Source organism: Dreissena polymorpha, chromosome 1, assembly GCF_020536995.1.
Source record: "Dreissena polymorpha isolate Duluth1 chromosome 1, UMN_Dpol_1.0, whole genome shotgun sequence".
Taxonomy (NCBI): Eukaryota; Metazoa; Mollusca; class Bivalvia; order Myida; family Dreissenidae; genus Dreissena; species Dreissena polymorpha.
The window spans coordinates 75754016-75826104 of NC_068355.1; the positions used below are offsets into that span (position 1 = coordinate 75754016).

The window sequence follows — 72089 nt, forward strand, 5'->3', positions numbered from 1 at the left end:
AAGCTATTAGTCTGCATCTAGCGCCGTGTCGGAGAATACACCTGCCAACTAAAGATCATATTACGCCAGACGATACGCGCACATGCGCGTTTTCATCTGGGCTATGAAAGGAAAAGGAAAGAAACGATCAAATTCCGGATTTTCGAAACTAAGTCGAATAAAACTTGTCTCCCATTCGGGTAGGTATCGCTCACTTCCGGTCTGTAAAAAGTACTAGGCGAAAACCTAAACAATGGGAAATTCTAGTGCTGTATGCCTGAATGTCAAAAGTTTGGTAGTAGAGTTGGAAGATATGCCAAGTAATCGTGCTACGAGAACCGCATGTTTTAGAGCTATTAGCAGGCAACATTGGAAGCCAACTGGGAGCAATAATTCAACTCTCAGTTTTATATCCCAAAGGGTTGCTGAGAGCCGCCATAGAAAAAATCATCAAATGCTCTGGAAGTATGTTTATATGGACTAGCGAACCGGGTAGGTATCATTAGTACATCGACATCTTATATGTCTATGTACATACATTTCGTATTTGTAGGAGTAGAACACCGTGTACATAGCAAGCATAATTATCATTAACATTTTGTGTAGTTTAAATCGGTTTATAAACTAATAAAATTCGGTTTAAGATGTCCAGATTTGTTGACATTTTACACAATCATTTGGTAATCTTAAATACGAATTATTATTTTGAGCAGATTAAATACCAACTCTCTGCTCCTCAATTACGTGAATACCTTACATTGTATTCTAATGAACTAAAACAGCATTTATAATGAAACAGTTTTCTATGAATACTACGTAGAGCTATTTTTATAGGCCCGTTTTTAAGAACGGGACGTATTATAGTTTCACCCTTGAAGAGCGGGTGGGCGGCGTCCACAGCAGTGTCCGCTCTCTAATTCAAATAGTTTTCATCCGATCTTCACCAAACTTGGTTGGAAGTTGTATCTAGACAATATCTAGGTCAAGTTTGAATATGGGTCATTTCGGGTCAAAAACTAGGTCACGGGGTCATTTTGTGCATTTGAAGGATTTAGCATGGTGTCCGCTCTCTAATTGAAGTAGTTTTCATCCGGTCTTCACCTAACTTTATCAGAAATTGTATCTAGACAATATCTAGGCCAAGTTCGAATATGGGTAATGCCGGCTCAAACACTAGGTCACGGGGTCATTTTTTGCATTTGAAAGATTTAGCATGGTGTCCGCTCTTTAATTGAAGTAGTTTTCATCCGATTTTCACCTACTTCGGTCAGAAGTGGTGTCTAAAAGATAACTAGATCAATTTCAAATATGGGTCATGCCGGCTCAAAAACTAGGTCACGCGGTCACTTATTGCATTTCAAGCATTTAGCATGGTGTCCGCTCTCTTATTGAAGTAGCTTTCATAAGATCTTCACCTAATTCGATCAGAAGTTGTGCCTTAAAGATAACTAGGTCAAGTTCAAATATGGGTCATGCCGGGAAAAAACTAGGTCACGAGGTCACTAAGTCCATTTTAAGCATTTAGCATGGTGTCCGCTTTTTTACTGATGTAGTTGTCATCCGATCTTCACCAAATTTGGTCAGAAATTGTGTCTAGATGATATGTAGGTCAAGTTCAAATATGGGTCATGATTAAGTTATCAAGTTGTCCAAAACCTTCAAACGGGCGTATCTTGTGACGGTTTGGCATTCTTGTTTCAATCTATATTGCTTGGTACAATTACAGTGGATTTAACACCAAAACGCTGCCCCACTGTTTATATTAAATTATTTGCCATGTTACAAACAAACTAGCATATTTCATTTATCTCTATGACAAATTTAAGGTGTTCTGGCTGTTTATTTGTCGGTATTAAGTTTAACCCTTTTGTGTATATTGATGTTGCAGATACACCAGGGTACTTGTATAATCTAATCATTTGTGGATGGAATTGGTCCAAACTCCATGAACAGGAACAAGGTGCCAACACAATACCTTGCGCAGAAGATCCTTTCTACCAAGAAGGTAAGAACATGTTAACCTCTAATAAAGTTGATAAACTGCTGTTTCAGCCTTTCAACGTATTTTAAATAATGTATGCATCTCATGCTTTTCACAGTATGTGAAGATTATAAAATGTATAATATATGCAATCAAAATTAGTTATAAAGGCATTTTTTTCTAAATCTTTGCATAAGAAAATCATGCAAAAAACAAACTTTAAATGTATGTTATATGAAGACACCTAGATCTTTCGTATTTATACTACATGTATGTAGCAATATTATTCAATAACATTTCAAAACATCAAACCCTTATTTCTAGCTTATCACTTAGGCTTTATATACACTTGGTTATTTGAATTTTAGCATGAAGCAACTCCAGTGCATTTTAACTGTATTGTTATCTGCATTTAATTAGTATGTTTGTTTGTTGTTGTATTTATATAAAATGTACAGAAACAGGCATTTATATTTTACTATTACTTTTGTATAGGTGTTTGAAAGTGCTAATCACTCCTGATGATTATTCAAGTCCACCGAGTTAGAGTCATTCCTGGGATCAGATTGAATCATTCCATGGGTAATGATATCAATATTTATTGTCTCAAAAACTGTCAGGCTATTATTCTTTAGGGTTTGGCATTTTTGTATTTGTAAATGATAAATACATGTTTAACTTAACATAAACATGCCTTAAGTTCAAAGATTCTTAAGATTAACCATCACTTTTTGAATATAGAAGAAAATTGTTTTTGTCAGAAAAAAACATAACATGATTTCTGTGGAAGGACTAGGAAATCAACATTAACTTTAAATGAAAATCATTCAGATTAATCATTAAGATGTATGTATTTATAATAATACACTTATTTATTTTAGCTAGATTGCATCCATAGCATTAGGCTAATTGAGATACTCTCAAGTCTGTTTCCTGGGAAGAACCTGTACATGGTGTATTTGGAAAGATCATGAGAACGCTCCCCAAGTAGGGATCAAATCTGCGGTCTCCCAATGGCTAGGCAGGCACCATATCTACTATGCCACAGCGAGATTATTTAAAGATACAATATGTATATACATAAAAACATAACATTTATTTATTTCAGTTATGCCAAGTCACACGCTGATGACACCAGAGTCGTTGATGGTAGCTCTGGAAGTGTCGGTGTAAAGGTATCTCCTGACAAGCATGAAATCTCCACAAATACCAAAAGACCAGAAATAAACATCGAAGACATTTATGCCTCAGACGATAAAATCATGTTTTATACTGGCTAGCCAGATTTCATGTTTTATACTGGCTAGCCAGATTTCGTTATTTTAGCTCGGCTGATTTCGGAGAAAACCCGAGGTATTGTCATAGCCAGCTCGTCCACCGTCCACGTCGTGCTAAAACCTTAACATTGGCTCTAAAATCAAAGTGCTTCCACCTACAACATATAAAAACATAACTATAATACGCGTGCTTGTTTTTACATAGTGTTCTTTCTTTCCTAAGTAAAATATTTTGATGTTATTTTTTCAAAACCCAAACGACCTTTACCGATACAACTTTCTGTAGTCTTCCTAGTTCAGGTTTTAATCATTAAACTTATTTTATTCGGTATATAAACCATTTTAAATATTGTGCTCACGGTGGCTACATTCGACTATATTTATTAAATCGACCATAAATTAATGTTTTCAACATCTATTTTCAGTAATTATCAACGGACCGCTGATTACAACAGATGCATATTTACCAAAATATAAGTTAATATATTCACAAGTACACATATTTAATGTGAATTTCTGATATAAAAAGACCGAATTTTTCGAGATGAAACAGTTGTCTTTTAAATATGCGTATTTAAACTTCTAATATACGCATAGTTTTACAATTGATTTGTGAGGGAAATAAGCCAATGTGCCGTGGCTGCATACTGCGCCAAGATGTTAACGGACGACTTTTGACCCTATGATCAGGGACAAAATGTAAAGCGCCTTTGAACGCACATCTCGAGTATGAAAAGGGCGCTATGTAAATGTGGTATAAAAAATCCAAAAATAAAAGAACTTAGAAAATATGACAAATTTATGTACATTACTGATTGAAATTATTATTATGTAAACCCTCATGAAGAATGTGTCGTTAACATTTACCCTTATTTCAAAGTAGCTTAGGGGTTATGTTCTTCAGGTGGTATACACGTATTAAACTCTCGTGTTGTTATTTTTCGATGAAGGCTGATATCGGCATTAATAGTGAATGCAAATCTTTACGGACATTTCGAAAAGTCCGGTTTACGTTGGTGTCAAAGTTGTTAATAATTGAGCATAGTTAGTTAATTCAAGAGTATAGGCATTCTTAGTATTGTTGTGTTGCATGTCTGATGTGTTGTGTGTGTGCATATGTATGTTCTCATTGTTATGGTTCATAAAGTGTTGATGTTACGGTTCATAGAGTAATGATGTTATCTTTCATAGAACGTTTATGTTACGGTTCTTATATAGTGTTGATGTTATGGATCGTACAGTATTGGTGTTATGGTTCATAGAATGTTGACGATCCTTCGGTTAATAAACGAAACTTTAAGCAATTTTGGTATTGCTGAGAAATGAAATCTACGTTTATTTACGTCTATATTATCAGTCGCTAGTCATATTAACCTTTGAAACACTTTATATTAGGCCCTACTTTAGCTTATTACGTTCAAATATCTAGGATTATATACGGTATGCATGTTTCTATACTAGAAGTGTATATGAAGCAAATAAAGTATACAACCCAGTGAAAACGTGTTATTACATGTTTATAATATTAACAATTTAACATTCCGATGAGCATAGCATTAACATCATAAACAGTAATTTTCACGTGAAATATACTTTTGTATGGTTTTCATTTTATTATTATCCTTTTTATTACAATTAAGCGAACAGACATGTCTCAAATGTACAAATGTACATATTTGTGATTTCAATATGAAATATGTAAATAATTATAAAGAACAAGTCATTCGTAGTATTGATTTTTGCGCAACCTGGGAAAAGTACATTTTCTTCGAATGCGGATCTTTGTTTTTGCTGCGTGGACAACATACATTCATAATGTCATTAGTGACCGAGGCATATGATTTTATTTTGTTGTTGTTTTATTTCTGTTGTGTAAAAAAAACCATCAAGGTATTGACTATTTTTGAAAAACATTGCGTGATTTGTCTTATTTGTTTCTTAATCAAGGGTAAACTAAATTTTATGAAAATCGCAAATTGGTATCAGAAATAGTTAAAACTTAATTACTTCTCAAATCGACGATACAAGAATAGTTGGTATGTCAATCCATGAATCATTGTAGATGACGGAAATAATCAAATAGTATAGGTTTGAAACAAATATTAGTATGGAAATACTATCTTAATGAGACTAGTTTGAACGTGACATGTTAATGAATTACTTAGGAACATTAATGACAAATTAATGGAGACGGATTCGAAATATTGTTTTATAAGACGCCGGACTTTCTCGCTAAATAATACTACTATTAATCATTGATTTGTTTTCATCTATTTTGCATTTCATAAAACGTGTTAGGGACTATATAAGGCTTGTAGAGCTAGAGTCTTTTTCTGTTCGTCGATGTGAACATGTTCGCAATGATCAGAATTCTGGTGTTCTTTTCTCTGTGTGGAATTATAACAGGCATGTTTTATTCAATACACGAAAAACTCATATAATACCGTTAAAAGTTAGTGCTGCTCTTAGTTCTCTTTATCGATATATGAAACATAATAATGATGATGATGATGACGATGATGATGAACTACTACTACTGCTACTGCTACTACTACTACTACTACTACTACTGCTACTACCACTACTATTACTACTACTACTTCTACTACTACAACAACAACAACAACAACTACTACTACTACTACTACTACTACTACTACACCTACTACTACTACTACTACTACTACTACTACTACTACTACTACTACTACTAATACTACTACTACTGCTGCTGCTTCTACAACTACTACTGCTACTTCTACTACTACTACTACAACCATTTCTGTACTACTACTTCTACTTCTACTACTACTACTACTACTACTACCACTACTACTACTACTACTACTACTACTACTACTACTGCTACTACTACCTTCACTTCTGCTACTACTACCACTACTACTATTACCATTACTACTACTTTTATAATACTACTACTAATTAAATTACCTCATCTATTGTTACTACTACTACTATAATTACTACTGATATTGCTTCTGCTGTTGTTTATCTGCTCCTCGGTCTTACATTGTAATTTCTTTTACTCAAGTTTTTTAGGCTTATGCCAGAAGTTAAGTTTACTGTCCATGCTTACTCAAACTGAAATTTACCTCTGTTGTAATACTTTTGTCCTCAATATTATTTATATATGTGTGTAGGTGGACCGTTTCGATATCCTGGCTATGGCCATTTTGGCGGGCATTTGGGCGATGGAGTCGCAGGATTTCCGGGACTGTTTCCGTCTTACCCTCCTTTTGGCTCTGGTTACCACTCCCCGTACGGAATGATGTACGGTTTTGGAGGTTACGGATTTCCTTTCGGTGGTCTCCGTGGAGGGTTTGCTTTTTACCAGCCTGGGTTAGTAACGATGCTTAAAAAATTATGCACTGCTTAAAAAGAACGATAAACAATTAGTAATAAGTTTAATTGATATTTAGAACAACTTTGCTTTTCCAAAATGTCTTTTGCATAAACTACAACTTAAAGTTCTGGTGATTTTCTTTCTAAAAACAAAAACATGCGTGGCAAAGTCTGGCCATTGAAATTGTTCTGCTTAAGAACGGCCGTTTAAAGCATATAATCAATAGGATTCTTTTTTATTGCACTTATGTTTGGTTGAGCTTGAATCTAGGAATATACTCGATTTGACGAGGATCGGCATTCAAAATCTTTGACAATAACCGCTTATAATTTAAAATGCCTGTTTCGTTCTAGATCCCCAAGTCCATATGGCATGTTTAGATACGGCAACACATTCCCCACATATGGAAGGCGTTACTTCGACGATCGCATGTTTGACTCATTCCCCTCTTCAGATCGATACGAACGTTTCCGAGAGATTCGCGGCGATGTTCGCGGCGACGTTCAGGACGTATTCGAAAATCGAGTGGATCGTTTAAGGGAGCAAGTTTCCGACATACGCGGAGGTATCCGAGACGTTAACAACGATCGAATGGATCGCGTAAGAGAGCATTTTTCTAATGGTCTTGAAATTCTCAACGACCGACGAGAGAGACTAGGAAATGTGGTGGGCAGTGTTCGTGATTTGTATGAGAAACGCTTTGATCGTTTGCGATCCCAAAAAAATATCAGGGATCGTTTTAACGACCGTCTCGGGAACTTTAGAGACTCTCAAGAAAACCAACGGGATTATGTAAGCGATAGAATGGACACTTTACGCGATTTTCAAGGGACCCGAGGTGACGCTCTCGAAGATTTCTACGGTAGAGGACGAGACGTCTTTGATGATCGCGTTGATCGATTCCGAGACAATCAAGAAAATCTAATGGATTCATTTCGTGACCGTGTCGATAAATTCCGGGATAATTTCATCGACAATAGAAGAGACGATCGAAATCGGTTTTTCAAGAAAGGTTATTATCCGTGAGATAAAGGTCAATGCACAATATTGGAGATAATATGTATGCCAATTGTTCCATTAAACTTTGAAAAAAAGGAACTAATATATAGGGCAACCATTGTTATGATAAAAAATTGATTTGATATGAGTTTTTTAATATTACCCGTGCGAGTATCTGGTAATTGTAAGTGATAATGTCAATTTTGCGTAAAGCGTGATTCTTTGTGATATTTCACATTTATGGATGGAGGGCTGCGCAGTTCCTTACATCACAAAACCATTACGACTTATGTCATTGCCTTAAACTTGTAATAAGCTTTATTTGTATAAGAAAAACAGGAATGTTTATCTCGTGTTTTTTTAATAAGTCCGCGTAAGTCCGCTGCTGTCCTAAAACCGACATCCCATATAAATTAGCATTTATATCGACAAGTAGTGTTTTATTATTCTTTATTAATACAGACGAATAAACTCAAAACACATTCATGTGTTTCGTATTGTTCCGGCTATTATTAAAATATTAAGTAATGTTTGTTTATGTGTGAACCATTTCTTGTCAATACAATCTATATGAAACGAGCGGAACCAATGAACCATACACCGCATTGCTTCCATAATACAATAAAGTCAACATGTACAATGCATGCACCATAACTGTTATTAAACGCTGTTGAGTTTAATTTTCAAGACGGAAAACTATTATAAAATACTTAATACGAGCACGTTGACTTGCATACATCAAGTAATAGCTCGTCGTTCAACGTGCCTTAAAGAATGGCGTTAGTTTCGTGACTCAACAATATAACTATACATGTTAGAAATACTAATACGTATTTGAAAATATTGAAACACTGTATTTAAAACAAACTACTGGCAATGTTTCAGTTGTATTAAAAACATCAATCAACCTTAAGTAAATTAACCCTAAAACGGGTTTCGATCTACAATTTCACAACCACGATCCTTAAGAAACAGTGAGACTAAAAAATAAACTCCGTGTAAAAATTTTAGATTTTTTTTTTCAAATGTTATAAGATTTTCTTTGACAAACGAATACATGAAAAACATTTCCGCGCCTTAAAAAAATGTATTTGTGGTGGCGGATTTGTGCACTTGCATTGTAATCTGTATTTATTACTAATTTTGGGACCGATCGTTTATTCTTAACAATAGTATTTAAATGTCTTTCCAAAAGTAGAGGATTACTACAAAAGTAATCGTATACTACAATCGGTCATCAGAAAATTCGTTTAATGATTGTATGAATGATTTGAATATTCGCATTCATTTATTGTGTTTGAGCTATGAAGCCGTTAACACACAAACTACGACAACGTCATGTATTACTCAATGAAGCTTCAACAAGAGCATAGCCTGAATATGTATTATCTTAAATGCATAAAAATAAATTAAAACAAACGAACAATTACAAGATAATACATTATCATTTCTTATATCATTTTCCATTTATACGCTTGATTATTAATACATCAACGTTGCATACTACACTTTTTGAAGTAGTTAATTTATTATAATAATAAGGACAATAATTTAATTCAAAACACGCCCTCCGTTTGGTTTAAATCAGTGACCTTTTGATGATACGACGCTTCCATTGCGCAAGCCATTTTTTTTTTTTAAAGATCTTATTCAACGATAAACGCCAAACAGTTTGACTACGAAATTTATTATCTTAAAGGATCGGCATAATAATGTCAAGGCTGGGATCAATTGTATTATACAGGTTCCCCCGAGAACGGCGGGAAATTTAAGTACATAATGTCTATCCCCCGTGACAAGCGGGAAGTGTGTTCGTGGAAACTATGCCTATACATCACTTCTATTTGTTATCATAAAATGGTGTTTTCAAGGCCAGAGTAAAAATCAGAGATAAAACTTCACTGGATGTAAAATTACTCTTGAAAACTGTACCCGAAAACAACCAATATTAACAAAAGTTTACTGATCAAAGTCTAGCAAATTCGCTAACACTGGTACAGTCAATTACGCAGGAACCTGTCGTCGGGGGCCGAACAAAGTAGATCATTGGACAGACTGACGTGTGCCGTACGCTATTATAAGTCCCAGCCATGACGATGTGGATTTCTAATGGAGCTCGTAATTCTGGACAACACTGGAATTTAACAAAAATCTGGCAAGCATCGTGTTACAATAAAATTTAAGTGGGAGGGTGGGTGGTAAATGTTAACTTGTAAACCATAGCGCGACCTACCTTGTGATGCGAGGAGCTAGTAAAAGAACGACAATTTGCATGGGCAGTGGTTTTATAGTTAGTGGACGAGTCTATGTGTAAGAGTTGACTGGGTAGGATGGGTTATGAAATTGGGGTTCGGGTTTCGGCGATCCCTTAGGAAAAAAGCGTTTGCGTTGAATAAGACAGTTTATTCTTGAGCGAATAAACATTATTATTCAACGACAAACGCCAAACAGTTTAACTACGCAATTTATTATCTTAAAGGTTTGGCATAATAATGTCAAGGCTGGGATCAATTGTATTATACAGGTTCCCCCGAGAACGGCAGGAAATGTAAGTACATAATGTCTATCCCCCGTGACAAGCGGTTAGTGTGTTCGTGGAAACTATGCCAAAAAGGACCACGGCCGCAGGAAGTGGGCCTTCCGCCACACAGCGGCCACAAACACACGCCAGCCTTGACAAGCAATAACGATGAATTAAATCGAGTTTGGAAAAATGAAACTTTGCTCAAATAAAAGGCTAGATTGCTCCGGACAGTGTTCAACATGATAACGATCCTAACTAGAACTTGTGCGTGTCATCGGATTTGAAAAAGACAAGCGATTCAACAATGTCAGGGTATTTGATATAGCAACCTCCCGCATCTAGAAATAGTAACGCTATTCAGGAATTCTATATTTGTTTTCTTATTTATTTATTTATGTTTACTATCAGCATTGCGCCAGTTAATACGCGGAAAGATCAAGGAGTTAACTTGGATCGCGTCAGATAAAAGCTATTGTAGGTAGCCCACCATGTATCGATAATCATGGGAAATGTGTAACACTGATCGGGGTTCGATTTCGTTACAACCATAAGTGGTGGTCAAAAGTACAGCATGTTGATATGTTGATTAAAGGGCAATTGCGAATTATAGGATTATTCTTTGTGTTCCAGGGGCATTCCGTCTTTTAAAACCCCACGTGATGTTGATCCCTAAATATTGCAAGCCTAGATCAGAACCGTCTGCCACGTATACTGCCCTATGATAGGCATCCCATATCATCGATTATCCGATTATTCATACGTTCCTTTCGTGACATTTTAATACCCCGATTAATATACAGGTTAAAACCACCAGGAACTCGGCCGTTGAGTTTTACAACAAAATGACACGTAATAAAGCTTTTAGATGTTACAAGTAAATACTACGGCGACTTAAGTTATGGAACATAACAGAACAGTAAGTCATATATATGTAACGGTTGTATGTACGTGTTTTTTCAAGTAACGTGTACATCAATCGATAAAAATAAACATTTTAAGTCGGGCTTTCCAACGTAGGCTACCTGGTTACTATACACCACTTTTTTAATATTTGATAAACAAGTATATGTAAACAACACGGCACTGCTAGCCAACTATATAGCATTAAATAACGACCTTTATTCTTCCGGGAGCAAGTCCCAGTTCAGTAGAGATCTATGAATAATCTATTGATTTGTTTAATACATAACATTTATCACAAGGCTTTTCACCATAAGCCAAATGGCGATCGTTTTACCACAACTTGAAAGCTGGAACTGCGTATCTTCCAAGAATCGGATTTTTATTTATTGACAGACAAAGATGATCAACGGGCATTTTACCATAAGCCAATTGGCAAACCTGTATTTTCCGTAATTTCGGAAATAAAGAAGCCCATTTATCGCTTCATTTACCAACCATGTACCATTATATATAACCACCACAAAGTTCTTCCGGGATTAAGTCCTGGTTAAAGTGGAGACCCTGGAAACGGCGTTATCTACCAAGAACTTCTTCATATTGATATTTTATTAAATATTTACTTATAGCCAAAAGTGATCACCGGACTTTTCACCATAGGCCAGTTTGGGCGATCGTTTCAACACCATAATTTTGAAAATGCACATTTTGTGCACCATCAACCAACCATGTACCATTATATATAACCACAAAGTTCTTCCGGGATTAAGTCCCGGTTCCGGTACAGACCCGGGAACGGCGTTATCTACCAAGAACTTGATATTTATTTAATATTTACTTATAGCCAAAAGTGATCACCGAGCTTTTCACCATAAGCGAATTTGGGCGATCGTTTCAACACCATAGTTTTGAAAATACATAAGCACATTTTAGTGCACCACCAACCAACCATGTACCATAATATATAACCACCACAATGTTCTTCCGGAATTAAGTTCCGGTTCCAGTAGAGACCCGGGAACGGCGTTATCTACCAAGAACTTGATATTTATTTAATATCTACTTATAGCCAAAAGTGATCACCGAGCTTTTCACCATAAGCCAAATGGGCGATCGTTTCAACACTATAATTTTGAAAATACATTACACATTTTAGTGCACCACCAACCTACTATATACCATGGTATATATAAACCACCTTGTTTTTCTTTTTGGGATTAAATCCCGGTTTTAGTAGAGGCACTGGAACTGCTTATTTACCAACAACCTGATTTTTGTTTATTTATAGCCAACGTTGATCATCATAAGCCTATTGGCAATCGTTTAATAACAATCATTTTGAAAAAAAGAGGCGCTTTGAGGGTACCATCAACCAAACATATACTGAACCTATTCCAATATATGCAGATTGTTTGATCTCACAGGACTAAGCCCCATTCTATTATTTACTTAAAATCAAATTTGTGTGCGTGTCTTCCAAACATAAGCCCATCGGTTATCATTTAAGCAAGTTCAAAAATTCACGAAGACGTACATTAAGGGCACCACAAACGAATGTATATGAATTTGTATTACCGCAGTTTATTGTATATATACATTATTATGTTATTGATGTGTTATATTTTGTTATAAGTATCATTAATATATGTATTTATTATTATTCATTTTGTTACATGGATTATATTACAAGTGCTGCATGATACGCACCAACGCACATCAATTAATATAGTATGCAGATACAATTGATTGCTGGGATTTTTGAATTAAAGGGGCCTTTTCACAGATTTTGGCATTTTGTAATTTATTCATTAAATGCTTTATATTGATAAATGTAAACATTGGATCGTAAAAGCTCCAGTAAAAAATGAAGAATAAAATTAAAAAAAGGAAAAGAACATTGCCCGGAGCAGGTTTCGAACCAGTGACCCCTGGAGTCCTGCCAGAGTCCTGAAGTAAAAACGCTTTAGCCTACTGAGCTATTCCGCCAAGTACACATGCTTGACGTATTTTATACCTTATATAAGCAATCTTCGTAGTTTCACAAAATTTAACGACAAAAACAGAACTCTCCAAATTATTCAATCGTTTCGCGTTGCAACGCTTTATAATTTTTAGGTTTTAAAATCGTCAAAAGATGCATATAATGGCTATATTAGACTATGGTAAATGTTCAGTATTACTGTTTCCTCACAAATATCATAACTAAAACGAAAATGTGCGAATCTAAAACAACTTTTTTCAATTTTGTCAATTTACCAAAGCGTGAAAAGATCCCTTTAAGGCTGCGATTATATTTGTTGTTTGTTGATTTTGTCTTCGTTGCAATAGGGACCCGGGAAATGCATTTATTTCTAAGGTATAATAAGCAATTTTGCTTTACAAAACGTATTGAGTATATTCACTTTAATCAATCAGACTCCAAGTGTAATGCCGACATGCATTAATATGGCTAGAAATGAACCTAGTTTTTTAAGATATATATAAATACAACCATGGAACCATACTGAAGAAAAAAACGTAATGTTCCGTTGGTTTTTATTTTATTAACGTCACACTATCAAATAGTTTTGACGATTGAGTACGTAGCGAGAACAAAAATTAGCATCCGCCGATTGTTGGCGCATAATAATATCCTCTATCGAATGTACAACTTTCATGCGTCAGATTTCCACGCATACTTTGAGGACCTAAACAACCAGACTAAAATAGCATTATTACGACGAAGGTCAGTTGTTCAAACTAAATGCAAACGAATAAACCATAACGGCATTGATCAGTTTTTTATGCACTGATTCATACTAGTACGAACGAATTTCCCATTATACTGTAACACGTAAAACATAATATTAACCTTTAAACAAACAAATAATAAATAAATAAAACGATTTGAATTACGTCTACGCTCTACCCTACAAACTGGTGCACGTGATAATCTTGATTTCCGCTCCATTGGACATGTATCACCTTACCGATAATAAATACATTTTATCCCATTTTCAACGCTATATTGACTGTATAACACCTTATGGAATATACTAGCCTGTATTCCGCCTTGTGGGATATACCTGTCGCGTGCACGAATTACTTTTTATTCAACAACTGAATGATTTTCCACAAAAAATAAAGTCGAGAGAACTTTAGCTTCAAAATTATACGACCTTCAACTTTTAAATCTGCATAAGTTTTCGTCATCCGTATAATGAATCAGCTGATTGATAGCGACATAAAATGACATACTTAGTGCGTCATTTTCCCCATAATTATTTTGACGATTTATTATAAACACGACTTATTTAACATGTACATGAACTGTATATAGACATATGTGAATTGTCAATTTATCACATTCTTTATTTGGTTTAATGGGCATTGTTTATAATCCATGCATAATTAAACTTTTGACATTTAAGAATGTACAACAAGCCATACAAATATCGCACAATTCATAAATAATCTGCAATATTTGCTTTCCGTTTTAATTCACGTTAGGCATAGATCTGTGTTGTACAAGATGGTAAAAATAGCACCACACTGGAGTTCGGAATGTCCCATTTTGTACACGGGTATTCCATTTCACAACAGATAAATGGAATGTTTTCCATTCTTTGTGTATTTATAAATTAAATTATTTTCTTGTACAATTAGGGCATTTACCATAGACAAATAAAACATTGTGCAAGTTTAAATATTTATGTTTGTATGCAGAAATCTGCAAATGCAACCGAGTTTACCAACGGCTATTATTTGATAAACTGCTCCGGTTCATTTTAACGGCAGTAATGTACATAGAGTACGTGACGTAGCGTGTGACGAAGAAGAAAGTTTATTGAGTTCATAAACTCATTTGAATATAGTGATAGGATGGCATAAGGGTCTTTATTTAACTATGCTAAAATAATTATTAAAGACCCTAGATGCAAAATGGTCAATTATTGAGTTAAATGGATTATTAGATGGATTTTAAAGGATAATTAAAGGTAAGATACTAGTTCGAACGTGTTTCGGTTTTTGTTAAATGGATTTTGTTTCTACTTCCAGAATTTGTACGTTGTATCGCCATATATATCATTTACACGTTAAACCAAACGTCTACACGTTCAATGTTTTAAATGACGCCGGAAGCGCACCCAATAATTTCTCTATTGCAGACTATTTGCTGCGTTATTTCTAGGCATATTTGTTAAAGAGACACCTAGGAAACAAATTATCCGAAATGAAATGTTTGTCTCGTCTGTAATGATACATATAACAACATGTTTAACCGACATTAAAAACCGCTCAGACGATTCCACGTTTCGTTTTATATAACAGACGCCGTTACCTCCGGAGTCCGGTTCGGTTTCAAGTCTATTCTCCGTGCACATGGCTTGAGACGACAACGTTTCCTTCAAAAGACATCTTTCGACCCGTGGTGGCAACATAAAACAATATAATAGTTGTGTTAATACAATCGGATAGAGAACAATGATTAGACACTAACTTCAAATTAAAGGGACTGTCCAATGGATTAGTTTACTGAATTTAGAAGGCTATTATTTTGAGATTATTTAATAACATTCGTTAATTTGAACCATATCCAACTCAACCTTTTGCTAAAAACTACAAAACTAAAGAGCAACAGCCAAATTGTATTACAACGTTTGCGTCTACCTTGGGAAATCCCTTTCTATTTGTATTTCGCGCTTCGTGTCACGTGATTCAGACACAAGCAAACAAAATGGCGGAGGCTTCGAAATCTACAATGAGCGAACCAGTAAGAAAATATGGTTTTATTGATTTAATAAAATATAATTTATTAAGATTCCGATCTGATTTTATTTAATTCAACAAGATGAGTTTATCTGCCGTTGAATGGTAGCGAATTGTTGGTCTTTACCTTGCAATTCGATGCTAAATGTCGCTGGTTTACAAATTAGACGATTGTAGACGACTCCAATGCATGAACATGAGAATCAATTTAACGTACTTTGATTTTATGATTTTCTCGTTTTGACTTTCGAATTTTGTGTAGTTTATTTTGCAATGTACGTTTTTCATGAACTTTTAAATTTCGCTAATAGAAGCCAGTGGATTCTTCCACAGTAAATTCGTACCAAGATCCTAAAGCACAAATAAGTCAGTGTATTTGTGTTTATGTTTTTTTATTTAGGCCAAAACAGAGGGAGAGATGAGAAGAAGTAAACGCGTGAGACAGCCATCTAAGAGAATGTTGTTGTATTTTCAGGACACAGATTCAGTAAGTTCATTTTAATGCTGTTGTGGGTACACATTTTAATTATATGCCAGTTATTTGATAAATTCTCCCATCTGGTCAACTGGAGGGGTATAGTGAATTATGTATATCTATTTTTGACCAGCCGAACTAAGAAGAAATAATAATATCACCCTTGTCCGCTCTGTGTTGATAAATGCAGGATTGACTATAACCCATTATGATTTACAATTTAGAACTATTATTGTAAAGGCCTGAGAGTTGAACAGTAACCTTGGCTTAGTATAGTAGGACTTTTTGCTTTTCTTCACAATATTTAGGTCCGAAATCTGTGGATGTAGGCTGTGGTTGCAAATAACATGTAGTAAATCAAGAAATGCACATTGACATCAGGTTTTTGTAATTTTAGGGTTACTCTGTTTGCTCTTATTTATTAGATTTTCTGCATTACTTGGTTTTTATCAAATGCATGCTGTTTTATTTGTTACACTCAGGATTCAAGTCTACAGAAGAGTAAAGGAAAACGTCCTGCCAGAAAGATCAAGAGAGTTAATACATTAGCAACAACAACTAAGGGGACTCTGGAACTGCATAGCACGTCTGACGATGTAAGACTTGCTTTTATTTGATGATTAAGTGCAGTTAGTGAGTTATATTTTATACTTCTCATTCTAACATTTAACCTCTTTTTTTTAAGTGATTCACCTGGAACTAAGTGGGTGCTTAGATTAAAATGTTGTTTATTTCAACATAACACTTTTATAAATGATCACAGCAGAATATTTGCACTAATTATACTTATATCTTTATAAGGTTTTCTTGGAAATACAAACTTGTAACAAACTTTACAAGATGACCTCGGATATGCGTCCATCTGATTTTTCTTTAAAGCATCTTTTCTACCTGGCAATACGCACAAATGACACTGCATCCCGGTGATTCTTGCGTCAACAATTGGGTGTCAACAAGTTAGGTCAGATGCTGAAGGCCATGGCAAAAGACGCCGGCTTTCTCAAGCACAAGAGAATAACGAACCACTCAGTTCGCAAATTCCTGGTCCAAAAACTTCGAAATGCAAACATTCCACCCACTGAAACAATGGCCATAACAGGGCACAAAAATGTCCAGTCCATAACCAATTATTCCAACATATCTGTTGAACAGCAGCAAAAGTGTTCATTCTTGCTCAGTCCAGTAAATGTACCAATCCAACAGATTCCTCTTGTTCACCTTCACGCACTGAAACTATGGCCGAAATGCAGCCTAGACAACCGATGTCTACCGTCGAACAAGTTGATCTTGATGTTCGCCCCACCCAGTCACTTCACTTGCAAATGTCTTTCTCTAGTTCGAACAACTTTGCCTCACAATTCTTTGGTGCCACTTTCAACAATCAAAATGTTTATGTATATAATTAGCTTTAATCCAAGTAATCTTTGTTATTTTGTCACGAAATAACCACATATTATAACAAAGAAGGAAATATTGTGCACCTCGTGATCGACTCGATAGTTTGATATCGAAAGTGAATTGTGTGTGGTGTTAGGCTACGTTGTAAACAAATGTAGTTCCTTGTGTATAACAACTTAATGCCATATTGATATCATAAAACTTAAAGATTTGCAATTCAATATGATTAAAATTGTAATCAATAACGCTCGACACTTTGTTACAGAACGATATTCTGATTTAAAAAAATGATTATTTGATCAGCGGTTATTTTTGGAACGCGGAGTAATACACTGACCTTGGTTACACTACAGTCATTATCAAAGTACGACAAACACTCATGAAAACTTATTTTGTTTAAATAAAAATAGTTTACTGAATAAAAAGTGGGATAAATAGAATAATAGGTTAGTGTTGATTATAGATCAGGTTTATCATGCTCGGCACGAAAACGAAAAAGCACTCGCCAAGGCTCGTGCTTTTTGTTTTCTAAGCCTCGCATGATAAACCTGATCTATAATCAACACTAACCTATTATTCTCTATGTCTCCCCCATTCTCGCCCTCAAGTAAGGGCTACTTTGGAAAGGTAGCACTGTATTAAGTATGATTTCAGTATCACTGAAGTCATTTCCAATAATGTTATATGCCAAATAGTTATTTGTTCACCATAAATTATGCTCCTTACACATATTTTGTTTGAGACTCTAATAGAAAACTGGCCATTTTGCTCATGAAGAACTTTGTGCGGGAGACTTATTTTTTCACAAAAAAAAACTGCAAGTTATTGTTGTGTTCACTTCCCTAAAATTTTGTGTGGCAATGTAGATTTTTATTTAAACATTGTCAAAAACAAAGCTTTTTTGCACCGACTCACTAGAATTTGCTTAAATATCTTTTAGTGCTGTTTTTTTTATTTTGATATCAAGTCAATACTTAATTGAGGGTAAATTCTGAAATAATCATAAGTTTATTTCATGTGGTCATATTTTTACCCTGTGGATTTTATAATTGAATTTCAGTGACAGTTATGCACTAGTTATTAATATCCAATCTCTCAAGATCAGTTAATGTTTAGGGTTAATTGATTACTTTTGTGTTATACTGATTCTTGAATTTGGTACCGAGTTTAACTGTGTAATTTCAGGAAATTATTGAAAGTCTTACAGTCACCGAAAAGAAAGAATTTAGATATTGCTAGAATTTTATCAAAAAGGAAAGAGAAAAAGGAACAAGACCTGTGTCCAGTCCGGAGTGGTGCTCTTGTCACAGATGCCCACATACAAGAGAGTGGAAGATCGAGTTTGCTGTGGGATGGTCCCAGAATTATGCTCAAGTCAAAGACCTGTGAGTAAGATTCATGTATTATATGTTTCTGTAACTGAATATCTGAAGTTTTGCAGCGTCATATTGGTTTATAACAAGGGCTAAGTAATGGGTCAATAATGTTCCACCATGCAAACCTATTAAATATCCCATCTTAAAAATTAATCCTGCTATAAAGGCAATGTGGGAAAATCATTTACTGAATCATTATTGGCTTATTAAAATGAATTTCAGCTAATGCCAACAAAGATGCTTAGTTCTAAGACATTGTGTAGTTGTTTCTCATCTTGCTATTTTATTCAATACAATTTATGTTTTTACATGAGTAAAGAAAGGAACTCTTTTTTGCTTAAAAATTGTTAAGTTTGCATACCATTTCAATATTTGTACTCCATTGATCCATTGCACTGATACCATCAACACCTTTCCACCCCTTTATATGAGTCGCGTTCTTAGAAAACTGGGCATAATGCATGAGCGTAAAGTGTCGTCCCAGCTTAGCCTTTGCAGTCTGTACAGGCTAATCAGGGACGACACTTTCCGCCCAAATTGGATTTTTGCTAAGAAGAGACATTTTAACGAAAAATGTCATAAAAGTGGAAGGTGTTGCCCCTGATGAGCCTGTGTGGACTGCACAGGCTACTCTGGGATGACACTCTCATGCTCATGCATTATGTCCAGTTTTCTCAGAACAAGGCTCATATAGTCAAGTGTGCTGTCTCACTGACTGCTGATTGGAGTTACGTTTGCAAGAAATTTATCGTAAAATCTGCAATAATTTCTTTGTAGGAGATGACTCTATCGATGCTGGATATGATGACCCTCTACAGTCAGCAGCAGTATCGACAAGATGTGTTTTCCTTTTATGCAGAGACACTAGAAGATGTCAATAAATCTTTCAGACATGCTGCATACAGACAATTTACATCTTAATGCATGGGAAACTGACTGCTGGAGACAGAAGAACTGTCCTAGCATGTTGTGTTAAATTAATAAGGGAGAAGTTTCCTAGTCTTTCAGGCCAGTATACAGGCTTCATACCAGGTGGGCCCAGTGTTCTAACAATTTTGCATATTTATGCCCCCCTTCGAAGAAGAGGGGGTTTATTGTTTTGCACATGTCGGTCCGTCCACCACATGGTTTCCAGATGATAACTTAGGAACGTTAAGGCCTAGGATCATGAAACTTCATAGGTGCATTGATCATTACTGGTGATCATGACTGGCAAATGACCCCTATTGATTTTCAGTTCACTAGGTCAAAGGTCAGTGACTAGAAACAGTAAAACGGTTTCCGGATGATTACTCAAGAATGCTTACCCCTAGGATCTTGAAACTTTATAGGTAAATTGATCATGACTGGCAGATGACCTCTTTAGATTTTCAGGTCAATAGGTCAAGGTCACAGTGACTCGAAACTGATGACCCTTATTGATTTTCAGGTCACTATGTCAAGCTCACAGTGACTCGAAATAGTAAAATGGTTTCCTGATGATAACTCAAGAATAATATGGCCTAGGTTCATAAAACTTCATGGGTACATTGATCATGACTGACAGATGACCCCTATTAATTTTCAGGTCACTATGTCAAAGGTCAAGGTCATAGTGACAAAAAACGTTTTCACAGAATGGCTGCAACTACAACTGACAGCCCATATGGGGGGCCTGCATGTTTTACAAACAGCCTAGTTGCTATTCTTTTTCATTTATCAGACATAGAACTTTTTTAGTTTTGATTATTTTTTGTTCTGGCTCCTTTTTTGAAACATTAATATTTATGCAAATCATTTGAATTATGCTTAATCATTTGAATTTTTCAGTTCCATGCATTTTGTTTTGAAATACCAATTTGTGTGAAATGTGCTAGTTTATTATTAAAACTTGCACAGCAGTTTTTACATGTGTATGCTTACTTTGGTGTCATTTGAATGAAATGCCATGAGTACTCTGGATTGTAAGATGAAAGAAATAAAAGAATCAATGACATATTGCTTAAGAATACTATATTCAAAATTCATTTCTTGTATACTTATTTTATTTTCTTACTTGAACTTAATAGTTTGATTTTTATACTTTTAAGCTCACCTGAGCACAATGTGCTCATGGGGAGCTTTTGTGATCGCCTTTTGTCCATCGTGCAGCGTCTACATTTGCCTTGTTAAAACTCTACAGGCCACATTTATTGTCCAATCTTCATGAAATTTTGTCAAAAGATTGGTCTCAATGATATTTTGGATGAGTTCGAAAATGGTTACGTTTGCTTGAAAAGACCGTTCATAAAAACAGTCAATAGTGTATTACCTGTTTGTATTGTGATTTTTTATATCTTTTGCTTGTATTCAATTTTAAGTTTGCATTTTTTTTTTATTATGCCCCCCCCTTCGAAGAAGAGGGGGTATGTTATTTTGCTCATGTCGGTCGGTCCGTCCACTGAATGGTTTCCGGATGATAACTCAAGAACGCTTACGCCTAGGATCATAAAACTTCATAGGTACATTGATCATGAGTCGCAGATGACCCCTATTGATTTTCAGGTCACTTAGTCAAAGGTCAAGGTGACTAGAACCAGTGAAATGGTTTCCAGATGATAACTCAAGAGCTTACGCCTAGGATCATGAAACTTCATAGGTACATTGATAATGACTGGCAGATGACCCTATTGATATTCAGGTAACTAGGTCAAGGTCAGTGACAAAAAACGTATTCACACAATGGCTGCCACTACAACTGACAGCCCATATGGGGGGCATGCAAGTTTTACAAACAGCCCTTGTTTATTCTTATTTCGAGTCATTTTGTTTCACACTTGATATTTTGTTAGATTAGGTTTCTTAAAATACATTTCAAACTATGACATATGCTAATGCATGATTAAACATTTCGAAATCAATAAAAAAGCAACAAGTTGCTGTTGAAAATTTGAAAAATAGTATCTTATTATTGTTCAACCATGTTTTGTATCTTGTGTGCTTTCTTTATGTAGTAACCTGTGCAGACCGTCTACATTTTAGCTCGGCCGAGTCTTTCATATGTATTAAATTGATATACAATTGAGGTATTTTATTCGGTGTGATAAGAACTTGTTGGCCCATGCATGGAAGTTTGATTTTTTTTTTACAAATTTTGTATTATATTCACCTGGTGTCAGAAAGTGGATCGAACTCAATACATGCATATAGAAATGTGACAGGAGTTGTTTTGAGTGTATGATGCTGGCATTTAATTATTTAGGTGATTTGCCTTTCAAATGAGTATGGCCATTTAAAAGTATTAAATGTTAATGTGTAAATAGAACACTGAGGCATATCTGGATACGCTATCACATTCATAGTTTCGATAATTAAAGAAGAAACTACTCTCGAGGTCAATTATAAGAGGCTTAGAGACATTGACTACAATGGCTTATTAAATACAGGCTATAAAGAAGTCAATGAAATACACATATCAATAATCAAATAAAAAAGGAAACTTTTTGTAAGAAAAATTGTGTTCTTTATATGTGTAAAATTGTATTGATAAAAATCGCACAAAATATATAAAAAAATAAACAAGATGTGTTTGTGAAACACAATGTCCCCCTATTATGACGTTTGACCTTGAAGGATGACCTTGACCTTCACCACTCAAAATGTGCAGCTCCTTGAGATACACATGCATTTCAAATATAAAATTGCTAGCTTCAATATTGCAGAAGTGACATTACATGAGCATTTTGACCCATATATTTGACCTTGAAGGATGACCTTGACCTTTCACCACTCAAAATGTGCAGCTCCATGAGATACACATGCATGCCAAATAGCAAGTTGCTATCTTTTATATTGCAAAAGTATTCATTAAATAAGCGATTTGGGCTACCTATATTTGACCTCTGACCTTGACCTTTCACCACTCAAAATGTGCAGCTCCATGAGATACACATGCATGCCAAATATGAAGTTGCTATCTTCAATATTGCAAAAGCATTCATAAAATGAGCGATTTTGGCCACATATATTTGACCTCTGACCTTGAAGGATGACCTTGACCTTTCACCACTAAAAATATGCAGCTTCATGAGATACACATGCATGCCAAATATGAAGTTGCTATCTTCAATATAGCAAAAGGTTATTGCAAAATGTTAAAGTTGGCGCAAACCAACCAACAGACCAACCAACCAACCAACAGACCAACCAACAGACAGGGCAAAAACAATATGTCCCCCACTACTATAGTGGGGGGGACATAAAAAAAATTATGCTAAATTCAATATTAAAACTTCCTGAAAAATGTCATTGCATTGTACAACCAAGAGCATTCATTATTTATAACATAAGGTAAGATTGCACATTTTCAAAACACTTCTAAAATTATATTAACACTAAAGATGTGAAACTTAATAGTTATCCAACAAAGATAACTTCTGCGTCAACTTCAAATGAATATCAAACACGTCTTGGGCAACTATTCATTTTTTTCGCTTTTCTCAATCTAGAGACATGCTGATCTCTAAGTATCGATGTAGGTGGACGGGTGACAGGGGCTATAGTTGACCTAATTCTTTTGGGGTCTTCAGACAGCTGTTCACATTTGCCACTTATTCTTTTCTTGCCTATGGTGAATTCATTTGTAACTTCAGTGGTCAAACCCGTTATGTATGTATACTCCTTGGGTTTTTTCATAGGTCTTGTGCTCCAATTACCAGCAGCTTTTAAGTGCACTCTTTCCCCTGAAAGATTGTTTTATAACTGACATGAAGTTTGGAAAAATGAAATGACAATTGCTAAATCAAAACCGAGAATTAAGATCTATAGACAATATATATGCCATAATATAAATTTACTGATTCAGTGCATACTACAGTAGTTATTTTATGCCAGGAGCATTGTTTGCAAAAAGTATACTTATTATTCATATCACACGAATGTGTCAAATTTGAGCTTAAATACATCATGTTTGTAAATTCAGTTGAATTGTTAATAATAAAAACTTTCAATAAGTAAACATAAATCTGTAAATTGATCCTTACAATTCAAAATTTAATAAAAACAGGAAAAGTGTTTCTGACAAAAACTATCTCCCCTACTGCGCCACTTTGATTTTTTTTTATCGTTTGACAGGTTAAGATGAGCTCTTTAAAGCTTATTACTTCTCTTGAATTTGTTTTTTTTTACCTTTGACCTTGACGGATGATCTTGACCTTTCACCACTCAAAATGTGCAGCTCCATGAGATACACATGCATGCCAAATATGAAGTTACTATCTTCAATATTGCAAAAGTTATGGCAAAATGTTAAAGTTTGACGCAAAAAAAACACACAAACAAACAAACCAACATACAGGGCAAAAACAATAATATAAATACCTCTTATTTCCTTCTTTGTCAAACAAAACAGGACGATTCAAGTGTTTTGAATAATCTATTGCTGCTAACTGACACCTGCATCTATAAACAGCATAGCTGAAAAAAAAATAATTAAAAATGAAACTCAGAAAACATAACTCAACTCGTGTGAAAATCTGCCTTAAGAACTTTGATGATGTTACACTAGATATGAACTAATTCAACACCAATGACTTGAAATATTCATAATCAGAATTCATTTCTTGATTTACTACTAGTTGTTTAAACATCCTGTGAACAAATACAAAAATCCTGTTCACAAATAATTTTACTATCACATGATGAAACAAGAGCACCGCATAATGGGTGCCATGCTTGGCTTCGAAAGCTCGTCAGTTTTTTGTTTTTTTTTAGAGGCCACAGTGACATTAACCTAGTGACCCAAAAATGGGTGTGGCATGTAGAACTCATCAAGGTGCATCTACATATGAAGTTTCAAAGTTGTAGGTGGAAGCACTTTGATTGTAGAGCTAAATGTCAAAGTTTTAGCACTAAGTAGGCGGACGACACGACAACGACGAGCTGGCTATGACAATACCTCAGGTCTTCTCCGAAAACAGCCGAGCAAAAAATATTCATATTTTAGTCATTCAGGCAGTTTATTACGAGACTTGTCACAATGGGTACATCATTTTTACATTATTAAAATGTAAATTCTCAAAAAGAAAGAGCATAAATTCCTTTGTTCAATGAGCATGTGTTCATGAAATAAAAAAGAAACACTTTAAACATAGAACTTTTTATTTACCTGAAAGCATTTCGCTTTGGAGCATACATCAAAAGATGATTGTTGAAGCTCTCTAGTTCAGAAGTAGTTCTGAAATTTAAAAGCATATAACATTTCTAAAACAAATATTTTATACTTAAAGGGTTTGTGTGTGTGTTTAAGTCAAATCGTGTTCATTATGTAGCAAAATAATTACGGGAATTTATAGAAAAGTTGCTATGACACACAAACTGAAAATGAAGAAGACTTACGCATCATTCAATATTTCCATCATTTTCTCGTCCTTTTCAATCCCAGTAGCTTCTTTAACTCTTCTCCATCGATCACACTGAATACCAATGTCTAGTACCCTTTCCCTTTTATTACACCTGTACCTTGCATCTCTTGTTTTTTAGACTTTTCTTAGCGCTAGAACTTGTTTATGTCTGAACCATCTTGAATTCTGATCGCTTTCAGTTTTCGACCGCATATTCGTATTTGTGAAAAGTGATTTTCCAATAAAAATATTGGTTTAAATATGAAGTATATTTTATTCGTTGATCAAAAATATTCAATGAAAATTAATTATTTGCTCAACAAGCTAAATCTCTTTCTTTAGAAATAATGTAATTTCTATGCCAAAAATAAATGACGGTACCATGTACCACGTGACTTGTCAGCTGATTTTTCAGCTACATTTATTTTTAGGTCAAAAACGTCGAGCGGCGTTTTTGAAATATAATATGGCATTCCCAGCCGCTTGGGCTTATGTGTTGGTTTGTGTTATACTTCCTTTTGTCTGCTTTGAGCTTTTATATCCTTAAATCAAAGGCGATAATCGTTTTTAATATCTAAAACAATAATTTTATGTTTTGTTCAAACCATAATCTATTGGACAGTCCCTTTAATGCAAACATAAAATATCAAAGAATAAAGCTTTGTCTTATAATTCACGATAACTTAATATTAAAATTAACAAAACGCAATTTTGAGAAGTATACCATCAGACCAACACAAAAACACTTATGCAATATCTTTTCCCAGAATTTATAATGATTTTTATGTTATACATATACATTTCACTAAATCTCTAAAGTGATACAACTGCTCATAATTAAGTTCTCCATTTAAATTTATGAAACCACGTGGTCGGTGTAACCGAATTCTAAAAATGCAAAATATTTAATATCTTCCCAAAAATATATACTGCATGTCATATTCTAAATGTAAATACGCCTAACAAGATACAAGTGTCTATAATTAAATAAGTTCTCCTTTGAAAAGAAAGAGTGAAAGACAAATTTATGAAACCACGTGGTTTTAAATGTAAACTTGTAAACCATAGCGCGACCTACCCTGTGATGCGAGGAGCTAGTAAAAGAGCGTCAATTTGCATGGGCAGTGGTTTTATAATTAGTGGACGAGTCTATGTGTGAGAGTTGACTGGGTAGGATGGGTTATAAAATTGTGGTTCGGGTTTCGGCGATCCCTTAGGAAAATAGCGTTTGCGTTGAATAAGACAGTTTATTCTTGAGCGAATAAACATTATTATTCGTAACCCTGTGTTAATGAGTGTTTGTATTTTATAAATGAAAGACGCTACAAACACTTAATGTTCTGATTTTAATAAATGATTATTCATGAAAGAACTGTTATACCATTTGTCTTTGTCAGCAGTTACTTGGCTTGTCTGAATATTGTGCGTACAATAGAGCCTTGTTCTGAGAAAATTGGGCTTAAAGCCGCACAGGCTAATCTGGGACGACACTTTACGCTTTTATGGTATTTTTAGTTTCAAGGAAGTCCCTCCTTACCGAAAATCAAGTTTTGGCGGATGGTAATGTCCCTGATTAGCCTGTGCTAATCTGGGACGACACTTTACGCGCATGCATTAAGCCCAGTTTTCTCAGAACGCTTCTCAATAATGTTTAAATGTATGACATTTTGAATCTTTTCATTTTCCATACTGTAAACCCTTGCTTGTTCTTGGATAATTCGGAAAGTAGCGACTTTATCTCGTGACATCGCCGTCTGGTGAAGCATGCGTACTGTCAAAAAAGTGTATGGTGGAGAAACAACTTTTCAGGCGCGGTAATGGCATTTTTATAGGGAAAGCACATGATTTAGAAGATATGATTTGACTGTGATGTCTTCCTGTATTCTAGGTGGCAAGTACAGAGCTGACATCACACGTTCCTCTCATAATGACACAGGGTGATAGTATGTTTGATATCATAGTACATATTGTTCCACAAAGAAACTTTACTCATTAGAAATTATACATTATCACATAGGTTTCCATTTCGGTTTAAAATTGTAAGTCACAAATGCATTCATGTCATTACGGTTTATACTTTGCTATAGTCTTTATGCAAAAGTTAACATTTATAAAATGCATTTTCAACGTTTGTGTCATTTTGGTGCAATATATTTCTAATCGGATAAACTATTAAAAGAGTATTGCATTGCTTATAAATTGGTACACTGATCAAGATTATATTTAGCTAAAGGCAATTATGTTAACGTTGACATAAGTATACGTAGATAGATGTATAACTATTTGTGAATGACTAAAACCAACTGTAATGTTTACGTCAAAAACAGTCTGTCTGTCTGTCTGTCTGTCTGTCTGTCTGTCTGTCTGTCTGTCTGTCTGTCTGTCTGTCTGTACGTCCGTCCGTCCGTCCGTCCGTCCGTCCGTCCGTCCGTCCGTCCGTCCGTCCGTCCGTCCGTCCGTCCGTCTGTCTGTCTGTCTGTCTGTCTGTCTGTCTGTCTGTCTGTCTGTCTGTCTGTCTGTCTGTCTGTCTGTCTGTCTGTCTGTCTGTCTGTCTGTCTGTCTGTCTGTCTGTCTGTCTGTCTGTCTGTCTGTCTGTCTGTTTGTCTGTCTGTCTGCATTGCAAACAGGACGGTTTAATAATTATTTAACTCACTTCATAATGAATTAATTGAATTATCCTTGAGTAAGTAAAATCGTTAGTTACTGATTTTATTCACTATCGTGTAAGACAATGCACCGTATTTAATTAAATCGGATTTTTTTAGAACTGTTCGGAATATCTATGCCAGTTTTAGAGCAACCCAAGTTCAAATCGAACGTATCACATTCGAAATGTTAATAGTGCACTGTTAAGAAACATAGCATTGGTAGCATGGGTGTTACATTAAATAACAGATTCCGTAAGACAAAACCAACGACGTTTAACAGATTAATTGAAACAAACTATTTAAACCAGCAAATAATACTATCATTTCTTGGCATGCAGTCGCTGTAACGGAAATATGTCGTAGAAAAAAAGTTTACACTTTCAATGCAAATTAGCTTAAATAAACATATTTATTAAATAAAAGGCAAATCAATACATTATATATATAACAACATAATGCTTTTTATACCGACATCGGGTCTACAGCTTGGAGCACACTGCATGTTTTAATTGACACACATGCTATGTTTTACACAGTTGTTGTTCTCATTTGATCGCTTTGAAGTCGAAAACCGCACATGCCATGCATCGCGTGATATCGTTAAAATGCCTATGGGTATTGACAAGAATTTGCAATCTGATTGGTACTTTTAAACACGTGTAGAACCCTTTCAGCTAAATATGTAAGTTATAAAATACCGTCTTGCAGCCTTTTAAAGAAGGCATTTTTCGAACTAAGTGTTCCTAAATTAATATTTTACACACGTGTGTTCGGTTTCTAACTTTTCAATCAGAATTGAACGTAATTAAACGAATAATATATTGCAAGCTTTATATAATTAAACCATCATACAATATACTTTTACCGCAATATGATAATTATTTTAACGAGCGAGATGGGATTGTACGACATTCCTGTAAAAGTATGTTGTTGACGTGCAATTAATCATTCATTATTCTGTATTTTTTCTGTTTAATATATATATATAAACAAAAGATAAATTTTATGATTAAAAAACACGTGTGAGGCTGATATTTCATAATGTCTTGTGCTCGTACGTCACTGTAGAGAAAATATCGTGATGTGCACAACTAAAGAGATTGAGATATCTCAACTAAGTATAGTATAATTATTAGGAAGTCAACAAGACCAATGTACATAGTTTCGGAAATGTTATCGTGATCATTCAACAAATACCATCTACAAGTTAAGTGTTTTTTGCATATCCTATATTGCAGTTTCTGCAAAACTATTAAAATATATAACTTTCACATAAATGATTATTAAACTGAAATCAAAACAATATACTATACCACTTTGAAGAATATTTACATATTAACAATTGATAAAAACATTTAATGACTTTTGATATGATAAACTAGAACCTCTGAAAAAATGAAGAAGGTCTATGAACATATCGATTCAGATGCGGGAAACAGCTATCACTTGATCGTGTATCTGCTTTTCCTTGAAGTTTCCGAATCTATAAATGTCGTTCTCAACAACTTCAAAGAATGAAAGCCTCTTAGCTTGTTTTAAGTTCAACCCTTATTGTCACACACACAATATCGTCAACATCGTTCTTTAATATAACCGTTGGGACCCAATCTTAAAATCGTCGGAAAGTAAAATTGGTGATATTATTAATACGAGTTTCACTTTAAAGCGTGCTTGGGAGATAGGATTACATGTTGTTATTGTTATTATTGTTATTATTGTTATTATTGTTATTGTTGTTCCTATAAGAGTCTCGATTAGACAAAACTTGATTTGCTATGGAAAAGTCCAGCATACCCATGTTATCTTGCGAGTTGGTACCAGCCAAGTTCTGATGAACATTTGGAAAGCGTTCTTGATATTGCGTTATCCCGACAATGGCATTGTCAGGTCTTCGAATTTCAACCGCTGACGAAAATGGTCTGCTGCTGTGGTAATTGTTTACGTTCCTGTCGTTGTTCCTGTTGTTGTCTTTGTTGAAATTGCGCCCAAACATTCCCGTGCGACTTGTTCTTCTACCAGCATTGTCATTGTTATCAGCGAATCTGAAATGTTTTCACATAAATATGCATTTCATTTATTTGCAATGCGAATGGTAACATGCATTTTAATACCCATTGATATGATGCAAATAAGCATGTGTGTGCTGATACATTTATGAAAACGTCAAATTAAAAGATTGAATTGTACGGTTGTTTGTTTTGTAAGTGTGTTAACGACCAAAATGAAAACTTGAAAGACAAGAGCACGTTAACGCAATAATAATTTAGGACTATAATTTCAAATACCTGCGATTAAGGAAGGCATCGTTGTTTCTGTTATCGTAATATCCTTCGTCATCATTATTTCCGTTTCTGTTGACGTTGAAATCACCTTCACCAAAAATTCTGTATTTATCATCGTTATTATTATTGTCGTTGTCATTATTGGCGTCCACTCTGAAATTGTATGTTGTGGTCCTCTGCAATATTCGGGGAGATGCATCAATTGTTTGCACGTGCGCTTCTGGAACCAGGGCATTAGACTGAGGTTGAACTAGGGCCGGTGCAGGGTTATTGACCTCGGAAACAATTTGCGTGCTCACCGGCACCGTTTGGACTTGGGGCCTAATAGGATGTGGCAACATATGCGTGTGGTGTCTTTCCTGTGGTTGGACATGTACCGGCATTTCTGGAACCGTTAAAGAGGCCTGAGTTTGAACAAGGGAAGGTGTAGGTGCAGGATGTATTTCCTCCTGCCGACGAGGCACATGGTTGTAAACTGGACGCTGTATATAACGAACTGGCTGAGGCTGAGGCTGAAGACGCACGTTTTGCTGCGGCACGTAGCGTGGTTCTGCTTTCCGATGAATTCGTTGCGTTTGGTTAACCGGAAACCTCGGTGGAACGTTTCGAGGAAGCTCATACTGCATCTTGGAGAAATCGACCTTTTTATAAATTGGTTCACTGAATTTGAAGAAAGGCTCGAACTCGTTCTTTGGATTTTGCTGTGCTAGTTTCTTGAACCTTATGTCATTTTTTGCACTTAGTAGTGTTTGTGGAAAACTCGCAATACCCTTTACTTGAGATTGTTGCAGATGTTTTTTTCCTAGATAATGGCTCATCATGTGTTTGTCCACCATATGTTTTTGCAACATATGTTTCTGTAGCATGTGTCCATCTACCCAGTCGACCATAGGCAGAAAATGTGTCCGTTCATATATTCCGAACGTGGGATATGGAAACGGCATTTGCAAGAAAGCTAAAAGTAAGAAATACAGAACGATTGCAGTCATTGATAAATGTAATGTATAACATACTGTTCGCAGAAACAAAAAATAGTTTAACCCATTTAAGCCTGGTGAACTTTCCCATCGTTCTAAATTGGATCAAATTATTTCCAAAATTAGGGATGTCTAATATATTGAGAATATTTCTTACAGAAATTTCTTTAAGCAAACAGCGCAAACCCTGATGAGACGCCGCATCATGCGGCGTCTTATCTGGGTCTACGCTGTTTGCCAATGCCTTTTTTAGACGCTAGGAATAAATGGGTTAATTAACGATGTAATACACAATTGACTATATTGTTGACCTACGTACACTGTTGCAAATTTGTTTAAGTATAACCAGAGTGATTAGAGTTTTATAACGAGGTACTAAATCAAAGTAAGTATAAAAAAACAATAGGACTGTTGTTAATGCCGCATTGTTCATAATACATAACAAATTATTTAGACTTACATTTTGTGAAAAAATAACAGCACAGTTAACCAGCAAGCCGTACTTACTTGAGCTAACGGCATTGATAATAAAGTATCCCAAGAAACATGTAATCGTTTGGCAATACATTGTGAACATGGTTTAACGACGGTACAAGTAGCATATGCCACTATGGATTGTCGCTATCTCTTATATACCCTTGGTGAAAAAGCATTTTGAGTCACAACCTCTTGGATGACGCCTGTTAAAAGCTGACAGTGATTGCTAATTTTTACCATTACCACTGAACATGATATGCAATTAAATTGCAATTGAAATATTCCGTAAGCCCAAGTTGTACATACTTATGACACTATTAGCATAACAACGAGACCAACAATGACAGTCTTTTGATCAAATGTGTCTTGCTCTGAGAAAACTAAGCTTAATTCATGTGCGTAAAGTGTCGTCCCAGATAAGCCTGTGCAGTCCGCACAGGCTAATCAGGGACGACACTTTCCGCTTTTATGGTATTTTTAGTTTCAAGGAAGTCCCTCCTTACCGAAAATCAAGTTTAGGCGGAAAGTGTCGTCCCTGATTAGCCTGTGCGAACTGCACAGGCTAATCTGGGACGACACTTTACGCACACAAATTAAGCCCAGTTTTCTCAGAACAAGACACAAATATTAAAAACAACACGTTTATGTTATCGAGCCAGATATATTTAACATGTTTGATTGTTTCTACTTCTGTAATGTATTAATAACCACTTTATGTAATTGACATGCGCCTTTCCCCCATTGTTCAGAATGATATTCAAAGTGCAACAGAGGGGGTAATCACTTGATGATCTAACGGGATATTAAAGTAACATTACTACTCAAAATCAACGAAAATTTCGTACAAAATTTCGTAAAATAAAGCTAAACAATTAAAAATCATTTTATGGCAATTTCCGAAATTTCAACGCCAGATGTGGTCTGGTAAAATAGATGTTCGTTTTTATTATTGTTTTGCATTTGGTACCATTTTAGTGTTCGTGTGTCGTATGAATATATATATTCGCGGGAAATTAACTTGGAATTAATTGTGTCACAAATAAATAAAAACGAGCATTTTGTATCTACAAAAATCTATGTAATCATTCCATATCTAGCGTTGATAATGTGGCTATTGCTATAAGGAATACTGATTGTTTACTACAGGTGTTAACTTTATTTTACGAAATACGCGACGAAATTTTCGTTGCTTTAGAGCGTTATAGAGACTTTAAGAGTTCGACTACCGTGCCGAAACAAGCATATTTCGCCGTGTTATGCTCTATATGAATGTTGTTTTTTTTTCTTAATGCCGCTCATATTCCAACCATATTAGTAAGAAAGTGATAAGCGTTTATTTCTTATTAATATTCGCTCTTTATCTCGACTTTACTGGCTACGATAAGTTTAAGCGGGATCTCAAAATAACAGCACCCGCTAAGAAAATTCATAGCGAGTAAAGTGAGATAAAAAGCGAACATTAATACGCAATAAACAATAACCACTTTCTTACTGATATGGCTGAAAAGTGAGCGGCATTTAAAAATCCAACAAAATAATAAAAGGGTATCTAACGATGAAAAATACTTTTGCTGTATGCAATTATGTTATTCTTGTGATTCAACATTAAAGTTAGGTTATATTATAAATAAACATACAGTGTATTTCGATGTATTAGTAAGTAAGTTCAACTTGAGTTATATTTATACACACGTATCTCTATTCCTTTCTAATAACAAATTACATCTACTTTAGTGATTAAGGAGAGTTAATTACATGAGCCAATACAGTAACAATATGTATTCAACGCAAAACAGACATACGACACAAATGTATTTTGCACGCACACTTGACTCTGATATCATGAGAAACATTAAACAAATGCGTTTACATCAACAATACGCATAGCCGAATAGTTCAAGTTAGAAATAATTTCGTGTCAACTATATCGTTTAAGCTAAAATAAATTGGGTTAATGTGAACTTTTTTGTGGGTGTGATTTTAAAACGCATCAATTTGCAATTAATATCAAGTAAAAGTGCAATGCTTGTTAAATATTACATTACTCGTTCGGCGACTGTAAACCTCAGGCAGGTCAAAGTTTAACATTAAATGCCACATCTTTCCGCCAAATTCATCCATTAACATGTTTGCGGTATATTTATATAATACTTAAACACGTTACTTGAATTGTCTGACAATAAGAGCTAAAAAAAACAGAAACAGTGACAGTTTTATACCGTTTTTAATAATAAAGTTTTCAAATGTGTTACATTTTCCTTCTAACTACGTTTGACATTAAAACAAAACGTGATACAGTTTTTTTGCAATTGTTCAATATAATTGCATCTTTGATATCGTTTTAGATGTCACTACATTGGTCAGATTCTTCAAATAAACAACGAAATCAACCATTCGGTTTTGTCGATTCTATATGTGTTATTACATAGTATATAATATTTACTGTCTGTTAAATTTTCCGTAATAAGAGCAGCCTTGCCATGGTGAGAACTAAGTGACAGTATCCGTAAAACTCCATTCCAAACATGTGATCCCTTGCAACTTACCATACTTATAATGTTCATGTCTTATACTATTTTTGTCGCACCGTCAGCCATAACGTTGTGTTTCGTCCTGTCTAACGTATAACGCTGGCATTTCAAAAACCTAAACGAAGATAAAAAAAATAATTAATTCTACTCGTTTATTATTATATAAAGAATCATAATTCAGGTATAACAAAATTTCCAGTTCATCTGGACTTATACGGCTCTTGAAACAGAAAGTACGGCGATCGGAAACCACTATACTTTCGGAAAATGTGGCAACAGCATGGCGGTAGAGCGTTTTCGGCGCAGTCTCCACTGAAAGTTTCATTGGATGAGTAGGCGTTTTTATTGAAGTAGATACAGATCAGCAAGACCGCTGCTAACACTGCAACCGTTCCCAAAAGCTGCAGCTGGTCAAACCTTTAAGAACAAATGGACTAAATACCGAAACACTTACAATCGACGTTTTCTGAGATTTATTTAACAATTTACGGTGTGCTTACGTTATATATATCGCTACTGTAATATGCGTAATATTAACTACATGCATTTAGAGATTACGTTAATAAAAGTTCATTCAAAATATACATGTATACCAATTAAATAAACAATTCATCAGAGCATTTTATATTAAATATATGCTAACAATGTGTAATAAAGGTATTCGGTGCTTATTTTGTTGTGTTTAATTGCTACTAAAACGCCGATAATTTACTCTTTTTGCGGTAATCCCTGGCAAACTTTCCACATTTTAATGAAATGGACTACCTACAAAGTCTTGACACGTGGTGGCTCGCAGCAAGTGAATTTCTTTTCCACTTCGCAGCAGACGGGAAAGTAATGATTATTACAAAGATAAATGTTACCTTCTCTGGGTCCTATGCCATCATTGCGCAGACATTCGCCTTCGCACACTGTTGTACACGTTCAGCAAATATTTAATATTCATCAATTTTTTTTACAGCTTTAACAGAGGGGGTAATAACGAGTTAGTCAAGATGGTGACGTTCATGCCGATACAGTTATTTTTCCCCGTTTTATACCTTAATTACTTTTGTTTATTTTGTAATGACGCTCACTTTTCAGCCGTATCAGTAGAATGTTATTAGTGTTTATTTCGTAATAAAATTCGCTGTATATCTCGACTTTACTTCCCGCAGATTTTCTTAGTGGAACTCTAATTAGATCATTCCACTAAGAAATATTGCAGCGAGGAAACTGGAGATATACAGCGAATATTAGTATGAAATAAACGCCAGTAATTTTCTTGGTGATATCCATCTCGTCTCCATCGTGACAATCACGTGATTACCCCCTCTGTTTAAGCCTACCTTCGGTCTCTGCTATTTAAGGCCGCGTTCGTCAAGCTCAAAATAACACAATTCATGTAATGTTTTCTGAAGTAAAATTTAAGATCCAATATACTCAAATCTAATTCATTTTTTAATGAGGTAAAATTATTTATACAGTGTTTACAATGCAAACACAACAAGCGGTAATGTGTAAAGGGTTCACTTAACATTTTATTTGGAATAAACGAATGGTCAACTGGAATAAAACTCAACCATATTTGCAAAAAAAATCATTGATAAATCTTACCGTGCATTAACATGAAGAGAAAAGTCAAAAAATCTGTAAACTGCATCATAGTCACTGTATTTCCCTATGCCTCTCTCGTCAAGCCTATTGCATAAAGGTCGGTCATGTCCTATGCTTATATACAAGGTTGTCTACCAGTAATTATTATATGCCATTAATCCTGCACATTTCAAAAGTATCAACCGTTGCATCCGATAATGTATTGACTTATCTGCCTATCGCCATTTTAATGGCTATGCCATATCGATCTGAATTGATTCTTTGCGTATTATTGTTGTCTCGTGATGCCATTATCTCATTGAGCACTGACTGTTTTTCAATCAGAAATTGTTTCATAGTAAAAACACTCTTTGAAATGAGAACAGGAAACAACCTTTCATTTTATAAACCGGATGATGAATGATCTAAATAGGATCAAAGAGTGTTTTTACTATGAAATATGTATATCTTTATCCCTACTGGATATAAAACTGAGAAATTGTTTATCAAGGTTTTATGTTTTAGCGTCTGAAATCAAAGTAATTCTTTCTTTACTCTTTTCTTAAAGGTCTATTTCATTTGTATTATCGTGCGTTCATAGTGAATCGTTGCATCATAAAAGCTCCAATGGAAGATAATTACAAAAAAGGTGAGATCCGATCAAAGGTATGTTCCTTCAAGAAGAATTTCAAGGTAAAATTATGTTATTTCTATACACGTGCGAATCCTTGTCACTCGCTTAAATATCAATTAAGGTCGAAATGGACACATTTTTCATAAATTGAAAAGGAGGTAGAAGGTTTAATATTGCATTTGTATATCGGGCATATTCAGTATATAAATATATTTCAATTTGCAAAGGCGTTCCGTCACTGAACTGCAATAGAATATATAAATTCTGCATTTATTGTGAAACCTTCATCAATCTTTCTGCAATCATCAGTTTAGCATGTTTTTATTCGCGAATATAAAGACATCGTTGATATATGCACATTAATAGTCTGCAATATAAATATAAAATGTAAATGTATATATTTTATAAACTGTTTTCAGTATTTAGCGTGTATATGGTTCTTTCATTACATTAAAGCTTTAAATACGTCATTTGATGACACAATTAAAAGTCAATGGCGCCTGTCGGATCTGTTGCAACGTGTCATAATATTCATAAAAATACGCATGCACGTCGTGGAATTGAAATGAGAACAGGAAACAACCTTTCATTTTATAAACCGGATGATGAATGATCTGAAATCGCTGAAAAGTATAGTTGCTTCATCATCCGCGATTTGGATTGCATTGGACAAATTTTGAACCATTATATTTAAATTGTATTAGACAATAAGTTTCTATGTTGTTTTTTACGCAAGAATGTGAGCTTGGGCGAGCAATCAAACCGGTATCTTCCCCCAATGCTTTGAATGGATCTTTGCTGTGCCCCAGTGTGTTTTGTTGGGTGTATTTTATGTATTTCAAACGGTTTAATATCTACTGTTAAATATTCTTGAGTTGCATTACTATGTTCTTTAATCAGTGTTCATGAAAGTCCGTTTATCCAAATTTGGTCGAATAACATTCAATTGTAGAAAATAATCGAGTTGATCTGAACCATTTGAGCATTTCCAGTCATGCCTTTCGGCCGTGAATATGCGATTGCACATACACACTTATGTGAATCGAGTTTATTGAAGTTGAAATTGAGGAGTAATATAGTTCACACTTTCAATGAATTCCTTGTTATCGTCGTTTATGTACGTGTATAAAAATCGTTTGAATAACTTAACCCATGTATGCCTAGTGTCTAGAAAAAAGCCTTGGCAAACAGCGTATACCCAGATGAGACGCCGCATAATGCGGCGTCTCATCATGGTCTGCGCTGTTTGCTTAAAGAAATTTCTGTAAGAAATATTCTAAATATAGAAATAAATATACTAGACATCCCTAATTTTGGACATAAATTGGTCCAATTTAGAAGGATGTGAGAGTCCACTAGGCATAAATGGGTTAATGTATCTTAACTTTGGACAGCGTTAACAGTGGACAGTTCGACATCGATCCGTGCTGGTTTTTGCACTGCAAAACACTCTGTACGCAAAATATATAGTTTGCTATAAATGATCTGAGAATATCGAATTCTAAAAGTGATTGATTAAGAAAAGTGTACTTTTCGCGTATCTAAATAATTCTGTGATTAGGTTTGTAACATTTAAGCGAAAATAAATCAATCAAATTCTTTATCGTGTCATGCATGCATACATATCCGCATTACCATTATTTATAATGGGGCCATTTAAAATTCGGCATGCCTTTGGTGATCTTGAATATGTGACTGAATATGGTAAAAACGAGATTAAAACGTAATGCAATTTAAATAATTGTTTGCATATTAAATATATGGTAATATGACATTCGTTTCTCTTATGATTGTTATTTTTGTTTTGGTAACATTTTCGCAAGGATTATGATTCAGAAGGAAACTACGGTACACACTGGTACAGAACTCTAACCTACAGCGGTAGGTGTTGGTGTTGTGTTTACTCGCAAGCGGCCAAAGCTTGCGCGTTTATCCGACGTGATCTAAGATAGGAACTTTCCGCAGCTGATGTTTCACCTGTTCTGGTTTTCCTTGTGCGCTCATGTATTATTACACTGAAGACAATCTACAAACGGCTCTCTTTAAAATCCCGTTTTGCTAACGGTGCTTTACTGATAAATGAAACAGTGATATAGCCAATAAAACCGCGGGTTTGATAAAAATACATCTCTCGCTTTCTTTGCAGGCTCTATACTACATGTGGTAGTTTATTTTCAGGTAAATCCAATCAATTTGAAATACCTGACTGTCTGTTATGTGGAGAAAATAATGAGTCACTCTCAAAGAATCGCTGACGCTATGTTCACATGAAATGTTTTTTTATTTCAAACCTCTGGTTACATTTTCTTTTAAAGCCGATGATAAAATACAGATCCAGTTTCATTTCCAATCATATCTTACTTTATGAATTGACAATCCGTGAGTTTTGCTTTCATTTTGTGTGCAATTATCGCAATTTTATCATTGAGCAAACCAGTGGAAAAAATATTAATAATGTGTTGAAAAAAAAACTACCTCGCAATTTTGTATCACCCGTGTGTGACCAACGTGTGTTTCAGGTTTTACCGTTTTGAGCTGTAACTGCAACTATTTTCGTAGGTTCATAGTAAACGGCTTTCCCTGACTGGTTAAAATTAGTCGGACGACTTGCTGCGTATCTGGCTGGATAATGTTTACAATCTTTGCTGTAGAGCATGCGACCTGGAATTTTAACTTCAATTTTAACTTCAATAGCTTGTACTCGCAATTGCCTTACGTAGTGAGCGCCCTTATGAACTATTAGTAATTGTGACTTACTGAATAAAATATTTAAAGGGTCATTTTCACGTTTTGGTAAATTGACAAAATTTTAAAAAGTTGTTACAAATTCGCAAATTTTCGTTTTAGTTATGATATTTGTGAGGAAACAATAATACTGATCATTTACCAAGCTATAAAAAAGCCAATATATGCATCTTTTGACGATTTAAAAACCTGAAAATTGTTAAGTGTTGCAACGCGAAACGATTGAATAATTTGGAGAGTTCTGTTGTTGTCGTTAAATTTTGTGAAACTACGCGGATAGCTTATTTAAAGTATAAAATACATTCTACATTGAGTGAGCGCGGATTGCCGATTGGTCTATATGGCTTATACTTTTACTCCAAGACTCCAGGGGTCAGTGGTTCGAACCCAGTTGTGGGCTACTTTTTTTCTTTTTTTTTAACTGTATTCTTGATTTTTCACTGGAGCTTTTTATTTCCAATGTTTACAATTATCAATATAAAGCATTTAATGACGAACTTCAAAACATGCAAAAATCTGTGAAAAGGCCCCTTTAAGGTAAAGCTATTATTTAAACGGCAATACTTGGATGTTTTGACTATGTTCTTCGGAAGTAATATAGTTTTCGTTTTTCAGTACAACACGCGTTGGTCTTAATGAATGTAAATACAACAATGGTTTGCAGTCTTTGAAATTTATACACATTTTGCAATTTTCTTACCGCTTAAAAGTACTTGAATATTACGAGCAATCCTAATTATCATCTCGTTTCAGAAATAGTTCAGTTGATGCATGTTATATTGAACTCTACAAATATGTTTGTATGGCAATCAATTAACCCATTAATGCCCAGTGGACTCTCCCATCCTTCTAAATTGGATCAATTTATTTCCAAAATTAGGGATGTCTCGTATATTTATTTCTATTTTTAGAATATTTCTTACAGAATTTCGTTTAAGCAAACAGTGTAGACCCAGATGAGACGCCGCATTATGCGGCGTCTCATCTGGGTCTACGCTGTTTGCAATGTCCTTTTTTCAGGACGCTAGGCATGAATGGGTTAATCATTGTCTGGCTCGTTTCATCTCGCATTATGATGGCACTAACAGTATATAGCTGCTTTAAATTGCACGTTCTTCCTTTCCTAATTATCATGATCAATTTTATACAGACGATATTATAATGAGCCTGAATTCCTTAACGTTTGCGTTACATTTTCAAAAGTTAAAAAGTATTTCCGACTGGTTTGGGTTGCATAAACCACGAGTTGCTGTGTTCATGAGACTATTTAAGCTTAATGCAGTTAACAAAGGTTTACATTCAGATCCATTTCATTTGCTGTCTTAATTTTAACTGGTCGCAAGCTAAATATGCATCCTATCCGTGCATTTTAATCAACCATCCGCTTACATCGTATAACATTGCAATCCCCTGCATATGCTCATACATAACATTATTGTGTGTGGTTTTTTGTATAATTCCATGAGTTTTTGCTATTTAACAGTTCTACATCACTATGTTCACATTCATTTATCTTACAAACAAATACCTGTTTGCTAGTTGGCATCAAACAAGATTAACACAGATAAGATAAATGGTAAAAGACAATAACGGATCAAATAATTGTTTTAGGGTTAACTTTAACAGTTCCAAAGTCATCATTTTAAATAATAGTGTACTCTAATAGTTTCCAGTCAAATAACATAGGGTTAGGAGAAGTGATGTGTATGAATTGAAGAAGGAAGTCCGTTAGTACTAATCATTTGATAACACTCCTATTACTACTTACCGTCGTTTGTCTACAGCAATTTATAACTGGATAATAGAATTTCGATTCAAGCGCTTTAAAGATGTATATTATTATTACGTTTCAAGGTATCGAGAGAAGTGGAAACGTGATAACTATTGTCATTTTACTCAAACCGTCTTTCTAAGAAATGCATTTGCATGAACGTTCCACTGCCGTTAATTGTTTCTTATAAACACCATTAAGTATTGTGCATTACTTAAAATTGAACCGTAATGACATTAGATGAAAACAGTGAACTTACAAACATGACGTGAGGTTTATTTATGCTTCATAGCAAGTAACATGCAAACAAAGCAACCAGTAAAATTTAACCCATTTATGCCTAGTGGACTCTCCCATCCTTCTAAATAGGATCAATTTAATTCCAAAATTATTTCTATATTAGAAATATTTCTTACCGAAATTCCTTTAAGCAAACAGCGCAGACCCAGATGAGACGCCGCGGCGTCTCATCTGGGTCTACGCTGTTTGCCAATGCCTTTTTCTAGACGCTAGACATAAATGGTTTAATCTCGTGTTTCCGCAGTTGTAAAAAAATCAATAAATGTTTTGTTTTACTAATAAGTTTCTATAAATTTCAAAGAAGAAATAATTTTATATGTTTCTTTGTCCTAGTGCACGTTTAATCTCATCCGTGTTTGTGCAAAGCACACACCATGTTGTCACATTTCTCTAAATGGTTGACGTTAACTCATCACCTCTGTATTTCAAACTTAAACTAAATACACAAAACGTCAACGTAAATCGCACTTATTTACGTTCAAATATCTCTAGATCCAGGCCCGTATTCACCAACCGATTCTTAGACTTAAGAATAAAGAATAGACTTAGATCCAAAAAAATGTGTTCAGTGTTTGAATATATACAGGCCTTCACTGCTGATTATGTCATTAACAAAATGTTCTATGTGAAAAATAATATAGAAAGAGTTGTTTACTGCAGAGTTTGATCCAAAATTTAAGAAATTATTGAATATTCTAATTTAAAGAATTTTTTTTATTCTTAGACTTAAGTCTAAGAATTGTTTGGTGAATACGGGCCCTGGTACCAATCGACAAATATTACGTATGTTCGTACGCATCCATGAAGCTCATATTATACACAAATAACGCATGTACCTCGAAGCTAAACATTTAAAAAGCAGCCTACATTATTCTAAGTATTTAACTTCTTATATATATATGTCATGTATAATTATAAATAATTCATCAAAATCATACAACGTATGCTAATAAGCGACCTGCTATTTTTCTTTTTCGTCAACATGCTTTTATTGATGAACAGTTTTATTTTCACGGCTCTGTACTTTGGCTGACAACACTCACTAATGTGACATTGTTTAATTGCTTCAAGTTGTTATTTGTGATCCAAGTTAAACAAGTGTCAATGAATCCAAAGAGCCCTTTACCTTGGATGCACATTAATTGTGATCATCGGTCTGTTTTGAGAGTCATTGATAGTAACCGAAGATTCCTTGGTGACAACAACTTTTCTCACATCTTGGCTCTGTGTCACAGAATACTTTCGTACCTGGTTCTTTATAGGTGCCTCGATTATCAGCTTCCCTTCGTCGCCAATATACGCTGTTATGGCGGACTGATCTACGCTGTCGGGTAATTCGTACTCTTTATTGAATTCCTTGTGAAGAGTTTTTCCGGCCGACTTTTCAACATGTTCCGCGTGAACTACCAGTTTCTTGTCCATAGTCTTAACCACGAGCTCCTCTGGGCGAAATTCGCCGGCATCAACAGTGAGACGTAGTTTCCTTGTTCCATCGGGTTCAGTAATTATCGGATTTTTAACAGGGGTAGCCAGCTGAAGGGTTCTGTCAGGAGATTGGACGGAATTGCTCACCGATTGCTGTATGGGCAACACATGTGCAGGGACCAGCTGGTTGCTGAACACAGGGCCATCCACCGTGAGGATTCCGTCCCTACTAAGGACGCACTGCAATCGCTCCTGGTCAACGTTCTGTGGTATATCGACCTGTCGACTGTATTCGCGGCTTACCGTTTGGTTATTGGTTCGCTCTTCGTGCTTTGCGTACACGATTACTCTGTTGTCCTGTACTTTGACTTGTATTTCATCCGGTTTAAATTCACTTACATCGAACCTTACTTTGAAGCTCTTGTGTCCTTCAGCGTCTGTGTCATACAAAGTCTGAAGTGTTCCGAGTTTGTCGGGGCCGATAGTACTCGCGCGACGATCGGCAAGACCAGGCTTTAAAGTAAAGAATTCGTCTCTCATCTTATCGAAGTCATCGTTCCATTCTCTCTTCCTTCGCTCCATCTTTGTCTCCATGTCTCCCCACACTTTCATCTGTCTGTCGTGAAAGCTCATGTCGTCGCGTTTTATGGGAACGCTTAGCTCAGACCGAAACATATTGGTGTATTGGATGACTGTACGGGTGATTTCAGAAGAAACCTGCCAATATAAATGAAGTATAAATTATGATGCAAATAGGAAATGCGTTTGAATATAACATATGTGTAATAAAATTAAATACAGTCCACTCTCGTTATCTCGAAGTCGGCGGGAACAAGAAAAAAATGTCGAGATAACGAGAGTTCGAGATGTCCAATTAGGCGTTGTCAAAGAAAAAATGAGACGAAAATTAACCTTGTTTTTAACATCTAAATACCTGCTAAGTGGTCTAATTAAAGCCGTCACCGTGTGGCATAATACTCTCTACCTGATATATACGCGTTTTTACGAGGCACGATTAATTTTGCTATTTAAATGCTTATAATGACGTTTTAAGTATTACAAAATTGCATGAACACATGCGTTTATAATTTCTCTAAACTGTCGAGTAAACATCAGGTAATATTGCTATTTAAAGTTATGATGCAACTGACGTCCAATCAAGACGAGGGTTTTCCATCTGAACATGCGTAAATCATATTCTTTCAAGTTACCCATGACAATTACTGTTGTTTCAATGATAGAACAGCATTCTGTTCTTCTTCTTCTTCATTATTTTTTATCGAGTGCACCTGGATTGTCTCCCATATGGCCATCGCCCCCAGAAAGACGTGTTAGTTGGTTACGGGGGATAGTGCAAGATACAGGAGACACCCCGTTCCAGAGGTGATCCTAGGTCTTTTAGTGCCCGGTGTATAGCACCTAGTAGACTGCACCTCGGTTTAACGTTTCATGCGAAAGACGAGTTAGTAGGTTAGGTGCAGCGGGGGATCGAACCAGCGATCTCTGGATTGTGAAGCCAGTGTGTTACCACTAGACCACGGATTCGCTACCACAGCATTCTGTAAATTTGCGACGGTTTATATACATAAAAATATAACTCAATGCATTTTGGAATGTTGTTTGTAAAAACAATTAGTTTTTCGGCCTTTCGGCAGGCTGTGTATTAATTGCAGTTAATTGATGTTACAGTGACCGGCCTTACTCAAGTGTTAATGGCTAACGACAACACACACGTGTGATCATTGATGCAATTAACGGATCAATTTCCTACCGCACAGTATCAGGAGCAGCCGGGCGAATCGGGAGCAGCCGGGCGAAACGGGACGGCGAAGTATCAAAGAAAAAATGTCTCACCTTTTGCCGACACTGGGACAGTTATTCGCACTTCAAGATAAACCATAGTAAATACATGTAAAATCGGGACTAGGGACACAATTTTATATCGACATATCGAATTATTCGACATAACGAAAATCGAGATAAGCGATGTTTATTTATATAGATAAAGAAGGAAAAAAATGTTGAGCTTACTTCGACATATCGAGAATATCGAGATATCCGATGTCGAGATAACGATGGTGGACTGTATACTGTTAAATTACATAATAATGTATTGTTAGAACTCTATTATAGTATATGGTATTAGTCCCACAAGGAGAACAAGATGATATTTAAAATGTATTAAACTGTATGTCTGACTTCTTCCATAATAATGGCATCTGTTGTTATTTCAAAATCGGATTTCATGGTATGTTGTTTATTTTGACAAGTAGTCTATCTTTATGACTTATAATACCTTTCGATAGCACAGTAACACATGCATGTTAGATTGTCTAATTAACCGTGCAGGCAGGCAACTGCCATGTCCTTGGCGTGTTCTTATCTTATTCGTATCGTGGCCCTGTAGTTTTTTGATACGCAATTAGATAAACAAGTTTTCTTAGCCCTTAAATTAAACGGATGGAGATTATGCCGTGCAGAATAACGTTCATTTAGAAAATTGGACGAAGAGATAACTTAGAACATTGGAATTGGTCTGCACACAAGTCATTGTGCACACTTTTGGTTTAAAATTTTGTCTTCAAACTTTTTCAATTGTTTCCAGTTGAAATTCTGAACATTATATTAGAATAATGGTTGTGCCAACGTAAAAGATGTGTGTTTATGGATAAAGATTTCATTTTTTATCAATACGTTATGAAAAACTGACAAGTACAGGCCAAATATGAAGCGGTGTGTAAAATTGTATAACATATATCGTAAATTGTTTACGCATCAAGCACTTTTATCAAATATGCAATGGTATAAGAAAGAAACGCTGTATTTACATGATGTAAATACTCCTAAAAGTAAAGATGTACAAACCGTATCATGTACCTAAAATCATGTTCAGATCAAAGATATAACAACATATATATCAAGCGCGTTCACGATTAGTGCCGCATGACTCCGAAGAGTAATTTTGACACAAACGTGGGATTTTCACTTTACAAGTTATTACAAACAGACTAAGTTTATGTACATGTGTATTTACTGGACAACAAAGGTCTAAATGCTTTCTATTTATATTTTTGAACAATGGAATGTCTATATATAAGCATGATTTTCAAACGAAAATAAAACAAACGACATGAAGCCCATTAATATCAAACAAAAAGGTATGTTTCTTCTACTTTTCATTTACTTTTGAAGGCGTAATTTTCATTTCGTAAGTACGTTTTGTAATTGTCTTAATAGAAAATCGATGGAATTGGACTTTACACCATACAGAAACCATGGTTAATAAATCAACAACACTATGCGCTCACACACAATGGTATATGTTAATAAATCAACAACACTATGCGCTCACCCACAATGGTATATGTTAATAAATCAACAACACTATGCGTTCGACCACAGTGGTATATGTTTATCTTTGAATGTTAATCGTAATATCTTCATTTGAAATGGTGTTAAATAGTGCAATATAAAATTAACAATGGGACATACTTCTGTAAATATTGACTTTTAGCGCGTACTTGTTCCATAAGCCCCCTATTAACAGAACAGGTCACATACTACAATGAGCAAACCTGTATCTTGACAACAGGCGAGTACATGTAAATTATAAAATTACACAATTTTATGAAATATTGGGAAATCCGTCAGAGAAAAACATGGGTGAAGGGGTGATCTTTTGAGTTCAATCAGCCGATCGGCTGTTACAAGCGAGTATAAAAGGATATCATTTTGACGTTCTTTTTATCCATTCAATCCATATAAAGTTGTACTTTGCACACACACAAAAACATAACAATCTGTAGTTATGGTCCGATAATTAAAATAAGCAAATGGCAATAACTCCAAAAAACTATAGAAACAGCCATGGTCCTTTAAACATGCACATTCCATCAATTTGCAATATTAATAATATACAACTGTATATCAATAACTCCAATACTTATGACTAGATGCTTGGCACATGAAAAGGAAATAACCATGTAAATACTGAAGGGAAATTGTTTTATAGTCGTTTTTTTTTCTTCAAGCCGTCTATTTCATATAAATTATTAGGCGCCTTTACTTCTTGATTTGACTACATATAAATGAATACCTGCGGTTAAACTTGTTATTTTTCCCATTTATTTAATTGTTGTAAAGGTTGTAATTAAGCAAAATGAAAGAAAACGCAAGAGTAATGTATTTAATTAAAAACTCCTATAATGGCGACACACTTACGGTGCTTATGTTACACATGATATAAATTAAGTATTATACAATTATTAATACATCAAATAATGGAAACACCACAGTATAGATGCTTGTATTTATGCATATAAAAGACATTTTGTGTGCGCGATACTATTCGCAATCAGTCACGGTTGTACTTTTAGTAAAAACTATTACATTAGAATCATTTCGTTTCCACCACGAAGACCACCGTTTCATTGTTTTCTAGGAAAGACACTCTATATTCACAAATGTATGGAAATAATATGCATGGAATGTTGTCATTAGTTTCAGGCGTCGTTAAGTAATGCATTGTATGTGTGCGGTTTATGAAGATTTATGTCCATGCAAACACAAAAAAGTTAAGATGAGACTTTTAATTAGTTTTGACATGCTATTAATTACTGCCTTCTTTGATGTGTGTAATTAAAACGATGATTAAGTTATGGCAACAAAACATCGAAATAAGACTGTCAAACGTTGATTTTAATTGTTTTTAAACAAGGCTTGAAAGCATCCTTTCCAAATATAGTTATATCCCACAATCTTGAATTTAATAATATCAGAATGGCTGTCATCGTTGCAAATTGTTTCTCCAAGAGATAAATTATTTCAATATATACCAAATATTTTTTTCTTTGTTTTGTCCGGAAGTCGTAACTCAAGGTGTTAATGAAACTTCCTCAAACATAATTTAATTAATTACATTTCATAGCAGATCTACATTCATACAGTTGTTTAACAATCGAATTATCAGACAGAAATTATTAAAAGCCAATTATTGGCAAAGGACTCTTCTAGTATTCATAGAATGTTAAATATGAACATATAGTTCACGTTTATTTTGGTGATGACAGCTAACTGCGTTGTGTTTTAATTTCAACTGTGGAAAAACGTGATCTCAGTTGACAACCATCGTCCGATTATTTTAATGCGAGAAACAATCTCTCGAAAACTTCAATCAAAGCGGTAATAAAATACCCCGAAATAAAGTTCCTAATTGCAGGCGATGAACACTTCTCTGATAGTCTCCGACGTGATGAGTGCTCGCATAATATGTTACCCGCCAATTAAAGCAGTAACATATGGTAGGTATGTTTGTAATTCCTATGATAACATCATTGGTTATTGGGTCAGTAAGTGGAAAAGTATGGTATACGTGTTTGGGTTTAGCAAGCCTAGGTGCATACGTAATATGAACGATATTATATTAAACATCAGAAGTTACCTATCAATCATCCCATGTAAAGCCAATAGTATTTCACATTCCTTCTTTATTAACTTTTAATTTGCATTAGATAAGAAAGTAAAACGCTTTTGACCACGTATTTATAAAATATAGGTTCTGGTTTGTAAACATTGTTATGGGTTGATGGCGATTGAAATAACTTACCTGCATGCAAATGTACTGATTGTATTACACTTCTTAAAACGGCAAAACATTAATTGATGGCGTAAATGAATTAACTGAATTAATATGATTGCAAAGTACTTTTATTGAATGCAAATTGCGTTTGAAATGGAGGATATAAATAAAATGTATTCGATCACTGTATATATCCATTTTTGCACTTTTGTGTGAAACTATAATTGATGAGTATTGAGCTTCATATGAAGGTTATTTATAACCTCAATTAAACAAGGTATGCTCTTTGATCTCATTTGAGAATTTGTTACCTTTGAAAGGTAATATGAAACTAATCGTCTCTGCAATCTTCACACGTGACACTTAAATATATACATTAGCAGTCATCGTCTCGAAGCAGTAGTCAATACTTTTAGTGACAACAGCAACACACTGACATGTCAACGTTTTAAATGGTGAGCGTTTACAATCACGCGTGTAATGCTTTATTATGTTAACCAATAACAAATAAAAATACAGTTTTTTAACAATTTCCAAAAAGATGGAGTGCTGTAGACAACATAGTTTATTTATGTATCTGTGACCTTATATATTCAAACACATGCTTAAAATCAGACGCAAACATGTATCTCAATCACATGTAAACAAAATCAAGCGGCTTATTTAATTATTGCACTTGGAAATTGGTTTGGTTAACATATAACCCACGGCATTGCTGTTTATAACGCATGTACGTTCGTTGTCGGTCATACTATTTCTTAATTGAATAACACTTTATTGTAGTAAACTATTTGAATTTCTACTCTTAAACATGTATGTATCTTGTTATAAGCAAATGTGACCATATCTATGCAAACATGTTCGGTATTCAATCAACCTACTCACACACTTGTGAACACCTGCGAGGTTTAGTGTTATCGGTATAACACGCCGCTCGTTATCTGTCTTATTAAAGTATGTATTATACCTTTAGTTGCATCAATGGTAATTATTACCTGCTGAATATTATTTATAGGGACTTCTCGAACGCTTTACTTAAGGCAGTAAATGAAACGATCCCGTGTTAATGATATCCATAAAATTGCTTGAAATTCCATCGTAAATCAATATGAATATAAATCAATATATATAATTTAATCAATATATAGCAATATGAGGGTTGCGCAGACATTCCGTCGAACGAAGAAAGACAAGTCACACGTTACACTTTCTAAATTAATGGAATTACTCTGTCGAGGATTAACTGTTTTTATTGTATATGTTTATTAATAATTCTTAGTCAGTACATATGGGAATTCTGCTTGAGCATCAATGCGTGTATATTCCCATGCATGTATTAGGAAAATATGACGGCCAACCAATTCAACCAGCATAATCACCTTCTGAAATTTTGTATACTTCTGAAGTATGTAAGAATAAGTATTTTCAGAAGTGAACTTATCAAGTCTGTTCCAGAAATTTCGCACAGTCAGCTTAATTAGATAAGCGTGTTTGAGTCTGGTTGCATTTGCAATGAACAACAGCCTCTTTCTAAAAACGATTCTCAAATTACCTGCGCAAATGAACACGAATGCAGCGTCTTATCTAACGATTTTATCGGCAGGAAGTGCAGACAGTCGGAAGAGAAAATATTCGACTAGGGAAGCAACATTAATTTGATATATTGGATAGTCTAGAAACACGTCCGTTAACTAATTACATCCGTCAAAACAAATGCTAGAAGTGTATGGAATTTAAAGGAAGATAGATCTCTTTTTATGTAGGTGCCATGATTAAGCTGCGACTCGAATAATTGGCAACACTGCATTAAATAACAAGTAGAAAAGTGGTAAAATATGAGCACACACATATATAAATATAACGAATTAAAAATAATGCTTTGCATAAACAAATGCATCAGTTTAGCTTGGTCTCTGTTATTATTAAGCGCAAGAACAGGCAATGTTAAATGACTATTAAATGGCACTGAAAAACGTGTTTACCGCACCGCCACCGTTATACGCATATTCTAGATTACAATGATATTGTTAGTTTAGTAATGTCTATCTTACGCAATATAATGTATATACACAACAAAATAAACGCACGTGTTTTTTTGGAATAATTACATTAATTTTCCAGATAACATCAAGCAAGCACTGTTTATACATTTAGATGCAAAATAACATAAATTGATGAATTAATTATTAGAGATAGAACGGTATATATACACTTTTAAAAACATTACATTAAATACAACAAAATATACATAGATGTTTAACTCACGCCTTTGTTTTGTCCCTCAATCCGCTGTAACATGCTGTACCTTGCCTTGGAAAGAACATTCTTTTACAACATGCCAAGGGTAATATATTACGCTACGATACTTACGATGTTATCTTGTTTTGAAGAAACACGCGCTTTGTTATCAAGTTTTATATCCAAACACATGTGAAAGTACCAAACAAATATCAGTTTAGTAAATGATAGGTTACTATTAGCATATTGTGATTGTCCAAACAGTTTCCCGGCCAGAAATTACCCAGACGGCTAATATTATACTAAGAGCTTATAGCGAGCCGACACGATTCTTACGAAGGCTGTGGTTCAACAGACGCTTTCATTTACCTGGAATTCTTGGTATTTGCGCATCACGGATGCAGCCCAGCTTCCATGAGTTATTTATTCAAGACGATGAAACTCACCTGTTGTTTGCCGGGAGCCAAATGGTTTGTAAGGTGGCTATCTCGACGTCGTTATTTTAGAACATTCTGCATCATTGTATAGGTATGCCTTATGAAATAATGAATGACATATTCGTGCTATAATGCGTAATATGGAAAAGCTGTACAAAATACACGAGACGAATATCTGTTAAGCGAAGTTAAATCCGCATTAAAGAACAGAAAGTAAATTAGATCGACGACTCAATGACTTGTCTTGCTCAAGATGGAAAATATTTATGTTCCAAGAGGGTATGCTTTGTATAAAACTTATCAGGAAAGCAATTGATGACGATATTATATTCTAAAATTCTTGTATGCAAAAGTGTTATATATTAAATATGTTTAATCACGACGCGCAATTTTTTTTTTTTTATTTCACCTTAATTTCAATATTTCGCCCTAAATAGCTGTATCAAAATTACGAACATAAAAACACGTGTTGGTATCATTTAAACTAACAGAAAGCGTACTTCAAAGGTCAGGTCGTCATGAGATCACATTGACGTTTACCACCACCGGAAACCCGATATGCTGTGAGAAGTTGGATGTGCTAGGAAAAGTTGCCGATAGATTTCGATAAATTTCGGTAGAGTAAGTAAATCCAGTTCTATTATTGTTTAAAGGCATTTTTGAATTAAAATATATTTTGGCGTATGCAAAGGAGGTATTACCATGAATGTTTATAAAAATCCTGGTTATTAATATTCAGGATTTATTGAAATATGGCTATTTAAAGTCGACGATGCAGGGATTTGTCCAATATTTAGCACTTTATTTACAAATTTCTTTAAAGGTATGTCAGTGAACAAGTTTTTGCACCGACAATTATATTAACCAATGTCCCTGAATAACATATATGCCAGGGTTTCTTAAAAAAATTCGTATTGGTGGAAAAATTCGCCTTGACATTCAACATGTTGATGAAAAAATGATATGACATGGCTCTGTACAAAGATGTCGAGATATGACATGAGTGCAGTTCATTTATAAACTTAAAAGCTCACTATTACAGCTGATTTATGCCCACTCTGATGCATTGAAGATCGATTGTACAACACTATATCCGAATGTCGAACTGAATGTCGAGCTGGAATGCCGACATTCGAAAATAAGCATAAAACACTATATACGAATGCCGAACTGAATGTCGAGCTGGAATGCCGAGCCAGCTCGACATTCAACAAAAATTGTACAACACTATATCCGAATGTCGAACTGAATGTCGAGCTGGAATGCCGAGCCATCTCGACATTTAAAAAAATTGTACAACACTATATGCGAATGCCAAACTGAATGTCGAGCTGGAGTGCCGAGCCAGCTCGACATTTCAAAAAAGTACAACACTACATTCGAATGTCTATCTTAATGTCGAGCTGGAATGCCGAGCCAGCTCGACATTCGAAAAAAAGCATACATCACTATAAGCGAATGTCGAAATAAATGTCGAGCTGGAATGCCGAGCAAACTCGACATTCGAAAATAAGCATACAACACTATATGCGAAAGCCGAACTGAATGTCGAGCTGGAATGCAGAGCCAGCTCGACATTCGAAAATAAGCATACAACACTATATGCGAATGCCGAACTTAATGTCGAACTGGAATGCCGAGCAAGCTCGACATTCGAAAATAAGCATACAACACTATATGCGAAAGCCGAACTGAATGTCGAGCTGGAATGCCGAGCCAGCTCGACATTCGAAAACAGGCTTGCAAGACTATATCCGAATGCCGATCTGAATGTTGAGCTGGAATGCCGAGCCAGCTCGAAATTAAAAAAAAAGTTAAAAACTATCTCCAAATGTCGAACTGAATGTCGAGCTGGAATGCCGAGCCACCTCGACATTCATATAAAATTGTACAACACTATATCCGAATGTCGAACTCAATGTCGAGCTCGAATGCCGAGCCAGCTCGACATTCGAAAATAAGCATGCAAGATTACATCCGAATGCCGAACTAAATGTCAAGCTGGAATGCCGAGCCTGTTCGATATTCAAAAAAATTGTACAACACTATATCCGAATGTCGAACTGAATTTCGAGCTGGAATGCCGAGCCAGCTCATCATTCAAAAAAAAGCATACAACACTATATGCGAATGATGAACTGAATGTCGAGCTGGAATGCCGAGCCAAATCGACATTCGAAAATAAGCATGCAAGACTATATGCGAATGCCGAACTGAATGTCGAACTGAAATGCCGAGCCAGCTCGACATTCAAAATTTTTTTATAAACACTATCTCCGAATGTCGAACTGAATGTCGAACTGGAATGCCGAGCCAGCTCGACAATATGAAAAAATTCTACAACACTATATTCGAATGTCGAACTGAATGTCGAGCTGAAATGCCGAGCCAGCTCGACATTCGAAAATAAGCATACACCACTACATGCGAATGCCGAACTGAATGTCGAGCTGGAATGCCGAGCCAGCTCAACATTCGGTAATTTGAATGTTGAGCGAATGTCGAACGTCGAACGGCGAGCCAACTTCACGCACCTCGCGAAGGTTGCGAAATAATTTTGATACACATAGACTAGTGCATGGTGGCAAATGACACCTGTATATGCACTGGTAGACAATTTAACGACAGATCATGTCTGGTTGCCCTTAAAAGGACAAGGTTACTCTGCAAAGGGAGTGCTTAATACTAAAGTAGATCTTCTTCCCGCTCCACGCGCTCCGCTGCGTGTATGGCCTCTAGACGCCACAGGCTGTCGACTCGAGTCCACAGAACGGTTTCCTCAGCACATTGAGCGAACTGGGTACCGCCGACCTTCGACACGTCCATTCTCTTCATAGGCCATCACCTCGAAATCCTGGCCTGTATCTCTGCCACGCTCGTCCTCTACGCTGCCAGTTCCTCTTGCCCGTCCTTTTTCTGCGATGTAGTGAAACCGATTTTTTCCTACTGACAATTACCATTCCACTAAGCGATCCTTCCATATTCTGGGATTCAGCGAAGTCAGCAGGAGAGGACGTCCGGGTCGAGGGATGACGGTACTCGCTTGATTTTCAGAGACGCTCTTCGGAGTCTTTAAGAAAATCTTCTGCGAGCAACTCCCCCCCCCCCCCCGGATCGCGACTCTCCCCCAATCGCGACGTGCATTCTCCAGCTGCTGACCGAGCTCTGTTAAACTAATAAATACTATATAATTAATAGAGTTACCTTGATTTTTTGTACAATCGTCATTTTCTTTAACATGTTCAACTTTTATCGCGAGCTGACAGATTCAATGCCATTGGCGATTTTGTCGATTGGAAACGCTTAAATATATTATCGTGACTCTGAAATAGAGTTAGAAAAATACGCTTTAAATAATTTAATTAAACAAAAATATTTAAATTATTGTTATTGATTTTTGTCACTTGTTTGTCGCATATTCACCGCTGAAATTTGTGTTATTAATTGCACTTGTTTAAACGTAAATGTATGTAAATAAAAGTTATAATACGGGAGACTACATCATTTGTGTCCACAATTTGCTTATAATAAGTTAATTTTTTCACCATCGAAATATACATGGCATTGAAATATTTGATTAGCATGCAGTTTTCTTTCGACATGCAGTTTTTTTTGGATACATTCAGATCATACTTGTCTCGCCGCGTCATGCGAAAATAGGTCTAACGGCACGTTAACTAGCGAAGCTAAAGCCCTGTTTGTGCAGCTGCGCAAGGTTTCGTGGTCTCATTATGTATCTCCTGACCTACTGCGGGATGCGCAAGCTGGTTCATAGCTGCGCTAGTCGCATATGGCATAATACCCATTTTCGCATGACGCGAATCTATAAAAATGTCTTTGTTTCATATAAATGGAACATCTTTGCACACTACTTTTCGATAGGAAATTGAAGTCAAACTGTGTTATTTATATCGAACTTGCAAATTTCGGTAGCGTTTCAGTCTTTCAAGAACGACTTCCATACAGACTGAAGATTACGGCAAACGTGTGTGAATAGATAATGAAACGATTTCATGAAACTATATTTTTTGGTAGTTTGTGTGTCTCATCTTTAAAGCAATAATGTGTTATCGACGTTTATCGATAGTCCATGGTGTCTTCCCCGGACGATTTAGTACCGAGTCAAAATGCAAAGTATTATTTAAACATATATCAAACACACTATAATATCGAAAATGGTCAACCCAAGCAGTTTTGTTGTTTTCTGTTGAGTTTTAGCGAAAGTTGATAAATAATTTCCGATTGTCACGAATCCCTCCCACCTCCAATGAACTGCGTTTTACATATCATTATAAAACAATACTGAAATGGAATTGATATGAGTATTAAAATAAAACGTTTTTCTTTAAATATTTTTTTTTACTTTTCCGTTTTCTTCCGTTTATCTGATAAAGAATCGGCCGATATTAATTAAGGTTGGAAACCAGATCAGATTGCCCCCCCCCGCAGTACTTCAAGAAATCAGTCAACAGTCAAGCGCTATCAACGAAGTCACGCAATAAACAAGCGTAACCTTATACTATTGCGTTGTTATCACTTTCCCCTCAACACTTGTTAATCTTTTCCCATATGTATAAATAGATTCTTGTTATATTTAATTGTTTTTTATATTCGGTTTTAGCGATTAGGAAGCATTTTGATATTGTCTATCGTATCCCTGTAGTTATTGTTGAACTCATGTTCAACGTTTTATAAATGAGACGTGTGGATATAAACAAGCGTAGACTTATACTATTGCGTTATCACCAGTGCAATTGGACTCTCCCTTGTTTATCGGCAGCCGCATCTATAAATAGCCTCAGATTATGAATGAGCTGAGCAAAAATACTACGTCATAAAGACACAGCAGAAAGTGGACTATTTTAATCATTCATAATCAATCTATTCCGCGACATGTATAATACAGTATTTGTTTACTGATTTTTTTCTATATAAGCTCCGTTCGAAACCATTACATTTAACACGATATTCATATAATGTTTGCATTTGTAAATGAATATATATATAGTTGGAGAACTCAAGCCTCTTGCATAAATTATACAACTCTTTCTCGCGCGGATACGGCATGTGTGGCGGGTAGTAGGCTCTCCGTAGATAAGCCGAACTGATTATTATATCCGTGGTTTTCATTTGGGAACCATAGTTCTCATGAGAACCTAGGTTTCCAGAATTACGCTTCGGACGGCGTAAACTTGCTCGTTTGGAATATGGGACACATATTATTCAGGGCGCAGGATCAATGGGGTTTACATATGATTACATACGGGCTGGACAGAATGACAACACGCGTTAAGACCTTTATTTTTGCAGATATCTCAAGTTATTGAAATATGTTTGCTTTTGTAGAGCAATTAGAAGATGAAATTTGTAGAATTCTTGATAAACACGCTCCATTCATTGAGAAAAACAAAATATGTCGTGCACCAAAACCATGGTTTAATGAAAACATTCTTGAACTAAAACGTAAAACACGCAAACTGGAACGCATGTGGAGAAAATACAAACAACCAGACCAATATGAACTTTTCAAAAATGCCAGAAATAAATACACTTTCGAGTTGAATGCAGAGAAGCAACGATCGCTTAGTCAAAAAGTAATTGATTTTCACGGAGATTCTAAAAAACTCTACAAGTTTGTATCAGAATTAACAGGAAAAAATACTGATAACCCTATGCCGGAAGGTGAAAGCGACACCGCAATAGCTGAAAATTTTTCCGATCACTTCCTGGATAAAATTAACAAAATTCGAGATGCCCTTGCAAGTTTCGAAAAATTCACACCCGATCACAAGGAAGTGCCATGTTTCGGTATGTTCGAGGAGCTAACCCAAGATGAAGTGAAAAAGATCATCAATCATCTTCAAACAAAATCATGCGAACTAGATGCATTGCCAACAAGAGTACTAAAATCATTTTTTAACGAGTTACTACCGTTCGTGACAAAATTGGTTAATCTCTCTCTGAGTCAATGAGTTTTTCCTTCAAACTTTAAACAGGCAATAGTAAGACCACTTATTAAGAAAATTGGACTAGACCTGAGTTATGCCAACTATAGACCAGTGAGCAACTAATCATTTCTATCGAAAGTGATTGAAAAGGCTGCTCTGTTTAGACTCAATATACACGTAAAAGAAAGCAATCTCCTTAAAAAAAATCAGTCAGCCTACAGACATTTCCATTCTTGTGAATCTGCTTTACTTAGACTAGTCAATGATATACTCGAAGGTAGGAAGAACAAGAGGTTACAGCACTTATCGCCATTTATTTGAGTGCTGCCTTCGATACAGTCGATCATGACATTCTACTAGACGTGTTGCAAAAACAATACGGTGCATGTGGCACGGCACTAAACTGGATAGACTCGTATCTTCGTCCAAGAAGCTGTCGCATAAGTATTAATTCAGCTTTATCGGCGGCACGTTCTTTGGAGTGTAGTGTCCCCCAGGGTAGTTGTCTTGGTCCATGGCTCTACCTGACGTACGCTGGAACACTGTTTGATGTCGTTCCTCCCTCCATCACAGTCTACGGTTTTGCAGACGACCACACCGCAAACAAGCGATTCAAACCTACATCTTCTTCTGTTGAAAGAACTGCCATTCAAGAACTTGAAAGTTGTGCACTCGTTATTAACAACTGGATGAACGAGAATAAACTGAAAATGAACGCATCAAAAACGGAATTCATCATGTTCGGTAGTAGACCCCAATTAAATAAATGTCAATCTAAAGAAATAGATATTGCTGGTGACACTGTTAAAGCAGAAAAATGCATACGGTATTTGGGTGCATATTTAGACGAAACACTAAATTTTAAAGAACACATCAAAATTAAGTGCCGTACAGCCATGTACAACTACCTTAAAATCAAAAACATAAGGAAATACTTAACATAAGAAGCAACAGAAATTCTCGTTTTGTCTTTGGTAATATCCCATCTAGATTATTGTAATCTCATTTTGTATGGAACAGCTCAATGCGAAATAAACAAAATGCAACGTATCCAAAACATGTGTGCCAAATTGGTACTCGGCCGACAGAAATATGACAGTTCAAAAGATGCCTTGTATGAACTACACTGGCTACCAGTAAAGGCTAGGATAACAATCAAATTACTGAACTTCATTTATAATTGTTCTGTTGGTAACGCGCCAAAATACTTTACAGAACTTTTAAAAGAAAAAGTACCAGCACGTTACCTACGATCTACCGTCTCGTATGACGGATGTTATGATGTGAAACGCACAAAGAGAAAAACTTTCATGGACAGGAGTTTCGGAGTTGTTGGTCCGAAACTGTGGAATGACCTTCCATCAAGCATCCGGACTTCCGCATCAATAAAAATTTTCAAAAGGAATTTTAAAACATTTCTCTTCAGAGCCTTTTACAACCTATTTAAATTGGAATACCTGTGATTAAAAAAAAATCGAGACTCAATTGTACGGGCTTATTGTTCACTAGGACTCAAAGGATCAAGCAATTAAAGAATTGTGCGGGCTTCTTTGCTCGAAGGATATTTATTGTACAAGTGACTGGTAACCAAGAATCATTAGGGCTTCTTTGCTCAATGATTGAATTACATCAACCAGCTGCCTTTTAGTCATGCTTAGGCCTTCTAGTTGTGTCTTATAGTCACACTGTAATTTTAACCTTCAAGTTGTGTCTTGTAGTCACACTTGGTCAGTCTATTTGTGACTTGTAGTCACGATAGTTCAAATTAGGTTAAAACCCAAAAGAAGTGTCCTTAAGTATGACAGGTGACCAGTAGCTGTGGGATCCGACAGCCAGAGAGCAGAAATATCCTTTTACGTATCCTTTTAGTTAATGAAAAACAGTTCCTTTATATTGCCAAATATTTGCTCATATTATCATTATAATTATTGTCTTAACTCTAGTCATATCAATTTATTACATAATATTTTACTTTTACTGTGTTTTAATAGTGTAGCCGGTATTGTTTTATTGCTTAAGTTCCTAATAGCATTCTTATTTATATCACACATTTTAAGATCATTAATCCTTTAACTAATGCTGCATAATATTATCAATACCTCTTATCTTTTATCAATTTTATGTACATATATATGTTTTGTACAACGCCATTGAATATAATTCTATAAATAGGCGTTTCATCAAATTAGAAAGTTTCAAGTTTCAAGTCTTTAGTGCATAAGTTTTTCTTTCAGTGTGGGCCGATATCTTACGATTGAATAATACATTATTACACATTATCAATGGAGATTAAACTTCTATTTATACCATAGTGATAGCTTACTATATCAGAGACATACTTAAAATAGAAAACTGTACCGTACAGTCGTTTGAGGCCGGAACAGGGGAACTGAATATCTGAAACTCATTTAATGCTGTAACAATGTATTATGTAACGATTGATCTGAATTTGTTTCAATTTTAAGTCTCAAAATAATATTTACAATTAAAGATGTACAGTTTAAAAACAGTTTATTTTTATTATTAACGTGTTCAGACCAATGTCGACCGATTACTTTACTAATTTCATTCCTCATGAAGTTTCCTACAAGTTTCGTTGAATATTACTTAGCATTGTCTGAGCATTCACTGTTTCACGTCTATGTCTTATCATTCTACACATATGCCGCCAGCGTATACCAAGCAATGGGAGACAACTAGGGGTTAATTATTGCAAGCGGTTCGACGCATAATCCCAAGAAACTAGGTTTATGAAATCCCAACAAACCAGGTTTCTCATGAGAACCAAGGTTTGTGAAATCCCAAGAAACCAGGTTTTTCATTGGAACCTAGGTTCTCATAAGAACCTAGGTTCTCATTTGAAAACCTTGGTTTACGCTAGGTAACCTAGGTTCTCATGAGAAACTAGGTTTTTCATGAGAACCTAGGTTCTCATAGACACATAGAACTTAGGTTCTCATGAGAAACTAGGTTTTCGCGTGAACCTAGGTTCTCATTCTGAGAACTTAAGTCCTCGTTTGATATCCAAGGTTTTCACAAGAACCTAGGTTCTCGACAGCTTTTCGCGTCGTTCTCTCTGATAACCTAGGTTTTCACGAGAACCCAAGATTTCATTTGGGAACCATAGTTCTCATAAGAACATAGGTTGTTCTCAAAATGAGAACCTAGGTTCTCATTCTGAGAACCTAGGTTCTCATGAGAAACCTAGTTTCTTGGGATTATGCGTCGAACGGCTTGCCATATAGTTTCTCACGAGAAACCTAGTTTCTTGGGATTATGCGTCGAACCGCTTACCATACTCATTCATCAATAAGGTTCCAAATCCTATTGTAACACTATTTCTATATGGTCATCACTATTTTAGTAACATGAGGTGCATTGTCACGGGCGAAATACATTTAGGATAGAAATGACGCACATTCGACCATATCTTGCGGTCAATAAAATATTTATTATACACGAACTGCTTATGTAAACAGCTTATATAAACAGGTTAAATAAGCCTATATAGTAAGAAATAATTTAACGACCAAAAAGTGATGGACATTGTTATATCCCGTTTATAGTTATATTTTTTATGGTTATGAGTTTGTGTCAAAGTGATGGATAACGCTGTTTACTCCCTAAAACAAGTAGGTTAGCACCAAGGTCACCATTTTTGTATAAAACGGACCGTGTTGAGGCCTCTATTCGAGCCAAGGCAGCGAGCCATTCAAGCCAAGCGGTTTTGAATAAGCACAAGTGAATATCCCATTTTCTGGCTTCACGGGATAGTGCAAGAGAGACGGACATTTGGACATTTGTTTTTTCTGGACGGATTATATTTTGTGTTGGAGTATCTTGTTTCTTTCTTTACTGATTATTTCTTGTCTCAATTTCTTAAAGAAGAATTACAATGCAAATAAGAATAAAATACATTTACAATACAATATTTAATCAAGAATAAAAGTTGTTATATGCTACAAAAAGACTTGTTGCCGTATTATTCAAACTGATGAATAATCAACGAATCTGGGACATTTAAGTCAAATAAAAAAATTACACAACGCGACTTAAAACGAACTTTGGGAAACAATAGATTATCATTTTAGACGCCGTGACGCAATATAGTCATAAAGTGCCACATAAGATAATCATTTCTGGCGCCGTGACACAGGATATCATACGGTGTTACATAATCATTTCTGGTGCCGTGACCAGGATATTTAAAAGTTTGCAGGCAACAGCATATCTATTTTTGGAGCCGTGTGACAGCAGCAGACGACAAGAAGCAGTAACATTTTCGCTTTACAGTGGGACGATGCGACCGGAGGCAGTGTAACATTTCGCTTTACAGTGGGACGCCACGATAGACAGCAATAGCCATTCATCGACACGCTAGGAAAGCAGACGATATTAACACATTTTCTTTCAGCGGTAACTACAACAACAACAACAACGACTTTGGCGACGGGAGCAGCGGACAATCTACACGACAACGACCGGAAACAGCGACGAACATTTTGATTTATATTTATTATATAGATTTAATTATTGTTAAACAAATAATTCTTATTATTTAAATATTGTTTTAATAATTACAGGTCGCGCCCGTGTCGGTGGAGCTTTCCTGAGAAACGTTTGCCGGAAGCTGAGAAGGGCATTTTGTCACGTGAACCGGAGTCAGGTCAGAACTTTTTTCTGTCTCAGTTCTTTTGACCTCCTTGCCAACTTGTTAAACACTCATATTTAAGGTTGAGCTTGTTAATACCCACATTTTAGGTTACGCTGTTCAGTCTTTACATTTTAGGATTAAGAAATAAGGTTACGGTTTTTAAGAAAATAATATAAAGATGGCCACTGTATCGCAACAAACACCATTTCAAGTACTGGCTGAAAGTTTAATTAACTTACCGGACACTTTATATGCAAGCACAGCTTTAACACAGTTACCACGATTTTCGGGAAAATCGTCGGAATTCCATGATTGGACATAAGAACTAGAGAGATTTTTTATGATTCATAATTGCGATGAGGCTAGGAAAATTAAAATAGTTTTTCAGACGGCGTCAGGCCCAGTCTGTGAATTTTTAAAGCGATTTTTAACCACAAACCCTGAAGTTAGGTACATTGACTTAAAAGCTGAATTGAAAATGCGATACGGGGATATAACTGACCCACAATACGCCTTAAAGCTATTAAGGAACGTTAAGCAACGTGCAGGGGAAAATGTTGCAAATTATGGGGAACGCCTATTGGTGTTAGCTAGGAATGCATGTGAGGGTGAACTCGATGAGAGGGATCCCATGCAAAGAATTTTAGTAGGCCAGTTCACTGATGGGTTGATTGATCAACCTGTTAGAAATAAATTAATACGGAGTAATCCGAGTAATCTAACGGAAGCTGTTAATATGGCCCTAAAGAAGCAGAACATTTTAAAGAGGGTAAACATGAGGAAAGGTCACGGAGAGTACGAGTCCCATGATCATGGTCCACAACCGATGGAGATAGACCATGCGCGTCCGACGCGCAGGTGTTATAAATGTGGCAGGAAAAACCACATAGCTTAAAACTGTAGAACAGTCAACGCAGTCAGTCAACAAAAGGAACTCGATAAGCAAAGAAACCAATGTTACACGTGTCATTCGACAGGTCATTTTGTCAGAGATTGTCCTCTTGAAAAACCACGTTCGGGATTAGATGATTTCAAGAACAAATGTCATAATTGTCTTTCAACCAACCATTTTATTAAGGATTGTCCGAAACCGATGACAATTACAGGTTCTCTATCGCACCATTTTCATACGCAAACTTTGAAAGCGAAACGTTTAAACCGGCAACGACCTTTCAACGCAGGCCAATGGAAAGGAACAAACTAGGGGCCACGCAACTTAAATTACCGGAAGATCCTACCTCGTGCTTAATTAAATTAGGAAATGTTAAAGTTAGGGGATTAATCGACACAGGTAGCGATATAACTATTTTGAGTGAAAAAATATTTAAACAAATTTCTCCGCGTAAAAATATGCGTAAATACTCATTAAATATTCAAGCTGTAAGCGGCGACAGTCTCAAAGTTTTAGGTATATCAACACTTTCATTCACAATAGGGAAACAGAAACTAGTACACGATTTCGTTATTATAAAGGACATTAATCGACATTGCATAATAGGAAGAGATTTTCTAAACAGATTAAGCGCAAGAATTTATTTTGATTTAAAACGAAATCGAATTAATAATGAAATGATTCCAATTGAGAGTGACATTCACATAGCGTCATTGGTACGCACCTGTCGGTCAATCACAATTCAGCCGTATACTACGCTGGTCACACAAGGTAAAATAAACAAGAAATATCTTTTAAAAAGATATACGGCGTTGATTGTGGTCGATGTTTATGAACGATCAAAAGTTATCTCTATGAGAGAAAAAGTAGCGGATGCCTTTTTTCTGCGCAGTTCTTAGCTACATCATAAGCAAATCAATTACGGGGTGTTGCGCCAGATTTCGTGGCTTATTTTGCTTTATGTGATATTATTACTCAGATATCTATATTTAAAGAATAGAAAAACACAAGAAACATGAAAATAAACGATTGCATATAGGTCAGCCGGCAATACTCGAATCTTATTTAATTGCATAATTATAGTATAGTGAATTATTGTGCTCATGCTTAATAAACATGTGTAATGGATAAATATTTCTAATTATTTTTATCAAAATTGGTCCTTATCATGCAAATGTTAAAACCATATTAAAAATCGATGATTGACATACCACAATAATATCGCCGAATATCTTTATTTAGTATCTTTCTGATCAAAACAGACTTCAAGTGCACAAAGTTTACGAGACGGCGTTTATATAAAGATTTCTGCAACTGACCGCAAACTGACCTTGATACCTTGCGGATTGGAATGCAATGCATTACAGTCAGTACGTTATTGTCAGTAAGACCGGTGTAACACAATGATCGCAACCCCTTCTGCGAACTCCGGTGATGAACTGTATATAAACTCTGACTTTCACAAATGGCCGGGAGTTGACCCGAAACCTCGCGGGTTGAAATGCAATGCAAGTAAGTACTAAATATGACAACATAGCTACTAGTATAAACGCTTTTGCGCTGGTAATTCTCTGAAAATAAAAGGTGAACGCACAAACTGTATTTATGTCGAAAATTGATTGTTAAACTGTTCTATCTATTGAGCCTTTTCATTAGAGATAAAATTGTTTCATGCAGTAAAACAGTGTTACAAAGACGCGGATATGTTTCCAATGTTATGGTGTTATACTCAAATCAGCCAATGGAATAAATGAAGTGTATTCATTCGTACCTAGCCGCGGGAAATTTTATTTGAGTATTATTGGACACTTACAAAGGTCAAGTCAGGGTGAAAAGCTGGCTTATTCAGCTAACGCCGAAAAACCATAACTCCACGCTTGAAGGCGTACATAGTTTAACACCGATAACAGACTGTATAGACGATGAACCAGGTTTACAATTAATTGATACGATATTGACCGTGTCAAACAGCAATAAAATACCAATATGCGTTGTTAACAATACCGGAAGAACCGTACGATTACGAAAAGATTATGTTATTGGAAAATTAGATAAATCAGTCGAAATAAATACCGTTACGTCTTCTAATGATAAGCAGTTTAAGGAAAATGATGAACAGTTTAAGTTTAATTGCAATCCGAAATATACGCACTTAATTCAGCCGATATTGAAAAAGAATACCGATTTATTTGCACAAACGGATAAAGATTTAACTCCGACTTCTGCTATTAAAGCGACTATCGATACAGGCGATCACAAACCTATTAAGTTAAGACCGTATCCCACACCAATCAAACATAGGGAAATAATAGGAAATACAATTAAGGAAATGCTCGAAGCGAAAATAATTGAACCGTCAAATTCTCCTTGGTCTTTTCCAGTAGTTTTAGTAAAGAAATCAGATGGTAGTCTTCGTTTTTGTGTAGATTTTAGACAATTAAACAAAATAATAAAAGATGATGCCTGGCCTTTACCTCGCATAGACGAAATCTTGCCACTATTAGCAGGGTGTAGTTTTTTCACAAAATTAGACATGAAGTCTGGGTTTTGGCAAATACCTGTTGATGAGAAATCACGCGAAAAACTAACTTTTACTTGTGCAGGGCTAGGACTTTACCAATTTCGTGTAACACCATTTGGGGCAAAGATATCTCCCTCAATATTTCAAAGACTTATGGATACCGTCTTGAGGGGCTGTGAATCTTTTGCTATTCCATATCTTGATGATATTATAGTGTTTAGCACTGACGTTAATAGTCACTTGACCCACATTCAAACCGTATTTGATAAATTAAGACAGTATACTCTGAAATTAAAACTTTCGAAATGTAGCTTTCTTGAGGAAGAAACAAATTATTTAGGCTTCATATTAAACAAACATGGTTACAAACCCGACCCGGAAAAGGTCAAAGCAATTAAAATTGTTCCTCCACCACAATCTGTTAAAGACATCAGGTCATTTGTTGGTATGTGTGGTTTTTATAGACGAATAATACCAAACTTTTCTCAAATAGCGGCACCACTGATTGCTCTTACAAAGAAATATGCCCGTTTTAATTGGACATCCGAATGTCAAAGCGCATTTGACATGTTAAAAGAACAACTGACAAGCATTCCTTTATTAGGTTTTCCCGATCGTACTAAAGGTTACAGACTTTACACGGACGCATCAAATGATTGCATTGGGGCTGTTTTATGCCAAGAATGCGACGAACAAGAAAGCATTATTCCAGAAATACCTAATGAACGACCAATTCAATTTTTATCCCACAAATTAAGTGCTACAATGCAAAAATACTCAGTTATAGAAAAAGAAGCGTTTGCTCTAAAATACGCACTTGACAAACTACAAATATACGTACAAGACGCACCTGTTACGTGTTTCGTAGATCACCGACCTTTAATGTACCTTTTGACAGCAAATTTAACAAATAAAAAGTTACAGTCATATGCACTAGCTATTTCTGGTTACAACGTAGACATAAAATATATCTCGGGATGTAAAAATAAGGTTGCAGATATGTTATCTCGATGCAGACATGATGGGACAATACCTGAGGTAAGTGAGGAGGAATTACCTCAACATTTTGACATTGGAAAGCATGCGTATGTAGCAAAGGTACCCAGGGGTTTTTTTTAGAAAAAGGGGAAGACGCTGGACGCTGGGTAAAAGGGGAAAATTGAGCGCGAAAGAGACATATTTGGGGAAAAAACAAAAACGGTTCATTTCAATGTCTATAATTTGCCTACAGACTTCAGGGTTGTTTTTTTTAGAAAAAGAGGCATGTCTCTGACCTTTTTGTTCTGAAAAAAACACATGAACAAGTATGATATTAAAGTCAAAGTCCTAAATAAAGTTGCAGGGGTAGATCTAATAGTGGGAAATGTTTTAAACTGGGGCCGGGGAACGATGTCAATATTGTGATTTCAATTTCATGATGAATGGGTTGACGATCTAGATCTGCGGCAGTATTGGAAGGGAAAGGTGTGGCAGCTGCCGATTGTCTACTTTAACTTTCACAAAAATCCTACTGTATTAATCGATGTTGATTACATGTACCTCCGAATCCTGCTGGGTTTCAACGGTTTTTGATGAAATATTCTTAAAAAATGCGTCAGCGCAATTAATATTTTCCGAGTCCGAACGTTTTATTTTGTTCGTGTATGAACGCCAATTGTGAGACTTTTTTCTGTTTTAACGTTTATACCCATCTTGGCTTTCACATCACCCGGATGAAAATTCGACTGGTTTCCGGTAATTAATTTACGAAACACCTTTCTCGCGCAAGACCGGAATCCAGTAAAATAGTCACATGATTAATATGATTAGTTGCCCGGTTTCCATGACGTAATTTAAGAGCTATATATAGAATCACTGGGATTCCCAGATTTGAGTGTTCGTCGGGAGAGAGAGAGAGAGAGAGAGCGAGATCGTTGTACATGGTACAAATTGGATAAGTGTCGACTTCCCAAAAGAAAAAAAAAACGTTTTCTTTGAGGGTAAAATTTTATATTTTGGTGAAAAATTATATTTTTGAAGGGGAAATGGTAGTTTTAGGGGAAAAATTCTGGTAGGGGAAGACGCCGAATATCGGCGTCACTTTCTTAGTAAAAAAAAAACCCTGGTACCGGACACGAAGTTAAGGGACTCCGAGGACAAGAAAATGGAGGTAAATGCAGTAAATTTAAATTAATTAATCCAAGTAAAGATTCTTACATAACTGAAGACAGTGAAACTCAGAAAATAACGCCACCGGTGTACATCGATGACGGAATCGACGTGAAGAAAGCACAGATCCAGAAAAGGATCACAGAACTAGAAAGGGGCGAGAGAGGGGGGAATTCTACAAGGTACATTCTTATTGACCAGATATTATACTATCTTAGTGACAAAGATGAGGAACCTATTTTACGACTGTTCATTCCTTCCAGTTTACAGGCAAGCCTAGTTGAGCATTATCATGATAATTTGGCACACATGGGGATTGATAAGTGTTACGATACGTTAAGTAGAAAATACTTTTGGCCTAATATGTACAAAGATTTATACAAGTATATTCGTTCATGCGTTACTTGTCAGGAACGAGCCAAATCCAATAACAAAATTCCAATTCAAGAAACTAGAGTATCTCATTCAAGCGGTATAACTTGGTCTGTAGATACTTCAGGGCCATATAAGGAGACTTTGGCAGGGAATAGATACCTTATCACATTTGTTGATGAAACCACTAAATGGGTAGAATCATTTCCAGTCAAGAATAAACAAGCAGAAATAGTAGCACACCTTTTCCTCGACGAAATTATCCCCAGATTTAGCTTTCCATATCAGATAAGATCGGATAATGGAACAGAATATTGCAATCAGGTGATGGATTACATTTGTAAGTACTATTCTATAGGTAAAATTACCACTTCAACGTATAACCCCCAGGCTAATGGTCAAGTTGAAAGGGTTAATAGAACACTTAATGACATGATTTCTAAGAGAATAAGTGAAGGAGAAATTAACTGGGATTTGCATATTAATGCCTGTTTGACAGCCATTAGGACAGCACCTTCAGAATCGACCGGATTTAGCCCATTTTACTTAATGTACGGACGAGACCCAGTCTTACCATTAGACAGTTTATTACAACCGCACCGGAAGTACATGGGAGAGGATACCTCGAGGTACTATATAGAAAATTTACATAGGGCCATGAGACAGGCTCACAGTAATATGAAAAAAAGCTAAAAGAAAACGGAACCAGAGAATTAATGCAGATGCACAGGAACCAGTATTAGAGGTAGGTCAAGCCGTTATGATAAAGAATCATAATCGCACTAATAAATTAGACAGCTATTATAAGCCGTATTATAGAATAATTGAACAGATATCTCCAGTTACGTTCAGGGTTAAGAACGTAGCGAACGGGTCAGAACAAACCGTGCACGCACGTAATATAAAATCGGTAGATATCGAGACTTGGGACATTCCGCAAGAGCGACTCCAGCCGAGTAAAGGTAAGTGAAAAACTACCTATGTTGTACCACCGAGCAGTGACAGCGAGGTGAGTGATAGCGAGATGAGTTCTCATTTCGATAGTCAGAGTGAGGGTCATATGTCGGACAATGACGATACCCCCTTAGCGGAATTAATTAGGCGACGTGTTCATGAGCGCAGTAATTCATCAGACAGTGATGATGACATACCTCTAGTCGAACTAAAGAGAAAATATAGACGTAAGGCAGAGCGTATGCGCGAACACAAAAGGTCAATTTCGGGTGAAAGAAGTGATCACTCCGATATGGAGGTTAATGTAATCGAATACGCAAGTCCGCGGTCGATTAAGAAACATTACTCCGATAAAAATGACGTTGTAATCGATTTAATCAGAAAGATGTTAAAGTAAATACAAACTCTCTGTACGTGTGAAAACACATACTTTTAATACCTTCCAGGACAGGATGTACGACTTTCGACTGACGATACGACTATGGACATTGACAGTTATCACCGGGTTGAGCATCGCACAACCCATTGTAAGGAACAACGTAGTTTTCCTACCCGTAAACAAATTTTCCGCAACACAGTCTACATGGACAATAAGCTTTGTACTAGATCTACAACCGTATGACGACTTTTTAAATGCATTAAGAGCAGACTTGACGATAACAGAAAACTTCAATGACGAACAAGTACCTACCCACTAATGCATATAAATTTCTAGATTTATATTTAAGTTCTATTCAAGGGTTAAATGCTGAAATTCAGAAACTATATAGTGTTTACATTCAGCTTTTGCACAAAGTAAATTCAAACAAATTTATACGTCAGAAACGAGCTTTATTTGATTTTGGATCAGATATATTAAGGGCTGTTTTTGGTGTTGCTAAAGATAGCGATATTCAGCAGATCCGTTCTGTTTTAAGTACTCTTCATCAGAGACAATTACGTTTGATGCATGTTAGTTCACAGTCTTTAACGCTGCTGAATCTCACACAAAACGCGGTAAAAGGAAATCGCAACTCATTAAATGACGTAATAAACACCCTTAACAAAGTTGAAGTAAGATTACGTAACGTAACTGACGAGGTTAACACCAGGTTACTTGAAACTAATAATTTCATGGTAGCATATTTTCATTTGGATCTTCTTATTCAAGAAGTAAGGGATTTAATGTCACGAGCAACCCTTATGTTTGAACATTTAGATAATCAACTCACTGCCTTAAGTTTAGGACATTTGTCACCAAATTTAATTCCTCCTTATCAGTTAAAGGATTTACATTTAGAAATCAAGAATGAATTACCACCGTTGAATACGTTACCGTTTGACATCGAGAAGGAAATTTTAGAGTACTATAAATATCTTCCATTATCGGGCGTTATCGAAAATAACAAAATGGTTATGGTAGTAAAAATACCACTAAACGAGCAATATGAATATTATCAGATGTATAGCATCATAAATATTCCGCTCACATTTGTTAATACGACAAAAAGCCAATTAACGTCAAATATGGCCGTAGCGAAATATGACATTCCATACGCCGGTATAGCGATAAACTCGAAGCAAACGAAATACGCATTACTTGAGACAGGCGAGATAAATAATTGTGTTGGAGCACCATTTTGTCAATTAATGAAACCTCTTTATCCGATTGAACTATCAAGCACATGTATTGTTCATATATTCATGAATAAACAAGATTTAATAGCTGAAAATTGTAGGGAATTGGTTAAACCCAATGTACAGCTACCTTACGCCGAATATATTACTAATGGTGTTTGGGTTGTGGTGACACCAAAATCACTGAGGTTATCTATCACTTGCAAACGTGAAAACAATTTAGAGTCGAGTTGGTCAACGATTAACCCACCGTTTGACATAATTACTATTCCTCAAGGCTGTACGGCAATTAATGATCTAATTACGTTGTCAGCCACATTTGATTACCGATCTACCGCTACCATTACTGATGATTTTGTACAAATCATGAAGAAAACACTTAATATATCTTCGTTATCTATATGGAAAGAGTTTAATGAAAAAGTGATTGATTATGGGACGATTGAAATACCCAAAACATTCCCTTCTGTAGATTTTATTCCCATGGATTCATTTTTAAATGAAATAGAAACCGCTAGGCAATATAGCACGAAAAATAAATTGAACATGCTTTCACTCATTACTACGGGTGTAGTTACGTTGATTATCATAGGTGTATTAGCCTATATTATTAAGGTCAAATGTAGAAATAGATGTAACAGGAAATTCTTTAAGAAATTTAGGTACTTTGGCAAAAGGTCAAGGACTGAGATGGGTCCTGACGAGGTTTTGATGGCGAGCATAAATGCCTCAGCCCCGGTAAGGTAAAACTTCACTGATTTAGTGGGGCCATCAAAGAATAAAACAAACCTCAATTACATTGCTTTGTATCCTAAAACTCAGGAGACCGAAACTTAGGATTTGTTTTACTATGATATGTTAATTGTATGTCTGTATATTTGCATAAACCGAGGAACACTGGAGACACGTGCAGGGCGACCATGGTTCATCTCTAAGCCGCCGGGTGTTATGTCATTCTTGACCGGGCGACTTGTGCAACGAAGGCGATTAGTGAACCAAGTGACATTTGTGGCACGTGTAGACTCTTGACTTAATAGTGAACTTGTGTGACTTACAAAAGTGTTCCCATTTATGATAGGACTTTACATTCATAGGCAGACTTTGTTTTATAGTAGGACTTTACTTGTTAAAGGACTTTGTGTTTAGTATAGGATATTGTGTTTGTTATAGGACTTTGTGTTTATTGTAGTACTTTATACTTAATCATATCCTGATAACATACTTATACATTGAATGACTTTGTGTCTGTTTGTATAAGACTTATTATTTAAAGTGACACTTTGGTGTAGGGTTTGCATTTTCATGATATATTATTTGATATGGTGTTTCATGTTGATGAAAATTGATGTATTGTTGTTTGATATGCATTGTGACGACATAGCATAGGACTTCCCTGACATTGACGTTGAGGACGGTTTTGAAAAAGAATTAGACCCTTAATTATTTTTCTTAGAAAGGGGCGTATGTAACACTATTTCTATATGGTCATCACTATTTTAGTAACATGAGGTGCATTGTCACGGGCGAAATACATTTAGGATAGAAATGACGCACATTCGACCATATCTTGCGGTCAATAAAATATTTATTATACACGAACTGCTTATGTAAACAGCTTATATAAACAGGTTAAATAAGCCTATATAGTAAGAAATAATTTAACGACCAAAAAGTGATGGACATTGTTATATCCCGTTTATAGTTATATTTTTTATGGTTATGAGTTTGTGTCAAAGTGATGGATAACGCTGTTTACTCCCTAAAACAAGTAGGTTAGCATCAAGGTCACCATTTTTGTATAAAACGGACCGTGTTGAGGCCTCTATTCGAGCCAAGGCAGCGAGCCATTCAAGCCAAGCGGTTTTGAATAAGCACAAGTGAATATCCCAATTTCTGGCTTCACGGGATAGTGCAAGAGAGACGGACATTTGGACATTTGTTTTTTCTGGACGGATTATATTTTGTGTTGGAGTATCTTGTTTCT

The 72089-nt window shown here is 35.5% G+C and overlaps 1 protein-coding gene and 1 long non-coding RNA gene across 3 annotated transcripts; one reads left to right on the forward strand and one right to left on the reverse strand.

Annotated features, from left to right (window-relative positions):
- The first annotated feature begins 18911 nt into the window (after nucleotides 1–18911).
- On the forward strand, nucleotides 18912–21938 carry LOC127835861 (uncharacterized). The gene is made up of 2 exons (XR_008028565.1): nucleotides 18912–19031; nucleotides 19800–21938. It is a non-coding gene; the product is annotated as an uncharacterized LOC127835861 (long non-coding RNA).
- Nucleotides 21939–40743: 18805 nt separating this feature from the next.
- On the reverse strand, nucleotides 40744–50926 carry LOC127835726 (major egg antigen-like). Of its 2 annotated transcripts, none has more exons than XM_052362165.1 (2): nucleotides 50695–50926; nucleotides 40744–43463 (listed from the first exon to the last, which is right to left on the reverse strand). In XM_052362165.1, exons 1-2 carry the CDS (start codon nucleotides 50752–50754, stop codon nucleotides 42444–42446), a joined length of 1080 nt encoding a protein of 359 aa, XP_052218125.1. In that variant the 5' UTR covers nucleotides 50755–50926; the 3' UTR covers nucleotides 40744–42443. The 2 variants fall into 2 exon arrangements, with proteins under 2 accessions (XP_052218125.1, XP_052218132.1); XM_052362172.1 differs by lacking the exon at nucleotides 50695–50926 and adding an exon at nucleotides 50590–50684.
- Between the last annotated feature and the right edge of the window lie 21163 nt (nucleotides 50927–72089).

Coding starts and splice junctions, on each gene's coding strand:
- LOC127835726 (XM_052362165.1), bottom strand. CDS start 50,754: ATGTGTTTGGATATAAAACTTGATAACAAAGCGCGTGTTTCTTCAAAA. Junction 43,464..50,694: donor CTTCAAAACAAGATAACATC/GTAAGTATCGTA, acceptor TTATATTGGCAG/GTTTCTTCTGAAATCACCCG.